This window comes from Oratosquilla oratoria, chromosome 17 (assembly GCF_046742065.1).
Source record: "Oratosquilla oratoria isolate Oo_2021 chromosome 17, ASM4674206v1, whole genome shotgun sequence".
Classification (NCBI taxonomy): Eukaryota; Metazoa; Arthropoda; class Malacostraca; order Stomatopoda; family Squillidae; genus Oratosquilla; species Oratosquilla oratoria.
In genome coordinates, this window is record NC_134793.1 from 5,940,641 (window position 1) to 6,012,729 (window position 72,089).

The 72,089-nt window shown below is 39.7% G+C and overlaps 1 protein-coding gene across 2 annotated transcripts; it reads right to left on the reverse strand.

The window, feature by feature from the left end:
- Positions 1-26,806: 26,806 nt before the first annotated feature.
- Positions 26,807-58,558, reverse strand: VhaSFD (V-type proton ATPase subunit VhaSFD). Of its 2 annotated transcripts, XM_076200332.1 has the most exons (12): positions 58,404-58,516; positions 57,590-57,661; positions 51,168-51,249; positions 48,035-48,221; positions 47,365-47,583; positions 42,524-42,631; positions 41,865-41,965; positions 40,264-40,417; positions 39,750-39,859; positions 32,797-33,024; positions 27,656-27,769; positions 26,807-27,392 (listed from the first exon to the last, which is right to left on the reverse strand). In XM_076200332.1, the coding sequence occupies exons 1-12, from the start codon at positions 58,450-58,452 to the stop codon at positions 27,326-27,328; spliced, it is 1,491 nt and encodes a 496-aa protein (XP_076056447.1). In that variant the 5' UTR covers positions 58,453-58,516; the 3' UTR covers positions 26,807-27,325. The 2 variants fall into 2 exon arrangements, with proteins under 2 accessions (XP_076056447.1, XP_076056448.1); XM_076200333.1 differs by lacking the exon at positions 57,590-57,661 and having other exon boundaries at positions 58,404-58,558.
- Between the last annotated feature and the right edge of the window lie 13,531 nt (positions 58,559-72,089).

Consider the following 72,089-nt stretch of genomic DNA (forward strand, 5'->3'; position numbering starts at 1 on the left):
GCACCGCCACTGAATCAACTCTTCAGGAACTCAAACCCAACCTGAGGAAAAACAGGCAACGCACGCCCCACCTGTGGCTTAACAGGAACGCGCTCCACACACGGGAAGTGAAATCTACTCACTTCCCGTAAGTTACACACACACCTCTCACGAACATAGTCACGCCACACGCACAAACATCTACACTTACTTTTTCTTCGACTAAAATTCGCTTCCTTTCTAACTTTCTCTTCTACTACATCTTCTCATTTCAGTTTACTTCCCACTAAAGATTTTTCCGTTTTTCCACCTTTCTCTACTACTACGCCTCCTACCATTTTCTAAACTTTCGTTGGTGATCCTAATCCTAACCTCGGCGTCGGCACCTCCGTCCAAGCTCCCAGTCCATTTCTCCCGAGCCACGACCACCAATAAACCCCTAATCGCTCGCAAATCGCCCGGTGGCAATAGCCCTCTTTTATACGCTACTATCTTTTCATTTTCTTACAGACATTCTTCCCCTCCCACAAAACCCGATCCCGCGCAAGCGGGTGGTCTTTCCTAGAGATTCAGAGATTCAGTTTTACCCTTTGTCGAGCCACCAATTATAAGCTGATCTAGACAACCATACTAGAAGACGCCAAGCAAACCCAGGGTGTATTATTGCACCCCTTCGTAATTCTTTCCAGTAATTTCAATATGGTGGTGGCATGTACGTGCAAGGTTCACAAACATCCACAGAATGCAAAATGTGACGCAAATGAACACACCAGCGGCAAAGGACACACATTGATCACACGTAGGGCTGGAAGTGTTATTTCGTACCAGCAAATGCGGAGATAGGGTGTTGTGGAAGTATGCAGCCACCAGGTTTTGAACCTTATACACGTCGCCGAAAGTCCAGCGTTCTATCACCTAAGCTAAAGACTAGTATGCTCCTTGACCGATAATGAGCTCTGTGGTTGTAGTAGCGGTGATAACTCCATATTCTCCATTACGGAACAATACTTTTAGCCTCACATGTGACCAACTTCGTCCTTTGCTACAAGAGTATTCAGTCGCATAACAATTTCTAAATGCTTGTGGACGTTACGCGTTCACACGGCCATTATATTTAAACAAGTGGAAGGAATTACTCAGAGGCACCAATTTACCTCCTGTGTGTGTGTGTGTGTGTGTGTGTGTGTATTTACCTAGTTGTATTTACCTAGTTGTATTTTACGGGAAGGGGAGCTATGCTCGTGGGGTTATTTTTAAATTCATGTATTGTTTTTGCACACACCACTTTCTCATCTAACTTGTTCCAACTGTCTATTACTCTGTGAGGAAAGCTGTTCTTTTTCAAATCTCTTCTATAGCTGTCTTTTTTTATTTTCTTTCCGTGTCCTCTTGTATTTCTGTTATCCCATTTTATCAGATTCTCTCTATCAGTAATTTCTATGCCTTTCATGATTCTGTAAATAGCTATCAAATCTCCTCTCTCTCTTCTTTGCTCTAGTGTCTGTAGTTTAAGTTTTTGTAGTCTCTCTTCATATGATAGTTTTGAGAGTGTTGGTGCCAGTTTTGTGATTGCTCTTTGTATTCTTTCAAGTTTTTTTATACATTTTTTTGTACTTGGTGACCATATCGTTGCTGCATATTCCAATCTTGGTCTTATCAGGGTGATTAGGATTTTCCTCACCATTTCTTCATCCATTTTTGTAAATTTTTGTCAATATGATGTTTCTTCTTTGTATATTTCCAGTTTTCTTGTTGGAAGAATTCTCTTATTTTATCAAAGTTTGTTTTTTCATACATCATTCTTCCTTTTCTATATTGTTCATTTCTTTTCATATATTTTTCTTCATTAAGTTCCAGTTCAATCAATATGTGGTCACTTTTACCTATTGGTGTTTTATATTCAATCTTGTCCACTATTCTAGGTTCAGATGTAATTATTAAGTCTAGCCTCGATGGTTCTTCTTCATTTCTATACCTAGTGTTCTCTTGTATCCATTGTGTCATTGAATGGTCAGTAATCATCTCTTTACTGTCATTTCTTCCCAGCAGATTTCTTTGCAATTAAAGTCGCCCATCATAACTATTCTTCCTCCGTCTTCCATTATTTTAGTTAATGCTATCTTTGTGTCCTCTAACATACTTTTATATTCACTCTCCTCCCATGAGGCTGTTTTCGGAGGCACATAATTGATCACAAATTTTCTGCTCTTCTTATCTCTGTCTTCCACTTCTATCATAATCATCTCTACTGTATTCTTTCCATATATGACACCTTTCACGTTTATATCCTTCTTAGTCAGGAACATAACTCCACCCCCTTGCTTTTTCTCTCTGTTTCTAATCCAATAATTGTATGCATCATGTCCTACACTGTTGGGTGGTAGTGGGCCTTTTAATTTTGTTTCTATAATTCCCATTATGTCCGGTTTTCTTTCAAATAATCATTCAGCTCATTCAATCCTGTTATTAATCCATCTATATTTGTGTAAGACACTCTTAGTTTTCTGCCACTTCCATTGTGTTCTCTGTTTCCCTTATGTTTTTCTTTTGTATGTCGAACTTCCTTAGTTTCATGTTCACTACTCTCCAATAGAATCTCTCTTTCTCTGACTCCGTTCTGTTCTCGTTTTTTGCCTTAGCTTCCAGTCTTTTCTGCTTTTCTTCCTCTCTTTCCTCTTTATTCATTTCTCTTTTTATCCATATCTTTTTGTATTGTTCACTTGTTGCTAGTTTCCCTGTTTTGGATAAGATATTCTCTGCCGTTGTTTGTGACTTGAATTTAATCTTAATTGGTCTGGTCTTGTCTGTGCTATACTTTCCGAGTCTAAATTTCTCTTCGATTTGTTTCATAATTTCTGGTTCATCTTCTTGAACTGATTCTTGGATTTTTGTGGTTCTATCTGTGTTGTGTTTCTCTTCCATTCCTAATATAATTATACATTTCTTCTTGTCTGCTAAATCCCTTACTATATTCTCCTTTTGTCTCATCACTTTAATAACTGAGTCTTCAGTATGTTCTTTCTATTGCTGTGTGTGTGTGTGTGTGTGTGTGTGTGTGTGTGTGTGTGTGTGTGTGTGTGTGTGTGTGTGTGTGTGTGTGTGTGTGTGTGTGTGTGTGTGTGGTGATGGGAGGGGAATCATGGCTCTATCATTATATTATCCAGTGTCAACAGTTATATCTTCCTTGAAACCCGTCACATCAGCTATAATCTAATAGTCTTTACAACAGTCCTCGTTTCTTGTTGTCGTGATGCTGGTCTGCTTGGATAACAAATCAGTAGCACTTCAATTCCTGCTACACCAAGTTATATAGAATCTATATAATATATGCAGCATTCTCCTATGGTGTTCCCATCTTACTTGTTTTTACTGAGTGCATTGTCCTTCTATAAGATATGTAACGAACCTGAATAGCTATCCCCTTAATCAAAATGGAAAAAAAAAAAATCTGAACAAAACATCTCTAAAATGCACCATATGACAATTACCTATGCCTACCAGGTAAAATGTACATTTAGTCATTATATATATATATGTATATATATATATATATATATATATACATATATATATATATATTCTTCTTCTTTTTCTTTCACTAGAATCAAACGACTTCGATACATGGGGCTCATCGACCACTGGCTCCGCCAATCCATACAAGAGGTCTCGTGGTGTTCCCACGCCCCAAGCAGCCTCCTTGCCAACGAGCCTGTCAGCTTAGAAATGACCAAGGTGAATATTTCACGCAATTATACATACATACACACGCAAACACACACACAGATATGTAAATGACAAACTAAAAGACAAACATGAGATAGTGAAACTGCACAAAGGAAATAAAGAATATATAGATGATGTAAAAATGGCTAAATCTGTATTCGCAATTGAAAGATCACAAAATGGGGAGGAAGGACAGAAAGATCCCCCGTAATGAAAGAAATAACGGTGACACAGAAATAAACAAGGGAACAAATAAAAAACCTTGACGCCAGAAAGTCACACGGGCTGGATGAAATTGCAAATTGAATATTGAGAGAATGTATAGATAAGCAGACAAAATACACAAGATAATTGATTTCTCACTCATTGAAGGAAAAGTACCACAAGGTTGGAAAAATGTAAATATTGTACCAATACACAAAGAAGGGGACAAAGAAAATCCAACCAACTATAGACCGGTCTCCCTTACAAGTACAATAGCAAAAATATGCGAAAAAGTTATCAAAAGTAAATGGATTAAACAATTGAAGGAGAACAAAATACTAAATCCAAAACAATTTGGATTTAGACGTGGAAGGTCATGTGCCACAAACTTAATATGCTTTCACTCGAGGCTAATGGAAATAATCCAAGAAAGGGACGGATGGGCAGATTGTGCCTTCTTAGATTTACAAAAGGCATTTGACAAAGTACCATACAAGAAGCTACTAAGAAAAAAAAATAGGTGGGATACAAAGAAAGTTATTGGAATGGATGGAAGATTTCATGAACGGGAGAAAATGAGGGTGGTACTTAGAGACAAGAGCTCAAACTGGGAAGAAATGATAAGTGGACTTCCACAAGGCTCTGTATTGGCTCCGATAATGTTTGCCATATATATAAATGACATGGAAGAAAGTGTGAAATGTTATATGAACTTCTTTGCAGATGATGCGAAACTACTAAAGAGAGTAAGTACAGAGGAAGATTGCAAATCGTTACAAGAAGACCTGGACAAAATCTGGAAATGGAGTCAGAAGAGTAAAGTGAATTTCAACACCATGAAATGTAGTATAATGGAATTTGTAAAAAACAAAAACAGAATATCGGGACAATACAAAATTGGTACAAAAGAAATTAAAAAAGTCAACTCGGAAAGGGACCTAGGAGTAACTATCAGCAATGACATGGCACAAAACAAACATATCAACAAATTAGTCGGAGAAACTTTAAATTCATTCAGGTCAATGGAAGTGGCCTTTGACTACATAGATGAAGAAATAGTAAACGAAATATCAGTTACATTGATAAGACCAAAAATGGAGTCCACTGCGACACTATGGACACCTAGTACTAAAAAGAACATAAAGAAATTAGAAAGAATTCAAAGACTAACGGCAAAGATGGCACCAACATTCTACAAATTGACATATGAACAAAGATTAGACAAATTCGAACTACCAACCCTGGAACAAAGAAGAGAAAGAGGAGACCTGCAAACCATCTACAGAATTATGAAAGGGATGGAAGTCCTTGATAGAGATGACTTACTAAAGTGGGAGAGAAGAAAAACAAGAGGGCACGAAAAGAAACTTAAAAGGGATAGTTACAGAAGAGATCTGAGAAATAATAGCCTCCTACGCAGAGTAATAGATATCTGGAACAAACTGAATGAGGAAACAGTGAGTGCAAAAACTATACAAGAATTTAAGATCAAACTGGATGCTGAAAGATACAAAAGCTGGTCACTACGAGCATAGCTCTCTTCCCGTAATATACAACTAGGTAAATACACACACACATGCATACATGTGTGTGCGTGTCTGACATGTGCCGACATAATCACGGAGCCAAGACGCTAACAAATAAGCCATGAAAGTGTTATAAAAGGAAACATCGACTCCCCATACACACACTTCTTAGCGCAGCAGACGTAGTCTCATTTTTATCAAATCTTTTTTCAGGCGAGCCCTCCGACAAGTTGTGTATTTTAGGACAAATGTATTTTAGAAACTCCCAGGGCGAAGCTTCTAAAATCCATTTGTCCTAACGCGCGTGCGCGCACACACACACACACACACACACACACACACACACACACACACACACACACACACACACATATATATATATATATATATATATATATATATATATATATATATATATATATATATATATATACATACATACATACATATGACTCGGAGACTTTTTGAGATGGGATGAGTGGCTGAATGGCCTTTGCATTAGGTGCATGTATGTGTCTTGCCTAGGGCACTCCCAAATACCTTTTGTATATTGCTGCCTTCATTTATCTCGACACTAGCTGTACCTCTTCTTCTTCTCACCATACACCAGGTAGGGCCAGTGCCCTGTCAGTTGTGTTGCCTCACGAAACTTCTCCACCAGGTACGATCCTCGTAAAGTTCCTCTTCTTCCACAGTCTCTATTGTTGTTGTTGTTGTTGTTGTTGTCGTTCCCTATACTGTCTGTCCAAGCAGTCCCGTCTCCCCAAGGAATGCCATAGCCGAAACTGGGTTTTCCCACAAATCCTTTATAGAGTGTATGTTGTGTTGTTTGCGTGCATGATTGTGTATAATGCAGTCTTCCATTATGTGTTGTATGGTATGGGGTGAAGTGTTACATCCTGGGCAGCTGTTCACAACGCGGTCATCCAGCCTCTTCTGGTAGCTTAGAAGTGTTGGGTGGTGACCGCACCACAGTCTGGCCAAGTGGACTCTGTCCTTTCGTGAGAGAGAGGATTCAGAAGGGTGGATATCAGGGGGTCTGGCATGCAGCAGTGTGTTGTCTTTCAGTGTGTTAATGGAGCGGTGAGTGATATGATTATGAATATGTTTCCGGAGGCTGGTATTTGGTGGTTGTGGAGGAAGAGAAGAGAGTATCTGTGCGTGATAAAGGTCTTTGGGTGTTGTTTTAATGTTTCTTGGTGTGTGTGGGTGTTCTGCTATGTAGTGTAGCGGGTGTGATGTGTTTGTGGTGGCTGCGGCAAGTGTTTGTGTGCCTCTCATGTCGAGGTGGTCCTTGACTTTGAGGACTTTTGTTTCATGGTGTAAATGGTCTGTAGGTGTTTTATTTGTGCAGCCTGTAATTGTTTTTAGGGCTTTGTTTTGTATGATTTGAAGGGTGTTGTGGTGTGTCTCACTGAGATTAGGAGCCCATGCATGGTCCTGGAGCTGCAGCGTCTACGTCGTGGGACCACCCCCCAACCCCAAGAGTTGGGGGCCAAACGGCAGCAACCACCCCTGGCCATCAGCTCTGCGCAGGTGGCACCGATCCCCAAGAGGAGCTACGCCTACCTTGGGGAGTACCACAGTCTCTATTGTTGATCCTCTCGCTTCAATTGCTTCCCTCACTCCACCTCTCCATCTCTTTCTGGGTCTTCCTACCGGCCTCTTCCCTCTTGGATTCCATCGATAATATTTAGCAGGGTACCTTTCTTGACTCATCCTCATGATGTGTCCATACCATCTCAGTTTACTTCTTTCTACAAATTCTAATATTGATTCGATGTCCAGTTCACCTCTGATATCCTCATTTCTTAAGCGATCTCTTCTTGTTACTACCTTTATCAATTGCAACATTCATCTCTGCTGCCTGTATCTTGCTCTTTAATCTCATTGTTAGTGTCCAGGTCTCTGAGCCATATGTTAATACTGGTCTTAGTATCGTCTTATATATGATGACTTTAACTATTGATGGTATGAGTCTGTCTTTTAGTAGTGGATACATTAATCTTAGGTTATTTGTATATTTTTTCGATTCTGCTTGTTATTTCTTTCTCCATATAACACCTCTCATTCATTTGAACTCCCAAGTACTGAAAGTCTTCCACTTGTTTCAATTGCATTCCATCTATTTCTATCTCAATATCATCTTTCTCGCCACCATCATTACTTTAGTTTTATTTGCATTTATTATCATTCTTGCTTTTTTCAATTCTTCATTCCATGCATTCAGGGTATCCTGCCATTTTGTACGAGACTTTGTGATTATCGCAATATCATCTGCATATGCCAATGTAGTTACCTCTCCCCAAAGTCTCAACCTCTTCTTGCTCCTGTCCATACACAGCACAAACAGTAAAGGAGATATCACACCACCCTGTCTTACACCCTCAGTTACGTCAAACCAGTTATCCTCTCTTAGCTGGGTCCTTACCGCACTGACATTATTTCTGTAAAGGCTCTTTATAGCTCTAATTAATGAGGGTTCTATCATATATGTTGGGTCTTCTAAAGTATCCCATATTTCATTCCTTGGTAACCTGTCAAATGCTTTTTCTAGATCTACAAAAGCGATGTACACATGTTGGTCCCACTCCCAGTTCTTTTCTATTATCATCTTCAGTGTGAATATTGAGTCCGTTGTTCCTCTCTGGGGTCTAAATCCATATTGTCCTTCTTCCAGCTTGTCCTCAACTATTATTCTTAATCTCTTCTCTAGTACTCTTTCATATATCTTCCCCACTTGTGACAGCAGTGATACTCCTCTATAGTTCCTACATTCGGTGCGATCACCTTAAAATTTTTACAAATAATTGCCTTCCCCCAATCAGCTGGCACTCTACCTTCATTCCAGGCAACGTTAAAAACTCTGGTTAGCCACTTAACTATATCTTCATTTCCCTTTTGTAGTTCGACTGGTGTACTATCACTTCCAGGGCTTTTTCCATTTTTCATAGCTTTAATAGCATCTTTAATTTCATTTGTTGTTATTATACTATTTTGTTCTGTTCTCTGAATAACTTCTTCATCTGTTGGTCTCTCCACTTCTGCTGGATTTAGAAGCTCTGAGAAGTATTCCTTCCATCTCTCGTCCACTTCACCTTCCTCTGTGAGTAGTTTCCCTTCCTTATTTTTAATTGTATTCACCCCACTTTCTTCTTTCCTTTTGTAACTTTTAGCTATACTGTATACAAGTTTCTTTGTGCCCTGTATGTCCTCTTCCAGTTCTTTTCCTAACCTCTCCCATGTCTCTCTCTTAGTTCTTGTTTTTACTCTCTCAGCTTCATTTCTTGCTGCTTCGTATTCTCTTCTGTTTTCAGGATTTCTTCTCTTCATCCACTTTCTGAAAGCAACATTTTTGTTCTTAACAGCTTCTCTGACTTCTTCTGTCCACCAAACTGTTTTCTTTTTCTTTCCTCCACTAACTCGCTTTGTTCCTATCACCTCTCTTGCGATTTGGATAATTTTTTCTTTCATATTCCCCCACTCTTTCTCTATATCTTCTGTTTCTTGATGTCCTTCAGGTCTAGCTTCATAAACCTTCTCTCTGTATTGTTTTTCAATTTCTTGTTCTTTCAGTCTTTCTATTTTATTATTTCTCTTACAAGCTTTTTCAATGGCTTTAACTTTTTTATTCTCATTTTTGCTAAAATCAAGCGGTGGTCAGAATCTAGTTATACAGAAGGAATACTTTTCACATCTCTAAAGATATTTTTGTTGTTAGTTAAGATCAGATCTATCATTGACTTCTCTACATAATCTCCTCTTTCAGAATTCCACCTGTACCAGCTCCATTTATGGGTGTCTCTGTGCTTAAAAAAATTATTCATAATAGCCAAGCTGTTTCTAATGCAGAAGTCTATCAGATTTTCACCTTCACCATTCACCTCACCTATTCCAAATGCACCCATCACACTTTCTATATTGTTTCTCTTATTTCCAACATAGGCATTCAGGTCTCCCAGTACGATCTTGTCTACATCCTCAATTTTGTCCAAGGTATCCTGTAATTTCTGATAAAAGAATTCTTTTTCTTCTTGGGGTCTTCCTTGTTGTGGTGAGTATACTTGTATTAATGAGACTTTACTTGTACTTAATTGAAGTGTCATACCCAATATTCTCTCATTAACATAATCTATCTTACCAACTCTATCTGCAAAGTTTGGTGCAAGGATAAATGCTACTCCATACTTTCTTTCATAGTTCATTCCTTTATAAATTAGATGAAAATCATTGTGTATCTTCTTCATACCCTCTCCAACTAACCTGGTTTCACATATCCCCATGATGTCTAGATTTCTCTCCATCATTAGTTCCACAACCTCCTCCAATTTACCATTCAATGTAGATGCATTGATTGTACCTAATCTTATATTCCTAAGAGACTGTCCATTATCATTTCGAGTTCGTTGCCGTAAGTTCCGTCCGCTCCGAGGCATCACTTGTGTTTCTTGAGCAAGAGTATCAAAACCACCGGCTTGCTAGGCCTGTCGTGGTCCTCGAGACTGCTAACTAGTTCCACCAAGGCGTCTATTGCTCCCCGAAGGTTACAGATCTGCTTTCATCAGATCCGAGCAGACACCAAGTAGGTTAAGCCACTGCACCTCAACAAGGTTACACAGCCTCTTGTTCTAGTAGATGAAAGCTCTAGAACCACAGTACCTCATCTCTTGCAATAGCTTCATCATTCTCCTCACACACCACAGTCATTCTCTTAGTATCTCCTACCCGTCAGAGATAAAGCCTTCATAATCTCTTCCACATCCAGCATTTGAAATGCTGCTCTCTGGCCATCTTTTCACGGCCATTTCAAGCATTAAAAAAATTGTCCATCTATTTCTTTTCACTCCTTTCCGTGAGAATCAACACCGTGTGAGATCGAAACCTTTATTGGTACGACGTTTCGCTTGTTACAGCTTTTTCAAGTACAGACATATGGCAAACACTCTGAGTACATATAGGCCGACGGGGAAGGAACTGGGAGAGGTTATCAGGTTGGCAAGGACAGCGCTCAAAGGAGAGCCCATGGCCATGCCAAACCTTTGGTGAAAGTAATGGTCCTGGAATTTGAAATAATTGAATTGGACACAAAGCTGTATGATCCACAAAGTCATTGGGGGAATAGGGAGGTCAGTGTCGGAACTAGTGATTTTAGCCCTAAGGAGGTCAATCGCTTTAAGGGTCGGGACTCGTGTGAATAAAGAAGTCACATCCAGGCTGGCCAGCTTTTTGTTGCGAGCAGGAACGTCCTTAATTCTATTCAATAGGTACCCTGAGTGTTTCAAATGAGCACCGCTGATGGTACCCAAAAGGCGAGACAAATGTTTGGCCAGCGCTCCTGTCAGTTTGTGTGGCGCACTCCCGATCCCTGATGTAATGGGTCTCATGGGTATATTGGGCTTGTGGGTTTTTGGGAGCCCATACAGGGTGGCTGGACGTGGGAGGTTTGGCAGGAGGTGAAGTAAACACTTACCAGTTTCTGATTTCCTAAGAATCCTCCTGGCTGCCTTAAGGAAGATATTTGTCTCGACGTCCACTTCGCCTGGGTGACTTTGGCGTAAGTATTTTCATCGCTGAGGAGGTCAGTCATCTTATGTAGGTAGGAAGATGCGTCCATCACCACCACTCCTCCACTTTTGTCCGCGGTGGTGATCCTGACCGTGGGGTCCTTGGAGAGTGCCTCCAACGCTCGAAAGTATCTCTTGGGTAAAGTGGGATTGGGAGGGTCGCAAAGTGCCGAGGTTAGCAGTCCTTGTATGTAGCCTTGCTGTAATTCACTGTCTTTGTACCTGTAGTTCTTCGTGACGAGGTCGATGTTCTGGTTGGGTTTCGGGATGCCGGTGGCGACCTCGTCACGAAGAACTACAGGTACAAAGACAGTGAATTCCAGCAAGGCTACATACAAGGACTGCTGGAATTCGCTGTCTTTGTACCTGTAGTTCTTCGTGACGAGGTCGATGTTCTGGTTGGGTTTCGGGATGACGGTGGCGACCTCGTCACGAAGAACTACAGGTACAAAGACAGTGAATTCCAGCAAGGCTACATACAAGGACTGCTAACCTCGGCACTTTGCGACCCTCCCAATCCCACTTTACCCAAGAGATACTTTCGAGCGTTGGAGGCACTCTCCAAGGACCCCACGGTCAGGATCACCACCGCGAACAAAGGTGGAGGAGTGGTTTTCATCGCTGAGGAGGTCAGTCATCTTATGTAGGTAGGAAGATGCGTCCATCACCACCACTCCTCCACCTTTGTTCGCGGTGGTGATCCTGACCGTGGGGTCCTTGGAGAGTGCCTCCAACGCTCGAAAGTATCTCTTGGGTAAAGTGGGATTGGGAGGGTCGCAAAGTGCCGAGGTCAGCAGTCCTTGTATGTAGCCTTGCTGGAATTCACTGTCTTTGTACCTGTAGTTCTTCGTGACGAGGTCGCCACCGTCATCCCGAAACCCAACCAGAACATCGACCTCGTCACGAAGAACTACAGGTACAAAGACAGCGAATTCCAGCAGTCCTTGTATGTAGCCTTGCTGGAATTCACTGTCTTTGTACCTGTAGTTCTTCGTGACGAGGTCGCCACCGGCATCCCGAAACCCAACCAGAACATCGACCTCGTCACAAAGAACTACAGGTACAAAGACAGTGAATTACAGCAAGGCTACATACAAGGACTGCTAACCTCGGCACTTTGCGACCCTCCCAATCCCACTTTACCCAAGAGATACTTTCGAGCGTTGGAGGCACTCTCCAAGGACCCCACGGTCAGGATCACCACCGCGGACAAAAGTGGAGGAGTGGTGGTGATGGACGCATCTTCCTACCTACATAAGATGACTGACCTCCTCAGCGATGAAAATACTTACGCCAAAGTCACCCAGGCGAAGTGGACGTCGAGACAAATATCTTCCTTAAGGCAGCCAGGAGGATTCTTAGGAAATCAGAAACTGGTAAGTGTTTACTTCACCTCCTGCCAAACCTCCCACGTCCAGCCACCCTGTATGGGCTCCCAAAAACCCACAAGCCCAATATACCCATGAGACCCATTACATCAAGGATCGGGAGTGCGCCACACAAACTGACAGGAGCGCTGGCCAAACATTTGTCTCGCCTTTTGGGTACCATCAGCGGTGCTCATTTGAAACACTCAGGGTACCTATTGAATAGAATTAAGGACGTTCCTGCTCGCAACAAAAAGCTGGCCAGCCTGGATGTGACTTCTTTATTCACACGTGTCCCGACCCTTAAAGCGATTGACCTCCTTAGGGCTAAAATCACTAGTTCCGACACTGACCTCCCTATTCCCCCAATGACTTTGTGGATCATACAGCTTTGTGTCCAATTCAATTATTTCAAATTCTAGGACCATTACTTTCACCAAAGGTTTGGCATGGCCATGGGCTCTCCTTTGAGCGCTGTCCTTGCCAACCTGTTCATGGAATTTCTAGAATCAGGGCCTTTCTCAGATATCGTTCCTGGCAACGTAGTATGGCTTCGCTATGTGGATGACATACTACTAATTTCTCCCAGACGGTTTGACATCCCCAAACTCCAAGCGGCACTGAACGAGGTTGAGCCATCCATCCAGTTCACCTTGGAGGAAGAAGTCAACGATTCCCTTCCATTTTTGGATACCCTTATTATCAAACATGATAATCTTTTAAAATTTACAGTCTACAGGAAACCAACCAATAAGGACGATTTGACTCACTTCCTTTCCCATGACCTCAGTATTAAGAAAGGTGTAGTTATAGGTTTCTACCTCAGAGCTCTCAGAATTTGTAGCCCTGAATTCTTAGAGGACGAGTTTGGGCACATAAAGGAGGTCTTTCAGAAATTAAAATTTTCAGAGTGCATCATCCACCAGTGCAAGAAAAAGGCACTCAAAATAATGGAAGGGCGGGAACCAACGAAAGATCCAGCTAGGAGGCTTATCCTTCCAGCCAGCAGCGTCACCACCACCCTCACCCGGACACTTGGGCGTTGCAACATTCAGGTAGTGGGCCAGTCCAGCAGGACTATCAAAAAGCTCTCTAGAAGGAGTGACAGCCAGGACGAGATGTGGGGAAAAAACGCTGGTGTCTACCGCATACCCTGTGCTGGATGTGATAAAGTATACGAGTATATCGGCGAGACCTCCCGTGACCTGAAGACCCGGATCCGGGAGCATCGCTTCGATTCCCGGAACAACATCACCACCAACGCCTGTGTTATCCACCGGAACACCAACGACCACCTGATGGATTGGGATGACGCAGAGCTTCTTTTTAGTGAACCAGACAGGGTGAGGAGGAAATGCCTGGAAGCGGCCGGCATTCAAAGCTTCAAAACCATTGAGCAAAGCAGAGGCATGTTCAACATCGCCCCTCTTATCATCCATCTGTTACCCGCATTATACAAATTTATGAAATGTCCCCCTTAGTCCACTTCAAAAACTGTCCGAAATGTCCTCCTTTGTCTCCACCAAGTCCTACCTGTCCCCTTCTCACACACACACCCTCCGCCCCTCCACCTAACACCCACCCTCCCTGATAACCTCTCCCAGTTCCTTCCCCGTCGGCCTATATGTACTCAGAGTGTTTGCCATATGTCTGTACTTGAAAAAGCTGTAACAAGCGAAACGTCGTACCAATAAAGGTTTCGATCTCACACGGTGTTGATTCTCACAGTCTTGTCGGCTTTTGCCATTGTGTTTCAACTCCTTTCCGACTCACCTCTTCGCACTTTTTCCGATATACGTTTTTCATTCCTTTAAACATTCCTATTGGTCTCCCTCACCTTTCACTTTGTTTTCACCCTCTTGTACCGTTTTTTTACGCGCCAACCTTTCCCAAGTGACTCCTGCAACCCAGTGGCGGCGCCAGGGGCAGGGGGCTTGGGGAGGCTTTAGCCCCCCCAAAAAGTGGCCAGCCCCCCCATTAGCCCCCTCAACTGAAATGAGCAAGTTGAAAATTTAAAACACTCATTGAAATAATTTTATTAAGTGGAATTTTTAATTGACAGGGCTAAAGATTTGTCAGTCATCAGTGCTAGCCCTACCATTAACCCCCTCCCCTTCTGAAATGAAGATAATATATGTGTATTATCATATTACTATTAGCCCCCCAAAAATTTGCTCAGCCCCCCCTTAGCCTCACCCAACTAAAAATTCCTGGCGCCGCCGCTGCTGCAACCTCTATCTCGTCTCTCCAACTTCTGTTTGGACTTCCTCTTCCTCGCTTCTCATCTCGAGCCATCCAATCAATAACACAATTTTTTTTCTTGTCTAACTCCCTTGCCCAATTCCATTTCTTCTTTTAACGCTCCATAAGTGATTCCACTCCATTCTGGTCTCTTACCCAACATGCCCTCTTCTTGTCTTTCAGAGCTATTCCCAACACCAATTCTATTCTTCTCTGTACAGTTTCCACGTATCACATCCATAGGGATTATACACCGATTATATTATATGTATACATGACACTTCAGACATATTGATAGAGAACTTCTCATTATGTTTTTATATCTGCCATTTTCAACCAAGTGTGATACGTTTTTTAATTCAACTTTCATGATTTCTGGTCAATTTTATCATCTGCTTTGTAGATTTAAATAGCACGGGAAGTCTAAATCTACATTCACGCATTACTCTTTTAATTTGAAATATTTTATCATTGTTGATGTTACCTTATAACTGTAAAAAGTCGTAAATAGATAAGTATTTATTCATTGTAAAAATAACCTTCCTGTTTGTATGAACCGTTTTCTATTAATATTGTTTGTCCTATAATCATTATAGTCGTCGTCTTCACCATCATGATCACCAATGTAACACAGTAAAAACAATCCGCCTAAACTGTACCATGTTACAGTTATAGGCAACAAAACAAAATTAACTGTATTCCTAATTGTTCAAGAAAATTTCGTGGGCCTAACATACCTGTTAATTAGAATAGTTCCTTGGTCCCATACCTAATAAAATAAAGGATAATGGGAAGACTCCACCTGATGTGGTTGGGCCTACCACACAAGATGGCGTTTTCCCCTTAATTTTGTTATTTCATTAACCTTGGTGGAGCCCACTCGATAGCAGAGAGCGACTATATCAATTAGACCCTCCGTTTATTCTAGCTGCTCCCAGGATATCTATAGTCTTATTCATTTCATAGGAAGGGAATTGTATGGAGGAACATTGGTTGCTTGAATTCTTTTTTCACTAAACGTAACTTTATTTTCCCCTTTCTAGACTACAGATTCTATTATATTCCATTGTCATTGTCATTTTGATGCATGTTGTGCTGATTCAAATTAATATACTCACAGATAATTTACTAAATGATTCTAACCTTGACGGGAGGTAATCAACTAGTATAACTTTGGTGGATCCAAACATATCTTCTTAATTTGCGAACCAAGAAATTACCTTGCTGATTGATATCTACACCATCAGGGTACCTTTGTTCTTCTGGGAGCTGGCGCCCTTGCAGCAGCAGTCGTCTTGTTCCTTGAAATTACCACTTTCATCCGCCAGAAACTCATCATACTGAAACCACGGTCAACAAGAAAACGCCACAGAAACAGAAAGCATCGAAGAAAACGAGGAAGATTGTAGCTTATACATAGAAGTTCCGTACTCAGATGATCTTGCACTATAATGTAATTTGTGAATATCTGAATAATGATAGTAATGATAACGATACTGATAAATGGGATGAAAGTTGCATAAACGGTAATATATCATAATGTATAGTGTGGCATCATTCCTGTTGTTGATCCTGCTAATGGTAAAACAATGATATTGGTAATGCCAACAATATTTTATATACTGTAACTAAGTGTTTAATAATTATGATAATGATTATAACGAAAATATCGTGTGTTAATATTCCTTACATAGACGGATATATTGTATATTGTCGCCGATATTATAATTCATCATATTCTCACACTATGTGAATTGTAGCGACAGAATGTGTAGCTATTTACCTTATGGAATATACAGGGAATGAGCAAAGTCCTGACTCATGGATTGAGGTACCCACAGTCTAGAATTCTAGATAAGAAAGAACGTCAATCTCTTGGAGAAATGTGGAAAAAGGTTGGGTTATTTATTAATGTTGAATCTCCTAAATAACTTAAATTAATTGTTGTTTGAGTAGAGAGATGTGAAACTAGGTTGTTACGAGCGAGTGAATTCAATTTCACCTTCGTACATCAAAGCATACAACTATCGTAGGTTACTACAAAACTCGCAAATTAGTAAAATCTCATGTTTAGGAACGCTTACTATACTCTCATATCAACCAATTTATTTTTTGCCATAAACATTGAGTATGATACCTTTAGTTTGCAGATATTTTGTGTTGAGGATAGATTTCATTATTCTAAAAAAAAAAAAAAAAAAAAAAAAAAATGCTGCACGCGCCTTCGGAAAACTGTGAAATGCATTAGGATATTACAAGGGCAGTGATGGATCGTCATTAATCATAAGCCGTGAGTAAGGCAATGTCCTGTTCTTAAACACTTCATAGTTGCTCAATTGATCGATCATACGTGCACATGAGGTGTGATGGTTGGGTGCTCCTTCCAGCAGTGATGACAGAATCAACTCAGCGCTCGTAGAGGTCGGACGTCTCTTCAAACCAGCTCTCTCAACAAACTCCAAGGAATCTTCGCCGGCCGGTGGTGGCTAGGAGATATATCTCCTAGCTGCTGCCGGTCTGGCATGGCCGACCTCTACGTTGACGTCGGCAGGCGGGTTTACACCAAGACAAATACACACATTTCCCAAGTCACGTAAATCTCTGTTTTCAGAGTGGTGCTTGGAAGAAAAGAGGCACACGCACACTTGCTCGCTGGCAAAGCAGAGGCCCAAACCGTCTCACTCAGAACTCTCAATCTGATCGCAGGCTGGTCGACGGAGAGACTTGGGACACCTCTCTGTTCAACCGGCCCGCAACCTAACGCTGGCCTCTTCGCTGACGCTGGTGAGCGAGTTTACACTTCTGACATTTACACACAATTCCCAATCGCGTAATTCTCTGTTTTCAGAGTTGTGATTGGAAGGAAAGAGATCATACAACACCCGCCCGTCTGCCCCTCCTCGCACCGCCACTGAATCAACTCTTCAGGAACTCAAACCCAACCTGGGGAAAAACAGACAACGCACGCCCCACTTGTGGCTTATCAGGAACGCGATCGCCAGCGGTGGTGGCGAGGAGTTATATCTCTTTTGCCGCTGCTGGTCTGGTTACGGACCGATCTCTTCGTTGACGTCGGCAGGCGGGTTCACACCGCCCGCCTGCCCCCCCCCTCCCTCGCACCGCCACTGAATAAACTCTTCAGGAACTCAAACCCAACCTGGGGAAAAACAGGCAACGCACGCCCCACCTGTGGCTTAACAGGAACGCGCTCCACACACGGGAAGCGAACTCTACTCACTTCCCGTAAGATACACACACACACCTCTCACGAACATAGTCACGCCACACGCACAAACATCTACACTTGCTTTTTCTTCGACTAAAATTCGCTTCCTTTCTAACTTTCTCTTCTACTACATCTCATTTCAGTTTACCTCCCACTAAAGATTTTTCCGTTTTTCCACCTTTACTACTACGACTCCTACCATTTTCTAAACTTTCGTTGGTGATCCTAATCCTAATCCTAACCTCGGCGTCGGCACCTCCGTCCAAGCTCCCGGTCCATTTCTCCCGAGCCACGACTACCAATAAACCCCTAATCGCCCGGTGGCAATAGCCCTCTTTTATACGCTACTATCTTTTCATTTTCTTACAGACATTCTTCCCCTCCCACAAAACCCGATCCCGCACAAGTGAGTGGTCTTTCCTAGAGATTCAGATTCAGAATTCTGCCAGGGTGATCCCCCAACACACACACACCACAATACACAATTTCTACGTGCGTTTAAGAATAGACTAGGAATCTTGTGTCGAATATATGTTTAATCTATGATGTTATAATTGTTAAGTCGCATGTTTGGAGAAACGAATACGTAATTTTGAGGTGAAAGTCATAATTTTTATTTAGTGTGAAACTGATTACGAATTTACGCATGAAGAAAGGAGGGTGGGGTAGAACCGTAGAATACTGTACCGGGCAGTTGGGTGGAAACATCGACAAGGGTCGAAACTGCATTGCGAGCCGTTTGTAGGCTCGTTCATTACCGGGGATGCCAACATTGAATGACACCTAGTTGATGGATACAGATTTAAAACGGGAGGAAATTTGGATGAGTCACGATTGGATTTCGTGGATCAATGGGTAGCGGGAATGGAGGATGGAAAGAATTTCAGGTTACTGCGTTAGTCAACGATAATTATGAAAGATGGGATGAGGAGGGAATTGTAGACGAGAGCCATCTGTATAGATGATATTCATAGCAGGGAATTTAACGGGTAAGTTCGAGACTCGTCGAATGATATCCAATGACATTAGGTTCTTTGTGTAGCTAATATAAAGTAGGGGCACACATGGGGTGGATGTCAACCAGGGAGCTTTGGCGAGTGTTGTGATTGGAATGTCAACTATTACTAGTGTGGACAAGTCCGCCATACTCATGTCAAATAGATGGTCATAGTATGGGTTTTTGTCAAGTCCTTTAAAGAGTTGAAGGGCTGAAGTGAATTTGAGATATTGGGATGGTGAAACTCTTGATGGAAATGATATATTTTATTGATCTCAAGGCCTGGTGTGTGTGTGAGAGGGGTGTCAGCTTTCTGCATGCAAGCTTTTAACTTGACTCTCCAAAAACCACCAATGCCGAAGAGTAGACTGAGAAAGCACATGAGGTCTAACATTCTGTTCTGTATAATTTCTTAAGTGGATGAGGTTGGAGGGAGGGCAGGAGTCACCATAATATGAAGTGGAGGGGATCAACCAGCTCCAGCTGTGGAGAAGCTGTCTTGTTGCATTAACTCTTACCTGAGCAGTGTAGTGGGGACAGGGATGATCCTTCATCCACAAGGAGCCAAGATGAAAGGGACAAGAAATTGATTATTTGATGGACATGGGGTGTAGGGTGGGTGTATGCTTCAACTTGGCTGCCCACCTTGTAAAGGGGGAAGTAGCTTTTAGTCAATCAATCAGTTTTTGCCTCAAGTTTCACTAAGTAGAAAACCCACAGGCACAAAGTAGCTAGGAACAGTCCTCAAGCCCTCCCAGAGATCTTTCTGGGAAGAAACTTCACTGTTGTCTGTGTTGTAGTATGGGATTGTTTCTATGTTACTGGATGAAAGTGGGAAGGAAAGGGAAGCACTCACTGTTTGTCAGCTCCCCATGAATGAAAAAGAGTAAGAAATAGAGTTGAAGTTGTTAGAGAGAGAGATCCTGGGCCCAATTCAGAGACTAAGTGTCAGGTCCTCAGGGCTGCATTTGAATATAAAGTAGCAATGACTGCAACAGCACTGTAGTAAAGAGGTAAAATGCAGAATATGGGATCCAGTGTATTTAATGTTTCACCCAGCAGGACTTCTTCAGAAATAACACAGTATACAAACATCTGACTCCTTCTATAGCCTGAGCTTGTGGGGAGAAACAAACATGAAATTGGTGTAAACACAACTTACGAAAAATGCTTGTTACTTTGCAAGTTGTGTGTACACCAACTTCATGTTTGTTTCTCCCCACAAGCTTGGGCTATATAATGAGTCATATGTTTGTCTACTATTTTATTTCTGAAGAAGCCCTGCTGGGCAAAACATGAAATACACTGGACCCCATACTCAAAGGATTACAAAGACGGAGCATGCCGAGAGGAGACCTTTTGATCCATATCTAGGTCGGATGCAAAAAAAAAATCATATTAATAATAAAATAATAAATAAAAACTATGGTAATGTAAATAACAAATAAAATACATAAATAAATGCATAGGTATAGTTAAATAATAAACAAACAGGTAAATAGTAAATAATAATAAATTGACATATAACTAATAACACTGGCCTGCTAAGTTTCAAAGGTAAAGCATCTGATAACTGATTCTACGGTAATTTGCTATGCAGAATCTAAAAATCACACTCATTTTGTTCAATCAGGTCACGTTTTTGAGATACGAGGCGGTAAAAATAATTAAAAACGCCATTTAGTGCTATTTATTCCCTTTAATTTTGGAAAAAAATTCTTGACAAAAGAAATAATTTTTTCTTGCATAGTTCAGAAGATAAAGAGGATATATTACAGAAAATCTAATCATGGATGAAGGGCCTTTTCAGTGACTTTCTCCTGTGTTGGGCAGCCACCACGTCTCGTTTCAAACACCAACAGTAGTCCGCAAGAAAGTTCACATCCCGAGTTCTTCCATGACACGAATATCCTGGTGGAAACATTCTCCCTGTTCCTCACTGAAGTCACCACAGTTCTGAGGGAAATAGTCTAAGTGGGACCGTAGAAAGTGCATTTTGACTGACATGCGAGCCCCTAATTTTTTATAGCTGTTCAAGAGCTCAACGACTTCTTTCTCGTATTCTGCACTTCGGTTATTTCCTAGAAAGTTTCTTATCACTGACTTAAGCGACCACCAAACGGACAGCTCAGCTGCATTCAGTGCATCGTCAAACATTGAGTCCTTCATAAGTTCCCTTATCTGAGGCCCATCAAAGATGCCAGCCTTAAGCTTTTCCAGACTGATCCGAGGAAACTTCTGCTGAAGAAAAGTAAATCCCATGCCATCCTTGTCCATTGCCTTCACAAAGTTCTTCATCAGTCCCAGTTTGATATGTAAAGGTGGGAGTAAGACCTTGTTTGGTTCAACAAGAGAACGAGCCTGAACATTGTGTGAACCAGGTTCCAACGTTGTCGTGGTGGCCATTCTTGTCTGACAAAATATTGATCATCAGCCCGACTATCCCACAAACACAAAAAGCATGGATACTTTGTGTACCCACCCTGTAGTCCCAAAACCAATCCAACTACCTTAAGATCTCCACAGATCAACCAACCATGGTCATTGTAGTTCAGAGCAGACAGTAGCTGATCCATGTTGTCGTGAGTTTCTTTCATTTGCACCGAATGACCGATTGGAATTGAAGAGTATTTATTTCCGTTGTGAAGGAGGACTGCCTTGAGACTTCTGCTGGAAGAGTCGATGAACAGTCTCCATTCAGTAGCAACATAGTCCAGCCCCATTGATTGAATCAAACCAGCAATGTTGTTGCAGTAAACTAATGACGAGTCCTTCTGGGTTGTGAAGAACTGTCTAAATTCTCTTTCACGCTCTCAGTACCAAAAGAATGTTGTCTCAGGTGCTAGCAAATTTTTCTCACGAAGACGAGAACCCAGAAGCTGTGCTGATTCCTTTGATAGGTTTAGATCCCGTGTCAAGTCATTGAGATCTGCTTGTGTTAGAGGCACTGGCAGGTCATTCTCTTCTGGCATGTATTCTCCACCCTCTGCCCTGTCTAGTGCGTTATCAGATTCCGATTCAGAGCTAGATTCCATTGCAACATCTGGCTCGGGAACGGGCAGGCCTGGACCATGAGGGACTGGTCGTATGGCAGACGGAACATTAGGATACTGAATACAATGCTTGTTCTTGCGGTTGACTCCTTTAAGATTAGTCATGCAGAAATAGCAGTCTGACACATGATCTTTACCCTCTCTCCAAACCATTGGAACAGCGAATGGCATACTCTTCCTTTTTTTATTTCTCCAATCACACAAGTTCTCGACACATGTTTTGCAGCTAACATGGGGTGCAAATGGCTTGTCCTGGTCCCCAAGCTTAACTCCAAAGTAAGCATGATATGCCTTCTTCACAAAATCAGTTATATTTGCTAGTCGACGAGGAAGAATCACATTACCACATATGTAGCAGAACCTATCAGGATGATTTGTGCATTTGCGTTCCATTTTCTGTCAATCTAAGATACGTGTCCAAAATAGAAACACAAGAAGCACAGATTCTTGTAAAAAGCACAGATTCTTATAAAATCAGTCACATTGATTGGAGATCACACTTTTCTAAACCATTTTCAGTTTCAGTGTTGTCAACGCAGTTTGTCAATGTAGTCAATGCAGTTTCAGTTTCCGTTTCGGTTTCAGTTTCCTGAAAGTAAACAAAAACATCATTAGGTTTCAGTATCAGTTTCGGGGTGCTACAGTATAATTTTTATGCAAAAAAAAAAATAGGAATAGGCTATACCTGCAGCCTCGTTTTCCTTATACTTAGTACTATACAAGGCCCAAAAGTCGCACTTCTCATATCTAAAAAACTAGACCTGATCCAAGGAAACGGATGGCATTTTTGGATTCAGCACACCAAAAAACCTATAAATCACTTGAAAAACCTTCGACCTTTGAAAAAAAAAAAATTAAATGCAGGCCAGTGTAATAAATGAAAATCAGACAGACAAATAATAACAAAACAAAAACAAATAATATAAGATAAATTATAATCATTACAGCATCTTACTTAGGTATTTATCTAAATGATTCTTAAAGCTTCGAACTGAACTACATTGCACTACCTGTGCAGGAAGTTTATTCCATTCATTAACTACACGGTTGGCAAAGTTGTTTCTACCTACTTCCAAATTGAATCTATTTCCGGACAGTTTGAGACCATTGTTTCTTGTCTGATTCTCATTCAATGTAAAAATTTGGTCACTTTTGATGTTGTCAATTCCCTTTAGAATTTTAAAGACCTGTATCAAGTCACCTCTGAGTCTACGCTTTTTTAGGGAAAACAGATTCATATGTTTTAGTCGATTTTCGTATGATTTATTTCTGATATTTGGAATCAGTTTTGTGGCTCGCCGTTGTACTTTTTCCAGTCTGTCAATGTCTTTAATGAGATTCGGTGACCATACGGAAACAGCTTATTCCAAATGTGGACGAACTAACGATTTATATAGCTTGTTAATGCGTGATGGACTTTTGAAATCAAAAGATCGCGCAATCAGTCAAAGGCATAAATTCACTCCCACCCATTTCATCCCCACATACTCCCATTCACCACCCCTCCCTCCTTCTTTTCTTGGCTCCTCCTGGATGACAGGTCATTCCTGTATTTCGCCCACTGATCTGGGTCAGAAGCAATATTGAAAGACACAGCACATCCACAGCAAGTCCACTTCACTTAATCAGTGACCCCCCTCTCCATCCTCTCATGCAGAAAAAAGAAGACGGGGAGAAATCCCTTTGGGCTGCATCAAAATATCATTCACACATGCTCTCCCCCCATCCCCCACCCACTACCTTTCATGCCTCACACCATCATCCATACACAACCATTCTCCACTCACTCCTATCTTCTGTCTTCTCCCTTCCTAAAAGTTACTGTGGTAACATGCAGGAATCCACATTCAAGGAATTTGTTGCATGGAATTTAACCTCTTCAATACAAATAAAATTCTCACAGGCAGTATCAGCTGCCTGATGTACAATGATTCAATGATGCATCAAAATAAAGTTACAGCTGTATTACTCGATCTCTCCCACTCTGAACATTGATACATACATACATATACCAAGGCTTTTTCCCCCTTACAAGGGAGGTAGCCAAAAAGAAAAAGGCATAAAATCATTCCCACCCATTCCATCCCTAAATACACTCCACTCCCCTCCACCCTCCCTCCCATCTTAGCACCTCCTGGATGACGGGTCATCCCTGCACCTTGTCCACTGCCCTGCGTCAGCAGCAGTGTTGCAAATCACAGCAAGGCCGCTTCATTAAATCGACGACCCCCCTCTCCATCCCCCCATGCATAAAAGGAGAAGACGGGGAGAAATCCCTTCGGGCTGCGTCAAATTTTGCTCACACATACTCCCTCATCCCCCACCCATTCCACCTCATGCATCACAACATCATCCATATACAACCATTCTTCATTCACCCCTATCTTCTGTCCTTCCTCAACAGACATTCCCCTCTTCCCTAAAGCCCCTTCACCCCATCCATCCATCTCATCCTAGGATGTCCCCTCATGTTCACTCCCTCCACATCTGCCTTCCATACCTCTTTTACCAGTCTTTCTTCACTCATTCTTTCCATGTGTCCAAACCATCCTAATACTCTTTCATCAACCCTATCTCCCAACTCCCTTTCCACCCGTTCTCCTCACCTCCTCATTTCTCACTCTATCTAGCCTAGTAACCCCCATCATACCTCTCAGACACCTCATCTCAAACACATTCAAACTCTTTCTCTCTTATGTTCCATGTTTCTGCTCCATACAGTGCTGTCGGCACAATCACTCCTTCAGAGTCAAAGGCATCCTCTTAGCATCCACTCCCAAATGTCTATTCCTCATTACACTTTTTAATCCACCAAGGCATTTACACGCTTCTCTCAATCTACATTCTACCTCCACCTCCACTCCACCTTTTCCTGCCACATTTGCACCCAAGTATCTAAAACTATCCACTTCCTCTAGTCTTTCACCCTTAATGCTCACTTCCAGTCTGCTGCCACTTTCACCCCTTGTACATCTCATCACCTTACTTTTACCCACATTTATCTTCAGCTTTCTTCTTTCACACACTCTCCCAAACTCTGTCACCAACTTCCTCAATCCCTCCTCCGATCCTGCCACAAACGCAGTGTCGTCAGCAAACAACAGCTGGCTCACCTCCCACTTTTCTCCATTTTCTTTAAACATCTCCAACCCCTGACCCACCACCCTTGCACCACCCATTCATGTACAAGTTGAACAGCCAGGGCAACATAACGCATCCCTGACGAAGTCTCACCTTTACCTCGAACCACTCACTCTCTCCATTTCTTATTCTAACACATGCTGTACTACTCTCATAAAAACTCTTGACAGCTCCTAGAAGCTTTCCTCCTATCCTGTATATCCACAAAACCTCTCATAGTGTCTTCCTGTCTACCCTGTCATAAGCCTTTTCCAGATCCATAAAAGCCCAAAAAACATCCTTCCCCTTTCCTATAGCTTTCTCACATATCTGTCTTACCACAAAAATCTGATCTACACAACCTCTACCCGTCCTAAATCCACAGTTCCTCACCAATTACTCCCTCTGTTCCTCTCCTAATCCTCTCAATCAAGATCCTCCCATAAGCCTTCCCAACTACACTTAACAAGCTAATCCCTCTGAAACTACTACACTCACACTTGTCCCCTTTTCCCTTGTAAAGTGGAATTATACATGCACTCCTCCAGTCCTCCGGCACTCTACCCTCTCTCCAGCAAACATTGAATAACCTCACCAGCCAGTCCACCATCACTGTACCTCCTTTTTTTAGACATTCTGCATGGCATCCATCCAGACCAGGTGCCTTACCTACTTTCATCTTCTTAACAACTGCCTTCACTTCATCCTTCCTTATTTATCCTCCATTTTCCTCACTCATTGAACATTGATAACCACAGAAAATATGATCAAGCAAGTTCACAGAATATGGGGTCACTTAGCTACAACTACAAAATAAATATAATCATGACACTGATGCAGGCATCCTCATATAACCACTCTTGCCTCATGACACCTACGTAGGCAGTATCATATGGAAAGGGTTAATGAACCATGTCCTTGCTTCAATTTTGCCAGTGGTAAGGTTTGAACTTTCATCCCCTTGACCATCACTGCAAGTAACAACACTAACTCGGTCAGACAGCTTTTGCTGCTGTGTGAAAATTATAACGAATCCTTCTAGTTTCACTAACAGGAAACCACAGTCCCAGCTAGCAACATTCCTTGGGCCCTCACATGGAGTTCTAGACAACTCACAGAAGTATTGTCTATACAGTGTTGTATTTGTGTCATTGTCAGCTCTCCCTGCATGGAGGAAAGTATTGGAAAATAATCAGAACTCATTAAAGTGATATTTTGAGCTTGGTCTATGGATAGAGTGCCAGCCCTGTATCTGCAGATGAAGGTACAGGGTTTTAACAAGGTGATGCAAACAAGGTCATCATATTAAAACACCAGGGCAGGATTTGCAGTAATGGATTTAAACTGGACAAATTTAGATTTAAGAAGGAAATACGCAAGAATTGGCTTACTAATAGAGTGGTCAACAAATGGAATAGACTTAGTAACCAGGTAGTGAGCGCTGAAAGTATCAGTTGTTTAAAGAAATGGTTAGATGACTTTATGGATGGGGATGACAGGTGGTGATGGATATGGAGCTGCCTAGTGTAGGCCTTATGGTCTCTTGCAGTCTCCTTCATTCTTATGTTTTTATGTGAAGGTTCTGTAGATTTTGTAGATGCAAGGTAGATGGCTCTCTCCTATATTCATCTCACAGGATAACCACAAACAGGTACCTATCATTGATCCACAGTGGAATGTATGTAGGCTGTGCTTCATTTATAGCTGGCTGCCCTTTCATTGTAATCCTCCACAATTCTACAGAAAGTGACTGACAAAGTAAATACTGTCATAGGATTTTTTTTTATCCAGAATGAAACAAGCAGATCTAAAACAAAGTTTTCTTTCAGTATATTTACATGACCACAACCCTTTCAGTCCTAATATGGAAGATTGTGCTGACTGAAGAGACCTGGGCCTTCATATTCCCATATGCCTCTTATACCTTCCCAGCTAAAGCTGACTTTGTCAGACTAACATAAAGAGTACAAGGACAGAAAATGCACATCTATGTCACCAGTAATCTTCACAGACATCTGCCAGAAGAAAATGTACTTTTCATTCTTCTAAATGTGACAGTTGGAATGTTACATTAATCTCTATTTTATTTTACACTGACACCACACATATAATTCTGAAACAACCAATTATATATTCTATAGAATTTCTAGACAACATGACCTGTACAAAGAATATTCAAAATCAACAGAACATGATACACAATATATATCAATGTACAACCCCAAGTGTTCCACTGGACACAAGTTCCTGCCTCCAATCTGCTGCAAATGACTTGTGTGCAGAGTGTGAGTCAGCACTCCTAATACACTATGCTGAACTCATAGCTCAGCTGCGAGCAGCAACACCTGAGCTCTGCTGTGTGTCTTTCTCAAGTTGTTTGCCCAAGTACTCCCTATGAGGAGGAACAGGAAAAAAAATGTGGTCAAAAGTTTACACTAACATAATATTTCAAAGATCCCTATGAAATCATGGAATTTATATACAAAGGTTTTGTAATTCAAAAGAAAGTAAAATGTTTTTTTTTTTCTTAAATACACATGATCAAAATATGTATCGCAAGCCTAATCATGCTTCCTTACAAGACACAATTTCTAAGCAATCTCAGATAAGATGATCTGTCAAAATGCAGACAAAATAAGAAATTCTTTTTCTTACCAATTGTGTACCATGAGCTTCTGTACAGCAAGAAGAGCCTCATATCGAACATTAGGGTCATCATGGGTCAAGTGTTGCATAACCCACTGTTTGCCTCCCAACTGTTCCAATACTCTGAAACACATTTGAGAGAATCTTCAAATATGCCTGAGAAATTTTGTCCTCTATGATATAATAGAAAATTAGAACAGTTACATGAGCTAAGATATAATGAAAATGGGTAGGATCAGTACATTACAAAATAAGTAAATAAAAAATACAAACATCCATTCCTGGTATATCCCTACAAATATCTATTTGAACTATTTTAAGAATTATTTTAATTTTCATACATTTTTTCAGCTATTACCGACTGCAAATATGTGAATGCCTTCAATGGAACGAAGGGATTTTATACTGTATGACATTATTGCCTCATTGAGGGCAACAGGTCTTCTGCAAGAGACCAGGGACTATGAATTGATTTATTGATTGACCTTATTGCCATCATGCACTGACTTTAGCAGGATTGACAGTGCCATCTATTTACCCTCTCACCTTCAGGCACCAGTACCCTAGTCCAATCAGCCACTATGATCCCCAGTATTCTAAATGCTACTCAAAATATCTGTTAAGCACCTAACATTTCTTTTCTGTTTCCTATGTATGCACATAATTTATCTAATTTTTGTATTTCAACTGACACAATGTACACAGAGGAATTAGAGTGAACATGAATGGGAAGGTTATAGAGTTAATGATGGGATGATGGCTAAGTTTGAATTAGTTTGAATCAATTACAAGTGTTATTAGCTCTTCATGAATTATTACAACCAACTTCTTAGTGAACTTGAACAATTATTGCAAAACTCCCCCTTATCAGGAGGCTAGGACGGTGCCCCTTACAGAGGGCTTTGTAGCATGAAATTTAATGAACCATGCCCTTATTTCAACTCACTAGTAGCAGGGTTCAAACTGCCAGCACCTCAACCCACTTGGCCAGCAAGCTTCCCAAAAATAAATAGAATAGCTCAATATAAAACCTAAGATGATACATTAAGGGCCATTTGAAACAAGGAGCAAGTGGTTAATTTCAACCTTTTAACCTGCAGTATATATTTCATGTCACAAGGGCAGTTCATTAAAGTCCATGCTACAAAGTCCTCTGTAAGGGGCACCATTCTAGCCTCCTGATGGTGCGGGGTGTCTCACAACATTAAACCAAATGAAGCAATCTTGCTGTGGATGTGCTGTGTCTTGCTACATTGCTTCTGACCCAGGCCAGTGGGTGCGATGCAGGGATGACCCATCATCCAGGAGGAGCCAAGAAAAGAGGGAGGAAAGGGAGGTGAATGGGAGTGGAGTATGTGGGGATGAAATGAGTGGAAGTGGATTTATGCCTTTGACTTTGGTTACCTCCCTTGTAAGGAGGAAAAGGCCATTGGTATATGTATGTATATGTATCATCAATCATCATTTTTCTTTTCCTTGCTGACGGACATACTGGACCTTGACTGATCAAAGCTTCATTCTGAAACCACCCATACCTCATCTGATTAATAAAACCATCTGGCATTTCTCAAATATAAAAGGCTCCCATTTTATTGAGGTATTTGCCCCACTTCTTACCAAGGGTATGCTACAAAGATGAATCAAATTCTCTGGCAGTAATCAGAATAAAAAGATATGTACTTCTGCCTCCCCATCCCTGCAAATATTTAAAGGATGACCATATTCTTAACAAAATAGTTTGGCAGAAGCCAGAACATATCTTTTAGTATAAAAGGATTGAATCACACAAGATAATTCTCTTACTGCCAATGGGGTACCCCAGAGATAAGCAAAATATCCTGGTATGGAACTACATACATATACCAAAGGCTTTTTTCCCCTTTATAAGGGAGGTAGCAAGAAAAAAAAAACATATTTAACCACTCCCACCCATTACAAAGGATTACAAAGGCAAAGCATGCCGACAGGAGACCTTTTGATCCATATCTAGGTCGGATGAAAAAAAAAAAAAAAAAAAAAAAAAAAAAAAAAAAATCATATTAATAATAAATTAAAACTATAACAATGTAAATAACAATTAAAATACATAAATAAATGCATTGGTATAGTTGAATAACAAACAAACAGGTAAATAGTAAATGATAATAAATTGACATATAACTAATAATAAATGAAAATCAGACAGACAAATTATAACAAAACAAAAACAAATAATATAACATAAATTATAATCATTACAGCATCTTACTTAGGTATTTATCTAAATGATTCTTAAAGCTTCGAACTGAACTACATTGCACTACCTGTGCAGGAAGTTTATTCCATTCATTAACTACACGGTTGGCAAAGTTGTTTCTACCTACTTCCAAATTGAATCTATTTCCGGACAGTTTGAGACCATTGTTTCTTGTCTGATTCTCATTCAATGTGAAAATTTGGTCACTTTTGATGTTGTCAATTCCCTTTAAAATCTTAAAGACCTGTATCAAGTCACCTCTGAGTCTACGCTTTTTTAGGGAAAACAGATTCATGTGCTTAAGTCGATTTTCGTATGATTTATTTTTGATATTTGGAATCAGTTTTGTGGCTCGCCGTTGTACTTTTTCCAGTCTGTCAATGTCTTTAATGAGATTCGGTGACCATACGGAAACAGCATATTCCAAATGTGGACGAACTAACGATTTATATAGCTTGTTAATGAGTGATGGACTTTTGAAATCAAAAGATCGCGCAATCAATCCCAGAATCTTATTTGCTTTCTCAGAGGCTGAAATACACTGCTTGGATGATTTGAGGTCGTTACTGATAATTACACCGAGATCTTTTTCACTATCCACTTTTGTTAACGAATTTCCAAATAACTTGTAATCGTACTTGCTGTTATTTTTACCTATGTGCATTACCTTGCATTTACTTGTGTTAAATTTCATTAGCCACTTTTCAGACCATTGCTGTAATTTATCTAAATCTTCTTGAATATCTAATTGGTTTGAGTGATCATTTGCCACTCCGCACAGTTTTGTATCATCAGCAAATTTGGAAACAGTAGATTTTAGTCCATGGTCTATATCATTTATATATACTATGAATAGAAGTGGCCCAAGAACGGAACCCTGAGGAACTCCACTTGCAACACTTTTCCATCCAGAAGTTTTTCCATTTAAAACAACTCTCTGTTTTCGACCTTTCAACCAATTACTAGTCCAACCTAATAGGCTACCACTTATTCCATGCAAAGCTAGTTTAGTAAGTAGTCTTTCGTGTGGGACGGTATCAAAAGCTTTTGCAAAGTCTAGATATATTAAATCTATATTGTTTCTTTTGTCATAATTCGAGACAACTGTGTTGTAGAATTCGAGTAAGTTAGTCACGCAAGAACGTTTCCGTCTGAAACCATGTTGGCTATCATTTATCAAACGGTTACTTTCTAAATGATATTCGATAGCATCTCTGATGATAGTTTCCATTATTTTTCCTACGATCGAAGTCAAACTAATAGGCCTATAGTTATTTGGTTTCTTTTTGTCACCTTTTCTGAATATGGGAGTAAATTTAGCTAGATTCCATTCTCTTGGGACATTTCCAGATATGATGGATTTCTTGAAAATAATTTCTAATGGAAAAACAATCTCATTTTTCAGTTCCTTTAAGATTCTTGGATGCCAACCGTCAGGCCCTGGTGTTTTATTAACTTTGAGTTTGTCTATACACCTTTTAATTTTTTCTTTTGTTATATTTACCGTAGTGAGTAAGTTTACCCTAGACTTTTCACAGGTTTCAGTTTGGAATTCACTTTGAGGTGTTTCGTTTACGAATACCGAGCTAAAATAATTGTTTAAGATATTGCACATTCCTTCATTTGAATATTCAAGTTGACCGTCAGCAGATAATAGTGGACCAATGTGATTCCTAACAACCTTTTTATCTCTAATGTAACTATAGAATTCTTTGGGATTCTCTTTGGATTTATCAGCGATGTTCATTTCGTATTGTCGTTTTCTTTTTCTTATTGTCTTTTTTAAATCTCTCTGTATTGATACATAACTTTCATAGTCATTAGATGCACCCGAGCACTTATATTTCTTATAAGCCTGTCTCTTTTTAGCAATACTTTTTTCAGTTTCTTTGTCGAGCCACTTTGGGCGAGCCTGATTTGGGGGACGTCTGTCCTTAAAAGGAATGTAAGTTTGAATCATCTTAGTGAGCGTATTTTGAAATATTTCCCACATCTGATCTACAGGCCTTTCGTTTAATTTTTCCTCCCAATCTGTAAGCTGAAGCTCCTGACGTAGTTCTATGAACTGAGCTTTACTGAAATCGGGTATTTTAGAAGCACAAGTATCTATTCTAAAATTGTTTAGGAGTTTGAATCTGACTAAGTTGTGATCGCTATTTGCAACAGATTCACCGACTTCTACATCAGTTGCCATGCTTTCGCGGCTAGTGATCAATAAATCGAGTAAGTTTCCATATATTGTGGGCTCTTTTACATGCTGAATTAAGTAATTGTCACCAAGAAAATCAATCAAGCGACTACCTATATGGCCATGTTCAAGGGTCATCCAATCAATGTCAGTAAAATTGAAATCACCCATTATCAATAAATCCCGGTTGCAGAAACTAGACAGTTCTTGAAATAACAGTTTGTCGTCTGCTAATGATAATGTCTTTGGCCTATATATTACACCTATATTCATTTTTTGTCCATTTGTTTGGGTTAACTCAACCCACAAACTGTCATATGCATCCATCACACTCCACTCCCCTCCACCCTCTTATCTTAGCACCTCCTGGATGACAGGTCATTCCTGCATCTCACCCACTGCCCTGGGTCAGAAGCAGTGTCACATAAAAATAACCTTACTAGATAAACGGGTGTCACAGAAATTTAATAGCATGGCAATATTCACAATGAAAGATAAGTAACCTCTGGTAAAGATGGGGTAAATTGAAATAAATTAAACCCTTTCCTTACAGAAGAGGGAAGGGCATTACAGAAATTTATGAAATAGCCTCATAGCAATTAGAATGAAAGATACAGTCAGCCCCTGTACCCATGAGGTTACAGATACACAGTAAATAGTTTGACTACAGACATATGGACAAGTTAATGGAGCTATTCTAGGTACTTTATTAATGAAGTCACTTACCTCTTTCCTCTTGAATAATGCCTTGTGTATTCCCCTATGTCATGGCATGCTACAGACAGCACAAGAGCATCTTTGGATGTTTCTAGAAGATTTATCAAAATTTTAAGTAGTTCGTAGTTCTTCTCATTCAGACGGCCAGCATTCTCCCTCCAGAACTTCTCACTTTTGTGCACTGGTGACCATTCCATACGGCCAGATTTTACTTCAGAACAGTATTCCTCAAATGAGCTGGTTTAATTACAAGAAATTAAGTGTATTAGGCATTGGTGCATGTAGTAAGAGATGACTAAACAGAGTAAAGTGAGACTACTGGGGAATCCCATTTCTGTATTTCTTTCTTATGAAGAGTTAAGGCACATTTTGACCTGCCCCCAACCATACAAGGTGTGGGGACAATAAAATAGTGCCTACACAGAGTAAGACTGGACACAGAATCAAACCCCCCCCAGATACAATCACCACACAGAAGACAAAGAGGACACATAATACCTCATCTTACATTGTCCTACTCTAGTCTTAAACAGATACAAATAAAACATATCTCTTCCCATGAGTCACTTGTGGAACAATCTGGATGCTGTTGCTATTTACCTAGGAGCTATGCATCTCCTGCAAGAGAGACCTGGCACAACAGATTTATTGTGACAGTAGCAAAATGAGAGATGGCTAATGGGAAAGATAAATGATAAAGCTACAGGAAAAGAGGAGACAGAAATAGTGTTAAAGGAGATGAAAGCTGGTAAGGCACCTGGGTTAGATGGTTGTTATATGGAATGTCTGACAAAGGCTGTAGGTCATGTCGAGTGGCTGTAATAAATGTAAACTAACTTGAGTCCTTTGCCATGACCCGGGGAAACCCCCATTGTTGACACATCTAGAGATGACCTATGCATGGCGATATGTCACACTGTTGTTCTGTATGTAATCTATTTATGGGATTTATATAGACATATATTCATAACATGACTGTATGGTGTTATGAATGTAGCTTGAGATTTGAGGAAAAGATGAGAACAGTAAACTTCCCATTTCATTTGGCAATGTGGCTAATACATTGCCACCTGAGGTGTCCTTGACCTGGACATAATTGACAGGTTGGGTTATTCACACATCTGCCACCATGGTAGGTAGTGAGCCCCTCATATATGATGGGGGGATGTGGCAACAATGCGGAGCCCTGCGGTTCCACCCGGCTGCACCCAAAGGCTCATTTTAAAATACCTCTACTATAGTGAGACTTTAATGCATGGCTTAGGTTAGAAAATGTACCAGTGGATTAGAAGAATGCATGTATAGTTCTACTATACATGGGAAAATGGGAAAATATGAAAAAGTTTTTAAAGGGATCAGTCTGTTATGTGCAGTAAGAAAAGTGTATTGAAGGGTGTTAATTGAGGGAGACAGAGGAAATAACTGGAGAACAGTAGGTTTATGAAAGGAAGAGAATGCAGATCAAATTTTTGCAGGAAGACAGACATGCAAGAATTTTTGGCATGGGGTAAGGATTTCTTTTGGGGATTTTTTATGAACCAATCACCACCTCAAGTCTCACTAAGTGGAAAACCTGCAGCCCCACATTGGCTGATGATGGTCCTCAGAACCTGTCACAGATCTCTCTGGGAAAAAACTCTGGACTAATGTCTGTTTCATATCTGTGTTGGACCATTTTTATGTCACTGACTGAAAATTGTAAGAAGAGGAGAGCAGTTGCGAAATAAGCAAGAACTGGTTTACCAATAGTGGTTAACAAATGGAATACACTTAGTAACCATGTGGTGAGTGCTGAAACTATCGATTGTTTTAAGGGAAGGTTAGATAACTTTATGGATGGGGATGATAGGAGGTATTGGACTTGGAACTCACTAGTGTAAGTCTTATGCTATCTTGCAGTTTCCTTCAATTCCTATGTTCTTAAATCAGTATGAGGGAGTGGTTGTGCCCATAGAACTGTAAGGTATAGACTTAGAATTTGAAGGAGGCAGAAAAGAGGAGCCTAAACATATTTGAGATGAAGTATGTAAGAAGTATGATGGGGGTTATAAGGATGGACAGAGTGAATTATGTGGAGGTGAGGTGGAGAAGTGAAGAAGAGAGATGGCAGGTAGAGTTAATCAAAGAATGCCGAGATGGTTTGGGCACATGGGAAGAAAGAGTGAAGAAAACCAAGCAAGTGTGGGAAACTTAAGGGGAAGAACAAGACTGAGGTAGATGGACAGGATAGATGGGGTACTGGATGCAAGAGGAATGTCTATTGAGCAAAGAATAGAGTTTGAATAAGATAGATGCAAATGGAGTGTGTAAATGGATAAGGAAATGATATCGTCCAAACGAATTTCTTCTTGGTTGCTTTCAAGTAAATAAGGAGGGTGGGTAGGTGGTGTCACCATGTAACGAAGCAGCAGAAGTAAACTAGCTTCAGTTGTTGGGCCTAGCTGTGGAAGTGCTGGGTCTTGCTGAATTGCCTCTGACCCAAGCAGTGTCATGAAGGAGAGGATGTGTGCATGCTCTAACTCAACTAACCCCCTTACAAGGGGAAAAGGGCCTTTTGGCGCATGCATATAAGTACATATGATTTTATTTAATATCACAAACTCCCCTTCACAGAACTGGGACAGTGGCTCCTTATGAAACACTTTTTGAAGCATGGGATTTTGTGTCATATGCCCTTACTACTAGCTTGCTCTACCAGGCACCTTCAAATTGCCTCCATTCCTGATCTCGGTCCAAATACTGACACTCTAACTCTTGGTTTACATGTGTATCCCTAGCGTCCCCTGCCCCCTGCCCCCTCATTCACATGTGCAAACACACATCTTCTATTTTTTGCTCTAATTTTGAACTAAGTAGCAAAGCTATTTATTTGTTTATAATCCTTATGCCAGATGTGGTTTTAGGACAGGTAGGGGATGTGTAAATCAGATTTTTGTGGTAAGACAGATATGTGAGAAAGCTATAGGAAAAGGTAAGGATGTTTTTTGGGCTTTTATACATACATACATACATCAAGGCTTTTTCCCCCTTACAAGGGAGGTAGCCAAAAAGGACAAGGCATAAAATCATTCCCACCCATTCCATCCCCGAAAACACTCCACACCCCTCCACCCTCCCTCCCATCTTAGCACCTCCTAGATGACGGGTCATCCCTGCACCCTGTCCACTGCCCTGGGTCAGAAGCAGTGTCGCAGGACACAGCACATCCACAGCAAGGCCGCTTCATTAAATCGGCGACCCCCACTCTCCGTCCCCCATATAAAGGAGAGGACGGGGAGAAATCCCTTCGGGCTGCGTCAAAATTTTTGCTCACACACACTACCTCACCCCCCATTCCCCCGTCCATTCCACCTCATGCATCACAACATTTTCCATATACAACCATTCTCCATTCACCCCTGTCTTCTGTCCTCTCCCGTCCTTCCTCAACAGACATTCCCCTCTTCCCCAAAGCCCCCATCACCCCATCCATCCATGTCATCCTAGGACGTCCCCTCATGTTCACTCTCTCCACATATGCCTTCCATACTTCCTTTACTAGTCTTTCTTCACTCATTCTTTTATGGATCTGGAAAAGGCTTACGACAGGGTAGACAGGAAGGCACTGTGGGGGGTACTGCAGATATATGGGATAGGAGGAAAGCTGTTAAGAGCAGTCAAGAGTTTTTATGAGAGTAGTAGAGCTTGCATTAGGATTAGAAATGGAGAGAGCGAATGGTTTGAGGTAAAGGTGGGACTTCGTCAGGGGTGTGTCATGTCGCCCTGGCTGTTCAATTTTTACATGGATGGGGTGGTGCAAGAGGTGAATGCAAGGGTAGTGGGTCAGGGGTTGGAGATGATTAAAGAAAATGGAGAAAAGTGGGAGGTGAGCCAGCTGTTGTTTGCGGACGACACTGCGCTTGTGGTAGAATCAGAGGAGGGATTGAGGAAGTTAGTGACAGAGTTTAAGAAGTTGTGTGAAAGAAGGAAGCTGAAGATAAATGTGGGCCAAAGTAAGGTGATGAGATGTACAATGGGAGAGAGTGACAGTAGGCTGGAAGTGAGCATTAAGGGTGAGAAACTGGAGGAAGTGGATAGTTTCAGATACTTGGGTGCGAATGTGACAGGAAAGGGAGGAGTGGGGGTGGAGGTAGAATGTAGATTGAGAGAAGCGAGTAAATGCCTTGGTGGATTAAAAAGTGTAATGAGAAATCGACATCTGGGAATGGATGCTAAGAGGAGGTTATATGAAGGAGTGATTGTGCCAACAGCAATGTATGGGGCAGAAACATGGAACATGAGAGAGGAAGAGAGAAGGAGTTTGAATGTGTTTGAGATGAAATGTCTGAGAAGTATGATAGGGGTTACTAGGCTAGATAGAGTGAGAAATGAGGAGGTGAGGAGGAGAACAGGGGTGGAAAGGGAGCTGGGAGATAGGGTTGATGAAAGAGTATTAGGATGGTTTGGACACATGGAAAGAATGAGTGAAGAAATATTAGTAAAAGAAGTGTGGAAGGCAGAGGTGGAAGGAGTGAATATGATGGGGCGTCCTAGGATGAGATGGATGGATGGGGTGAAAGGGGCTTTACAAAAGAGAGGAATGTCTGTAGAGGAAGGATGGGAGAGGACAGAAGATAGGGGTGAATGGAGAAGGGTTGCATATAAATGAGGCTGTGATGCACGAGGGGGAGTGGGTAGGGGATGGGGGGTGAGGAGGTATGTATGAGAAAAAATTTGATGCAGCCCGAAGGGATTTCTCCCCGTCTTCTTCCCTGCATGGGGGAATGGAGAGGGGGGGGTGGCCGAATTTATGAAGCAGCCTTGCTGTGGATGTGCTGTGTCTTGTGACACTGCTTCTGACCCAGGGCAGTGGACAGGATGCAGGGATGACCCGTCATCCAGGAGGTGCCAAGATAGGAGGGAGGGAGGAGGGTGGAGGGGAGTGGAATATATGGCAAATGAAATGGGTGGGAGTGATTTCTATGCCTTTTTTTTTTTGGCTACCCCCCGTGTAAGGGGGAAAAAGCCTTTGGTATATGTTTGTATGTGTGCCAGGTTTATCCTCTATAAACTGTATACATGGTCCTTTACCTTAATCTTATAACATATATTTTTGTCATTCAGATTTTGTAAAAAAATACATATATAGATATTCATACAGTACTTGTCAAAAGTATGCAGCCACCTTTCAACCACATAGTTATGGCAAAAGTAGTATAGCATTTTCTAAGGTGAAATTATGTAAACAGAAAGTACCTGGTAACCTCCTCCTGTCACACTGGGCCAGTACAGCAGAGTGTGAGGGAGAACCTAGCCAGTTGCTCCCACATTGCTGTGGGAAGAGGATGCACAGTTAACCCCTTTTTACGGAACCTTGGCTTTTTTCACAACAGTTTTCTTCATTTCCTTAGAGGCTGTATCATAACCATAGCATCTACAAAAGAATTAACTAAAGAAGTAATTGCCCAAGTCATTGGACTAAAGAAGGCAAGCCATGGACTAAAGAAATCAGTAATATGTTGAAAATGGCCAAGTCCACAGTCAAGAAATACATGTCACAATAATGGGAGGGAGGAGGGCTGGAGACACCATCCCAGAAACCTACAACAGGGCATCCTTAGAAGACTTCTAAAGATATTTTGCTGTTGTCTGTGGATATGAATTTAAAGTATGCTTTATGATGTTCAAAGCCCTTGAAGAAGTCTTCTTAGAACGCCCTTTCATAGGTTTCTGGGATGGTATCTCCAGCCCCCCTTCCTCCCAAAATTGCATCATGAATTTCTTGAACGTGAACTTGGCTACCTTCAACATTTCACTGATTTCTTTAGTTCAATGACTAAGGGTTTTATTTCTTTACATATCTCCTTTATAGATGACATGGCAATGATACAGCCCTGGGGAAATGAGAAAACCAGCGTGAAATAAGGCAAGGTCCCAAAGAGAAGGGTCATCTATGCATCCTCTTCCCACGACAGTATTGGAGCGACTGGTTGGGTTCTACCTCACACTCTGCTCTGCCAGCCTGGAGTGACAGCAGAGGGTTACCACATACTTTCTATTCAGGTCATTTCACATCAGAAAATGCCATCCTATTTTCGTCACAAGTATGCAGCTTCATACATACATATACCAAGGCTTATTCCCCCTTACAAGGGAGGTAGCCAAAAAGAGAAAGGCATAAAATCATTTCCACCCATTCCATGCAGCTTCATACATTTGATATACATACATACATACATATACCAAGGCTTTTTCCCCCTTTCAAGGGAGGTAGCCAAAAAGAAAAAGGCATAAAATCATTCCCACCCATTCCATCCCTAAATACACTCCACTCCCCTCCACCCTCCCTCTCATCTTAGCACCTCCTGGATGACGGGTCATCCCTGCACCTTGTCCACTGCCCTGGGTCAGAAGCAGTGCCACAAGTCACAGCACATCCACAGCAAGGCTGCTTCACTAAATCGGCAACCCCCCCTCTCCATTCCTCCATGCATAAAAGAAGACAGGGAGAAATCCCTTCAGGCTGCATCAAAATTTTGCTCACACATACTACCTTACCCCCCATCCCCTCACCCATTCCACATCATGCATTACAACATCATCCATATACAACCATTCTCAATTCACCCCTGTCTTCTCCTGTCCTTCCTCAACAGACATTCCCCTCTTCCCCAAAGCCCCCTTCACCCCATCCATCCATCTCATCCTCGGACGTCCCCTCATGTTCACTCCCTCCACATCTGCCTTCCATACCTCTTTTACTAGTCTTTCTTCACTTATTCTTTCCATGTGTCCAAACCATACTAATACTCTTTCATCACCCCTATCTCCCAACTCCCTTTCCACCCCTGTTCTCCTCCTCACCTCCTCATTTCTCACTCACATTTGACAAGTACTGTATATAATTATTAACTGTTCCCCTATCATCCCCCTTTGCCTCACTGCCCACTTTGAAAACCACTATTCTAATCCATTAAATCTACCTGAGATCCTGAATAGAATTTTGAAGTTTTTCATTTAGGTACTCAATATCTGCTGTGATGTCTTCATCTTCAAACTTCCTCTGTGCCAATATTTCAAGTTGCTTCAGAACCTATGGGACAAACAAGAAAACAAAGCCCATTAGAAATCCAATTTGTATATATTATCAAACCATGTCACATGCCACCAGTATCACAATGTAAAGCAAATTGTCCATGAAAATCCCGTGGACTGAGATTGGATACTGACTGCAACTAATATGTCCTCTATATATTACTGAAGGATATAAGGATGTAGAGAAGATATATATATATATATATATATATATATATATATAGAGAGAGAGAGAGAGAGAGAGAGAGAGAGAGAGAGAGAGAATCCCTATCTTGCACAAAGCTCCATATGTAACTTTTACTATCACATGAAAAAATAATCTGATATCTTTTTGAAAAATCACAGCTGTTTGCCAGGTTTACCAAGCACACAGCTTGAAAGAAGCTTCAAATTCTTCCCTACCTTGCACTGAACCATCTGAATGCAGTTTTCTCGAGCAATCACTGGATCCTCAGGCTTTTCGATAAGGTTACGGAAAACAGCCAATGTAATTCGAGTAACCTTCTCTTTTGCACTTTCACTAAGAATATCTGCCAATATTGGGATGACGCTGTACCTGTGCAGTTCAAAAATAACAGAATATAGCAAGATACACATGCTAAAACTTCAAGATTAAAAAAATCAGTATAATAGGTATCTATTTACCTATATGCCAAAGGCTTTTCCCTCCTTATAAGGGAGGTAGTCAAGTCAAAAGCTTAAAACAGGATACAGTGAGACTTCTCATTGACAGACGTTAATTAGCTGTGTTTGTAGTGTTTTCGGTGTTTTTGGTGCTGTTGTCTAGTGCGTGCAATCACTATGCCACCCAAAAACCACTCCAAAACATTGAAAACACTGCAAAAAACAGCTAATTAACATCCATTAATGAGAGGTCTCACTGTATATGTACCATAGAGAATCAATCAGCTGCACCCTGTCACACCATATGTTTATCAAAGAAAATCATCTCCCCTGACCATTTTCGAAACCCATCAATACCTTCATTACCATATGAAGGTGCTCTGGACCATGCATAAGACTTTTATTAATTTTTTCTTTTTCCTCCTCGCCAATTAAATGAAGTGGCCTTGCTGTAGTTGTGCTGTCTTGCTGCATTGCTTCTGACCCAAGGCAGTGGGCAAGATGCAGGAATGACCCCTTCATCCAGTAGGAGCCAAAAAAAGAGTGAGGAAGGGGTGGTAAATGGGAGTGGAGCATGTGGGGATGAAATGGGTGGAAGTAGATTTATGCCTTTGACTTTGGCTCCCTTCCTTGTATGAGGGAAAAAGAAAGAGATTAAAACTGGCAACTAGTCCCCTCCTCATGTAACTACAGTCCAGTAACATGGAAAAAACCCATATTAATACATACATATACCAAGGGCTTTTTATTCCTCACAAGAGAAGTAGCCAAAGTCAAAGACATTAAACCAATCCCACCCATTTCATTTTCACATACTCCACTCCCATTCACCACCCCTCCCTCCATCTTTTCTTGGCTCCTCCTGAATGGCAGGTCATCTCTGCATCTAGCCCAATGCCCTGGGTCAGAAGCAATGCAGCAAGACATGGCACATTCACAGCAAGGTTGCTATTAAGTATATTAATACAACATGAAAAACAGTATGTTTTTTCCCAGAGATCTAGAAGAAGTATGTGAGAGATTAAAGAACTGATTTTGTTATACAGTTCCTTGTCTGTACAAGTTTCATTATCTAAAACACATGATCAGTACATGAGATGGACCAAGTGCTACTTCAGCATGCATTATAACTGGACAGAAGTTTTGTGAGGTTCCTTGTTTGATCAAAATAATCTATCAATATACCAAAGGCTTTTTCCCCCTTATAAGGGAGGTAGCCAAGTCAAAAGGTACATACCCTCTCCCATCCATTACATTCCCATCCACTACCCATTCCTCCCTCTCATCTTAGCTCCTAATGGATGACAGGTCATCCCTGTATCCCACCCACTGTACTGTGGGCATGATACACTGATCAAAATAATCACCACTTGACTTACTTGTTCATCTTCTCTGATATGGCATTGTTAAAAGTCATTACCCACAGACAGAAAGTCAACTGATACTGAATCTGGAAGTTGTGTTTGCCTGATCCCAGAACCTGGCATGGAAGAAAGCATTATAAAACAATAAACTTAAGTATCTAGTAGTGTATCCATCTCTCATATAGAAACAAAGAAATCACAACATATATCAAATATATGGGAGATATTAGCAAGTTCGTTTTTTCCCTCATAGGTAACATAGCTACTTCCCATCACACTGATCATGAGAATAATTATAATCACATTCTCTGAAAAAAATAATCAGTAGAATGTAATTATGATCATTCTTATGATCAATGTGAGGAGATAGTTGTGCAGCATATGAAAAGAAATACATTACATAGGTAAAAACTAAAATGAGAAGAATATATTTACTGATATTTTCTGCATATTTGGGATAGGTGTAGGGTGGGTGTATGTTTTAACTTGACCACCCACCTTATACGGGTTAAAAAGGCTTTCTGGTATATTTGGTACATTCTATCTCTATATACCAAAGGTTTTTCCCCTTTATACAGTAGGTAGCCATCTACTACATAAAGTACATTTTACTATGCACAAAAAGTAAATACTTCTGTTATTGTTCTATTCTAAGCTTGTTATTGGGTACATACCTGAACTATTGTGACCACACCATCCAGCTGATAGAAGATGGTTCTGTATTCCTCCACACGAAGCATCATCTGCAGGCAGCGTCCAACTGACTGCAGATACTCATTGTTCTGCAACACAACACAATCTTGAAATCCTTTACCTGATGATCATTTCAGAACAAATTCACATACAGTCATTCAGATGCACTGACACTCAGATATGGTCAATCAATCAATAAATCTGTTATCCTGGTTCTCTCTTTCAGTACTTGAATGGCTTGATGGAAATACACTTACTTTATGCACAAGACTGGAGGAGTGCCTGCATAGTTCCACTTTACAAGTGAAAAGGGGACAAGTGTGAGTGTAGTAGTTTAAGAAGGATCAGTTTGTTGAGTGTGGTTGGGAAGGCTTAAGGGAGAACTTTGATTGACAGGATTAGGAAAGGGACAGAGGGGAACAGTATGAGTTTAGGACAGGTAGGTGTTGCATGGATCAGATTTTTGTGGTAAGGCAGATATGTGAGAAAGCTTTAGGAAAAGGTAAGGATGTTTTTTGGGCTTTTATGGATTTGGAAAAGGCTTATGACAGGGTAGACAGGAAGGCACTGTGGGAGGTATTGCAAATATATGGAATAGGAGGAAAGCTGTTGAAAGCAGTCAAGAGTTTTTATGAGAGTAGTAGAGCCTGTGTTAGAATTCAAAATGGAGAGAGTGAGTGGTTTGATGTAAAGGTGGAACTTTGCCAGGGATGTGTTATGTCACCCTGGCTGTTCAATTTATACATGGATGGGGTGGTACGAGAGGTGAATGCAAGGGTAGTGGGTCAGGGATTGGAGATGGTTAAAGAAAATGGAGAAAAGTGGGAGATAAGCCAGTTGTTGTTTGCTGATGACACTGCACTTGTGGCAGGATCAAAGGAGGGATTAAGGAAGTTAGTGATGGAGTTTGGGAAGGTATGTGAAAGAAGGAAGTTGAAGATAAATGTGGGTAAAAGTAAGGTACTGTGATGTACAAGGGGAGAATATGGCAGCAAAGTGGAAGCAAGTATTAACCCCTAAAGTGTCAGTGGCATACGTTGAATGCCACAATTGTTTTAATGGAATGAGCATCAGCGGCATACGCCATATGCTACAAATTAAAAAATTCGCCAAAATTAGGCATTGCTTCGAGGGTCAAATCTGTGGTAATGACCAGGTAGCCCTATCCATTGGCTATAAAAGTCACCCAGAATTTTTTATCTATTGACAAAACTGGCAACCCTGGCAGCAAATTTTCGGGGATAACTTGGGGTATAAAATCGGCCTTTAGGACGTCATTTAAGCAACTCCGGTGTACAAAACAAAGTATGAGGAGGTGAAGTTGTACTTAGACAGTTAGGCAGGTGCTATTTAGTACATGTTCAGATGTATAGAACTGGCAATTTTCAAAAAAAATGCGCAATACAAAATAAGGCCAGGCAATAATGGCGTGACGGATGCTTACTAAAACATTTACCAAAACAATAAGAAACACCACAATCACCTATCCTCCATGAAATTATAAAAAAATAAGATACTGACAAATCAATTTACCGCATAATAAAGTGATAGATATCTGCCAAAAAATCCACAAAAAACTATCTATAAACAAGTTTTCCGTAAGTGTCAGACTATTATGGGCGACTGCACATTGACTTGAAACTTCAAAAATGTCAAATTCCTTCACTCTCTGAAATTCTAATGAAGCTTCCCCGAAAAAATATGACAGATGTTCTTGTTCACCCCACATGAGGAGCAAAAGAAAGTCTATGGGTTTTCTATCAAACTTTCGCAAAATCAATCCGGTTTCTCCAATTCTAGGCTAAGGTGAATCAAAATAAGCAAGATCTGTTGGTTTTACATCATTCTGAGTTCATTTAAGTGTATATATACATATACCAAAGGCTTTTTCCCCCTTACACATGGAGTAGCCAAAAAGAAAAAGGCATAGAAATCACTCTCACCCATTTCATTTCCCATATATTCCACTCCCCTCCACCCTCCCATCTTGGCACCTCCTGGACGACAGGTCATCCCTGCATCCTGTCCACTGTCCTGGGTCAGAAGCAGAGTCGCAAGACACAGCACATCCACAGCAATGCCACTTCATAAATTTGGCGACCCCCCCTCTCCGTCCCCTCATGCAGGAAAGGAGAAGATGGGGAGAAATCCCTTCGGGCTGCATCAAAATTTTTCTCATACATACTTCTTCACCCCCCATCCACTCCCCCTCATGCATCACAGCCTCATCTATACACAACCCTTCTCCATTCACCCCTAGCTTCTGTCCTCTCCCGTCCTTCCTCTACAGACATTCCTCTCTTTTGTAAAGCCCCTTTCACCCCATCCATCCATCTCATCCTAGGACGCCCCCTCATATTCACTCCTTCCACCTCTGCCTTCCACACTTCTTTTACTAATCTTTCTTCACTAATTCTTTCCATGTGTCCAAACCATCCTAATACTCTTTCATCAACCCTATCTCCCAGCTCCCTTTCCACCCCTGTTCTTCTCCTCACCTCCTCATTTCTCACTCTATCTAGCCTAGTAACCCCTATCATACTTCTCAGACATTTCATCTCAAACACATTCAAACTCCTTCTCTCTTCCTCTCTCATGTTCCATGTTTCTGCCCCGTACATTGCTGTTGGCACAATCACTCCTTCATATAACCTCCTCTTAGCATCCATTCCCAGAAAGTAAAGAAAGAATGTAAAGGCATTTCAGTGTAATGAGAAATAAACATTTGGGAACTGATGCTAAGAGGAAATTGTATGATGAAGTGATTGTGCCGACAGTGCTGTATAGGGCAAAAACATGGAACATAAGAGAGGAAGAGTTTAAGTGTGTTTCAGATTAAATGTCTGGGAAATATGGTAGGGGTTACTATGCTGGATAGAATGAGAAACGAGGAGGCAAGAAGGAGATTGGGGCTGGAAATGGAGTTGGGAGATAGGGTTGATGAAAGTGTACTGGGATGGTTTGGACACATGGATAGAATGCGTGAAGAAAGATTAGTAAAAGAGGTATGGAAGGCAGAGGTGGAAGGAGTGAACATGAGGGGGTGACCAAGGATGAGATGGATGGATGGCGTAAAAGGGGCATTGGGAAATGTGTGAATGATATTTTGACACAGCCTGAAGGGATTTCTCCTTGTCTTCTCTATTACTGCATGAGGGGATGGAGAGGGGGGATCACCAATTAAATGAAACAGCCTTGCTGTGGATGTGCTGTGTCTTCATCCAGGAGCCAAGATAAGAGGGAGGGAGGGTAGTGAATGGAAGTGGAGTAAGTGGGGGTGAAATGGGCGGGGGTGGATTTTATGCCTTTGTGTTTTGCTGCCTCCCTTGTGAGGAGGAAAAAGCTGTTGGTAAGTGTATGTAACCCTGGGTGATACACAAAAATTGGCACTGATAGTAATGCTTCATATGTACTCATGTTTGTACCCTGCTGGGCTTGCTTGCTGCCTTATTCAGCCACACACACACACACATAAACAAAGCCCATTCAGCACCCTACTATTACAAGCACACCCAACACTTGTTCTATTTTCTGTATATAAACCCTGATGAGGTCAGGCCGTGCTTGTGTGGCAGAAGAGAGCACATTCTGGGCCCTAAGGTTCCCAACTAAGGTGGGGGCTGGACACTGGACACTGTGACAGGCCACCATAAACCAACTCTTTCAGGAGACCCATAGCCACAATTCTTGGACTAGCCCACAGGTCACTCAGAGATGCAGTTTTGTAGTGCTGTCTATACTGTGCAAATGTTAGACAGTGAAAGATTATGTATCCTGAGTCTTCTATGTAATACATGCATCTAGGTATATGGTATCTGTTTAACCATTTTTTCTGCACCAATACCGCTATGGTGCTGGATGTTGACTCAACAGGTCTGATTCCTTTGTTTTGGATGATTTTTTCTTTTCTTTTTTTTTCTTTAACCTCTTCACTCCAGGGCACATCGCACGTCTGGCAGCATTAGCTGCCCGACATGTGATGTTGCGTCATAATAATCGCATTATAAAAAATAAAGTCAGTGCTCCATCGTTCGTTCTCTTTCACCTGTGTATTTTGATAACCATAGAAAACTGATGAAGCCACTTTAGAGAGAATGAAAATTACGTAGGTACGACTACAATAAATATAATCAAGATGGCGACGTCGGCAACATCGAGTACCCACTTGCTCCTCATGCTGCCTACGTAGGCGTCACTGTATGGAAGTGGTTAACGTACTTGTTTGAATGGAATTGTCTAGTCTGTTGTATAATATTTGTTTTAATTTTTTTTTTTGTAGAGTGATCTCTCCCACATCCAAACTACTAGCTATTATCTAAATCTCATTGTTTTTCTATATGATTTATGTGTATTCAAAAGGGAAACAAATGGATGAGTGTGGGATGGAGGGCAAGTGCTACCTCTCTTGTGTAGGACAAGAAGCCTTTTGGTATGAGGATAAGAGTGTATTGTATACCACTTTTATTCCCTCAGAAATTAAAATTTAGCACTGGGGTGGTAGTTGGGTGAGTGGTAGGGTGGAGGGAGTGGTAGAGTGGAGACAGTGGGAATGGAGCCATCTTATATATACATATATATATATATATATATGATTTTTTTTTTTTTTTTTTTGTTTGTTTTTTGTGGAAGGCACTATGGACATGCTTTTGCATGTATAACAGGACCTCCCAACACAACGCAAAGAAAAGAGGTACAAAGAACATAAAGAGCTAGTATTTCTACCAAACCAAACACCAAGACATGATATAACATGAAAGTTAGGCCTAATGCCATAAACCACAAGAAATATACTCTTCTAAAAATTTGTCTAAAAATTACTTACAGGTGTGCGGAGCTGATCCTTAAGCCAAGTAAGGTAAAAAGTCAAGTCAGACCCATCCATTGGATCCCGTGACCAACAAGCTAATTTGGCAATGATACGTGCTGTCATGTTGATGATGAATGTGTCAGGGCGAGTCAAGAGATTAAGGAATGGGCTCCACACACTTTCCTTATGCTTTTTGGCATATTCCTTGAAAATCTCTACCCGACTCTTGTCCTCCTGTAATGTAAACCATACTGAATTAATGGAGAAACCAAAGCAGTTGATGACTGAGTTTAGAAGGAAAAATTGAGAGTAAAAGTAGGCACAGGTATTATGATGAGATGTACAAAGAATGATGATAGCAAATGGATGATTGTGAGCATTATGAGTAGTTCCTAGTAAACAGAATGGACGTGGAGGTGAATTAACACACTTCCCATGTCACAGGTCTCATAAAGGGGATCTCTTTTTCTATGTAAAAATCATATAATGAAGAAATTAATTACTATATGAAACCTTTCCTATGTTGTGACCACATCTGATCAATCTATAAATTGATATATAAAATTAAAACGAGACTAAAAAAAAAGGGGAGGAATCATGCAATGAGATCAGAATTATAATCTCACAGCTCTGAAAGAAACAAAAATATCCATTATTAGTATGAGAGTATAAATGAACCACCTACTGAGAGCATGTCATCCACAAGAATAAGAATGTACTGAATTGTCTGGTCTTTGCTGATGTGTCCAAGAAGATTCATAAGTGTGCGTGCAACTTGGTAACGGTGAGTGTTAAGTAGACCATCACGCTGTGGGCCTGGGTTATCCAATCCTGTGATTACTTCAAAATCCTCATTGCTGATCATCTGTGACCTGACAACAAACAGGAATTCAGGTTCAGATCCATATCAAATGGTCTCCAGATCCAATTTTCACACACCCTATCAACACTCCGACTTTTTTCTAACCTACAGTATATTGATATATTCACTTTTTCTAATCCAAAGGTTCCCTCTAATTTGCATTCACATTTTTTTTTTTTTTTTTTATCTAAGGACAGTGCATTGAAACCTGTCCTTCCACACTTCCTCCTACTACCCAGAGACATAAGAAAACCAGGCCCCCTATACATGACCAAAATGCACACACATCAATGACATGCATACATACATATACCAAAGGCTTTTTCCCCCTACACAGGGGGTAGCCAAAAAGAAAAAGGCATATAAACCAATGACATGCAACAACCACAAAGCCTGGGTCTACTACCTGAGGTACTAAACTCATGAACACTACGCAAACTAGACCTGCTGCCAACACACCAAAACCCACCCACAAAAACATATAAATACATATATCAAAAGGCTTTTTTTCCCCTTATAAGGTGGGTGGCTGAGTCAAAGTACATATCTATCCTACAACCATCCAAAACCCTATCCCCAACCCAATGCTTTGGTCAGAGGCAATGCAGCAAGACACAGCACAATCTCATCCACACCTGAATCTTACAGAGCAGACAAAAATAAACCCTTTCAGGATACATCATTTCCTCATCCATTTACAACCATTCTCCACTCACACCTACCTCTTAACCTCTCCCCTCCCTACTCAACAGACATTCCTCTTGCATCTAATGCCCCTTTCATCCCATCAATCCACCTCATTCTTGGCCTTCCACTATTTTTTCATGCTCTTTTTGGTTGTCATTCTTTCATATGCCCAAACCATCTTTGATCAATCCTATCTACAGTTAGCAAGGACTGTTTTGCAAACTTTTTGAGTATGCATAATGGTCTGCATTTTTGGGACCCATGTGATATCTTGTTCACAAAAACCGTGCAGCCATCCACCCACGCAATAGTCACGTGAGACAAAGCCAGTTAGTTTGTGATTGTCCTTCAGTGGAAGTGGTTTTTTTTTTTTCACTTTGTCACAAAGTTTTTTGTTTTTCCTCATAGTGTTCACTGACTTTTGGGGTGTGCCCTGCCTTTTGCATGATGCCTGGAAATCACACAGTGCATGATAACATTGTGAAAGTCATTGAACTACATGATGTGTGAAAGAATTATCGAGAAACAGCTAAGGCAACAGGTGTGACCGAGTGTACTGTGTCCCAACTCCTAACAAACATGCCAGGGGCAAGGCCCCAAAGATTTCCCCGAAGGCATTAAGGCTTGTAAAATGTCAGTTGGACCTTAACCCTTCTACAACTGCAAAGGAATTGAAGGAAAAGAACCCTAAGCTTCTCGGTGACATCTCCATCAGGACAATTCAGGAAAATATTCAGAAGTGGTTAAATTACTCAAACGTGCAAACACATGTGAAGCCCCTTATCACTGTAAAACAAAGGCACTGCCATGTCCAATTTGCCAAAAATCATAAAGACTGGGATCTTGTTCAGTGGCATAAGGTCCTTTGGACTGATGAAGTGACCTTTTGTATAAGTTAGAGCAAGGGAACAAAGGTGTGGAACTCTCCTACTGCATTAGCGTGTGATCCACGCTTGACAGTGACAAGTGTTAAGCACCCATCCTATCTTATGGTGTGGGGTGCCTGTTGTTATGGTGATTTGAGGAACCTTGTAATACTCCGTAAGGGCCACACTGTCAACTTTAAGTGCTATATTAACCTTCTGCAGGAGAATTTAGGGGAGTGTTTCACAAAAACCAGGTGCGAGATTCTTCAGTAGGACTACGTCCCTTGCCACACCTCAAGGGCGGCCAAAAAGTGGCTGTTACAGAGGTCAACTACATAGAGGATTGGCCTGGTCAGTCACCCGATATTTCTCCTATAGAAAACTAATGGGACATCATGAAGGCACACCTTCATCAGGAGGACATGTCTACAATTCCCGAGTATAAGATAGCCATCTGGAAGGTGTGGGAGGAAATTCCTGTTTCCCACTGTCAGAATTTGGCCAATTCTGTCCCCAAGAGACTACAGAAGGTCGTCAAGGCCAAAGGTTTCCCCATCAGGAAGTAGGATTGATGGCGTATTTAATTATTTTTTCAAATAATATGATTGAAAATTTTCACATATATTTCCTGAGTATCCAGTACGATCCACTCTGACTGTACTAACTCTCTTTCTACCCCTGCTATGGGCCTCTCCTAATTACTCACCCTATTCATCCTTATAAATCCCACCATACTTCTTAAAACACTTCATCTCAAGCACATTTAAATGTCTTCTTTCTGGCTCCTTTAAATACCATGCCTGCTCCATCCAGTGTTATGGGCACAATCACTCTTTCATACAGTCTTCTTTTTTTTTAGTTCATCCTGAAATACCTAGTTCCCATAACACTTTTCCTTTACCACAGAAATTTTTGGGAAGGCCTGAGGACCACTGTCAGCAGGTGGGACTGTGGGAGTTCCAGTCAGTGATATTCAAGGCAACATTTTCATTTCCAGATGGCGCCACTATCTTTATCACTGTCTGACATACGAGCTGAACTGGAGGTCATGGCCAGATTCCTGTGGGCCTCAAGTCTTTTGCATGAGGGAACCAGAGCAACAAATTGATAACATATGAAATGATGGAACTCCCAACTCTTATACACTTGACAAACGCCACTTGTGAGGATATTTGAGCCTAGGACATAAACCCATTTTGGGAATTCCCCTAGGGCATAAAACACCACTTCCTGAAGTGGTTTTATGTTCTGGACCCAAACATTCAAACAAGTGGCAGCTGGCGAGTGTTGAACTAAGAGACCTAGGTGTATACAAAAAGGTTTGTTAATCCAGTCTAAAACAATAAACAATTTGCATAAAATTTCATGACTGTAGTATACTATGAAAAAGCACATATACATACTGCAAATAGGATGGCCAGTTCACTTTCTGCAGACGAATATCATTTGCTCGTTGCACTAACACACTTGTTGCACCAGCAACACCTGAAATGCAAATACCACAAGATGAGGTTGGAACTTAGTTACTTTATGCTTTTCACATGTCAAATACTATCACAATAAAACTACTCATCAACAGTAGACCCTTTATCTATAAGGTGCTGAGATGTGAGGGATGATGAATGGGTGGTATGGTGTATGCCACCACTAGCATTTTTTCTACTGATGACTACAATACTGTGTCCAAACTTGAAGATCTCTTCATTTTGTAAATCAACCACTCTTTATTTACTCCTATTACATATACATAGCATCCTTGCTTATGAAGATTTAACCAAAATACTTCAGTAACTTTTCTACTAAATAGGAAACAAAATTCTGAGGTATCCACTGGGTGAATGAAAATGAAGGATATAGCCAATTCTGATTTCCAGACAATGTAAAATTCTTAATTTTGAACTTTATATTCAAAAGAACAATCAATTGGAAGTTACTTTTACTCAACAGTAGATTTTGCTCATATATAATACATATACCAAAAGGTGCTTTTTCTTTTATAACGGGTCAGCAAGCCAAGGCATACATCCACCCTTCACCTATCCCCAACCCATCAAAACCCATTTGTCCCATTTATCTTAGCTCCTCTTAGATGACAGGTCATCCCTGTTCCCTGCCCACTGCTCAGGTCAAAAAAAATGCAGCAAGACAGAGCACCTCCAAAGTAAAATTTATGTATATAAAAAATAATGTCAAACAAGTTGGGTATAGGGTGGGAAGAGGCAAAAGCCCTAGATAGGATACAATAGTAGATTGGTAGGGGCATACAGAGGTGTAGCCCTCACCTAAATCATGAACTTGATTACATAGGTAAACCACAAGCAAGGGAATGCTGGCTGCTTGGAGGGAGGGTCAGTCATGTACATTTGTAAAAAAAAAAAAAAAAAATAAAGAAATAAAGAAAAAAAACAATAATAATAAAATAAAATAATAAGAAGGCAAAGGCCCAACATGTTCTACACTCCTTCATGTCTGACACTAGTTACAAGCCATTCAGACATTGTTTATGTGGGTCACATATTTGGAATTTTCTTCAAAGCTCAATATGCAGGTCTGAGATCACTCATACTGAAATGGCCCTAGACTTCCTCAATGCTTCCCTTAACATACCTCTCCTTATCCTCTCTCTGAACATACATGACCACAGAAGCAAACTGACCCAGATGCAACCATCAAAGAAAACAATGAACACCATCTTACACCTCTTACATTGCCCCCACCCTAGCCAAATCCCAACAACAATATTTCTTCCTTGAGTGACTTAAAAGGCTAATTTGGTGGCTGGTGACTGTTACCTGGGAGCTGTGAGTCTCCTGCAAGAGATATCTTGGGCAATGGATCGATTTATCCCCTCTCAAGAGGGTTCTAGGCCATTGTTTCAAAGTCCAAATCCCCACCCATTTTTGCAGTACAAATTATTAGTAAGAAGAATATCAGTTTGCCTCATACAACTGCAGTGGTGCTTCCCCAAAGTATGCCTTGCACTAAAGTCTGGTGAAAGTCTGACAGGGGTTGGAAAAGTTTGGCTGGAGTGGCCTGAAAAAGGGTGTGGAGCATAAATGGCAGTAATGAGATGACTGGTCAGATTAAGATTGCTGTGCCTCCTTGTCTGGCTTAGCTAGGGAGAGAGGAATTGGTAAGCGGTATAGCCTTTTAGGTGAAGGTTCAGGGAGAGGGGGGTGCATGTGTCTGGTTGTGTCTCTTTTTATAGAGATGCAGTCAGGTTTATATAGCTTAAGGAGGACATATTCTCCAAGTTTGAGATATGTCCTTGGCAATTCCATTGTATGATGAACTTCTTTATTTTTGGGTCGGTAGAATATGATGGCTGGTGTGAACAGTTTACCAATGGGTGGTGGTGTAAGATTTCTAGGTCAATATGCTTGATTGCTGTTTCAGGGAGGAGATGGGGTTGAGTTTGAGGGTAAATTTGAGCTTTACTCATTCATTCTAATTGGGGTTGGTGAAGACATTGAAAGGTCTACGAGAGTTGAATAAGGTTTAGTATTGGGGTGTGTGGTTGACATTTGGAACAAGTGATTTTCTGCTCACACTTCCAATTGTAAGGCTGTGCATGCTCTGATAAGGTGGATGGGGGTGATCCATTTCAAGTGTTTGGGGGATGGATGGTTTGATGGTGCTTTTGTAGGGGGCTAGAGGAGTTTACTGATATGGTGTTAATGAATTTCATCACTTCTAAAAATTCTGTTGGAAAATCTCTTGTTGAAATAGAATTGTGGGTGATGGGTAGAGTGAGGGGAAGGAATGAGTAGGTTTATGGGTGTGGTGGAATGGGTGGAAGTGGGTGCATGCCTTTGATTTGACTACCCCCCTTATAAGGGGATAGAAGCTGGATTGTTAGGATGTTTGCCAGTGTTGTAATGCCCCTAACTTTTATTTTATTGAATTCTTGATTGTCCTTCTATTGTTAGGATTTCTCTTTAGTGACATAATTTTCACAAGGAGTGGGGTGGGGAGTTTTTGTATTTTTAAAGTCACCATATATTTCCATGATTATCATTATTATTACTATTATTATTGAGTAGTTAAAGTAAAAATCCACTTTGCCTTGATATGGGTCAAATTGGTGGCTGGTATGGTGAGGTAAATTTAGGAATGCCATTTTGCAGGCATAGTAATCATTGATTCTGGTATGTGTGCATCTCAATAATTTTGAAAACATTGACTATTTCCCTCTACGAAGAGGATGGGCATTTGCTTCAGTAATACTATTATTAACTGTTCTCAAGTTGGGGGGGTAGGGGAGACCTCTTCACCTATAGATGCAACTTATATATATAAAAAAAAAAGTGCCTTTACAAAAAAACATGTTTAAAAAAAAAAAAAAATTGACAAAAAAAATCATGGATTTTCTTTGTTTTTCCAGGCGCATAGACCATGATTAATTTGTGCATACCTTATTGTATATCCTATTTTATGTGTATGTTTAACTATTCATGACAAGGAAATTTGGAGTGTTCTTTGAAGATTATACTAAGAGTAAATTTTGTAAGGTAGCCATATTGGCCCATATACAGTATCTACACTTGTTGCAGCATCTGAGTCCTGACTAAAAAGGTCAATTACTTTTTTTATTTTTATACTGTGTCTGATGTCTCTTTGGATAAGGTAGATATGCATATGTGGAGGGATGAATCAAGTACTTACACCTGTTTTCATATACTTGATATTTAATATCCGAACAAATTTGGACATGTAAAAAAAAAAAATAAATAAATAAATAAATAAATAAATAAATAAATAAATTGCAATTAGAAGAAAAAAAAAAAAAAATTGCATCACTATTTTCACCCCAAGTGTCACTAGTAAAGTAAGGATATAAAGGAGAGACTTGAATTTTAGTAAGGGTGTTGCTCCCTCCCTATTGTTATTTTTTTGTCATTATTAGTTTTATTCCATTCTGGGTGATCTTGCTAGAGGTGTCTCCCCAACAAAGTTCGAGTAGGATCACCATTTCTAATGCACCTTTTCTAGCCTCCTCACCATGTGGGGTGAGGAGGGTGACAATTATATAGAACTGTTCAATCATACAGGTTATTGCTGATCTGTAGTGTCCCCTATCCTATTACAAAATGACCACCAGACATGTACCACCACCTGCATGGATACACTTAGGGGTTACGGAGATCATTTCCTCCTAACAGCCACCATCACCAAGAGATTTTTTTATTAAGTAAAGATTGAAGTTATTGTTAGTGGGAGGGAAGTTTGATAATGATTGAATATACTATCAATCTCAGTCACTGTCTCACTCTTAGCAACTCCCAGGTTCAATTGGAGTAATATCTACATACTCAGGTATATTCATACTAGCTTAAATCTACCATTTGAAAGTGTCAGGACAACAGTTGGTCTTCCTCTACATGTTCTCCTGGGTCTTACTTCAAGATCTTGCTAACTACTTCTTTCTTGGGAGATGAAATGAAGAAACTTATAGGACCCCAAAACAAGGTTCATGAAAAGTATAGGACACCTGAGGAAGATGCTTGCCAGCCAGCTCGGCCCATCGCCAAATCAGCCCATCATCAGCTTGAGACGCCATCTTTGTTTTGATAGATGCAGAAATTAAAGAATAATCAATTCAACTAGTCTAGCCTAACCTAAATATGCCTAAATAACCTAAAAATAAAATTATACACACACACACACATATATATATATATATATATATATATACACACATATATACATATATATATGTATCTTTTTTCAACCACATTAACTTTTTACTTTTAATTCCATGTCATCACAAACGAGACTGACAATGCGTTCGTCGGAGACATATACGGAAACTGATACAAAGTGAAGCCAAGGGCTCGAACCTCAGCTCAGACATATCAAAGTAACAGTGACTAACCACTGTGCCATCAAGAGAGATATAAGTTGAGTGCAATTTCTTATATTTGTATGCTCGAGTCACATACATATAAATGAATTTTGTGCCCAACCCATCCCCGCTATTATGGTTCAATGGTAGTATGTGCACATGGGCAAGTGTTATTCACACACACTGAATGGTCCCCACTGCAGATCTTAATCTTTTTTCAACCACATTAACTTTTTACTTTTAATTCCATGTCATCACAAACGAGACTGACAATGCGCTCGTTGGAGACATATATGGAAACTGATACGAAGTGAAGCCAAGGGCTTGAACCTCAGCTCAGACGTATCAAAGTAACAGTGACTAACCACTGCACCACCAAGAGAGATATAAGTTGAGTACAATTTCTTATATTTGTATGCTCGAGTGACATACATGTACAGACGCTCCTCTACTTACATTCATTCGTTTGGCGTTTTTTCGATTTTACGTTTGAACTGACAGTAATTTTTTTGTGTGGGATTTTTTAGTTTAGCGCGCTCTCCGTAGTACGAGACTTTCAAACGATACTTACGCATGACGCTGCGGCCATTGTTTACATGGCACAAACGACAGACTGAACATGCCTTGCCTCCTCTTCTTCCTCCTCTTCCCCCTCCCCCTCCTCCTTCTCCTCCACCATCTCACTTTATGTTGCTTGAATTTAATTTATTTGAAATTAATGTTATTATTTTACAATGTTATGTTTATAATTAATGATTTAGGGGTGTTTTATAAGATATGGTAATAGAATTTATGGATTTATAGTACAGTATGAACAGTCATACATTACTGGAACGTACAGTAACAACTTACGTTCATTTTCACGTTACGTTCGGCCGTTCGGAATGTATCTAAAACATAAGTTGAGGAGCGTCTGTACACGACTTTTGTGCTCAACCCATCCCTGCTATGATGGTTCAATGGTAGTATGTGCACGTGGGCAAGTGTTATTCTTTTTTCAACCACATTAACTTTTTACTTTTAATTCCATGTCATCACGAATGAGACTGACAATGCATATATATATGTATGTGTGTATATATATATATATATATATATATATATATAATATAAATATATATCTATAAATATATATATATATATATATATATATATATATATATATATATACATATGTATATATATATATTAAAGGATTACAGAGGCAGAGCATGCCGGCAGGAGACCTTTTGGTCCATATCTAGGTCGGATGCAAAAAAAAAAAAAAAAAAAATCATAATAATAATAATTTTATAAATAAAAACTATAATAATGTAAATAACAAATAAAATACATAAATAAATGCATAGGTGTATGTATACATATATACATATATATATATATATATACAGTGAGTCCTCCCTATACAGTAATTCTTTATCAAGTAAATTCACAGTTACGGTATTTGGTAATTACTACCCTCGATTCTATTTACGGTAAGAAAAATTCACAGATATGGTATCCGCTAGATATTTTGAAGAGGAAACAGCAGGAAGAAGGTACATCTGCCATATCCTGTTATTACATGTTATAATGGGTTCGGTATATGCTAATTTCAATTTGCGGTACAGTTTTCAGGAACGCATATGTACCTTATGACGAGGACTTACTGTATATAAATATATATATATGTATATATATATATATATATATATATATATATATATATATATATACACATATATATATACATATACATATATATATATACATATATATACATATACACATATATATATACATATATATATATATATACATATATATATATACATATATATATACATATATATATATACATATATATATACTTTACATAAGTGAACACACATATATATATATATACATATATATATATATATATATATATATATATATATATATATATATATATATTATATATATAAACACGCAAAAAGGAAGACAAACAAGTGGAGTTACTCATGGCAGGCTGAGGTGGTAAGCTGATTTGATTCAGTAGATGGGCCAAGCTGACGGTGGGCCAAGATGACCCTATTCCAGGAAGATAAACTTTGAGCCTCACAAAACTCTCGGTAAATAAAAACTATGTTACTGTCAATATCACTTTCTTTAGTTTTGGTTGCGTACTTCCAAATACTGCTGGGATTTACAGAATACCACGACAAGTAGCAATTTTTATCAACCGTGTATTGTTCGCATAACAACAGTGTTAGTGTCATCCAAAGCAGCAGATTTATTTTCTAATTCTTACCTATGTGACTGAGCACTAAACAACTATAAATACATTTGTCATCATTATCTATTATAGGAAGTACAGTAGGCATGATGTCTGCAACCCTAGCTTGGACTCTGCAACTCAACTTTGTGGGGTGTGTGTGGAAATTGGGGGAGGGGGAGTTCACCTCATGTCCTGTAGCACAGTATGGTAGGGGGGGCCTAGGGTCTACTAATATACATTGATAAGTTAGGTCAGATTATGTCAGGTCAGGTCAAGTATCATGTTTGGGTGAAATTTATAGTAGCTTATTTTGGATTTGGTAGACATACTTGGTAGGGTATATGATATTACCTACATGTATTGCTCTCTTTTCAAAATTGGTGGTGGTATTTAACTACATTGTTCATAAATATTTTCCACTTTTGTGTAATGTAAATGTTATTGAATGTTCATGATCAATCCCTCTCTCCCAGTGCCCATCTTAGCTGATCTATCACTCATGACGCAGCTCATTCCCTCTATTATCCACCCTGTCTTGAGTAACATAATTAATACCTCGGTCAATATCTTCTGGTAATGATGCCATCATTTGGTTCAGCGACATCTTCGTATTTCTTCTCAGCTACCACCACAGTCTTTCCCTTCTTCGGCAGTCAGGATCGAACTGAAATCACGGGATATGTCAGAAGAGTAATACCAACAACTATTGTGATCCATAATTAATAATTTATATAAAAGAAAATCAACAATTTACCGATAATTTATACCAAATAAATCATATATTCACAATTTTTATTTTTCATTATATTTCACTACTTCTTATTATTTGAAAATATGTATCAAATTCATAGGTCATCTTATTTATGTTGGCAATTCTGTTTGTCAATCCCTAGCAAAGACTTTGGAGAAACGATAGGAAAGTCGGGAAAATCGGATGTATAAAACAATAGTTGGCAACAAATCTAAATAGTTCTTAAGTTTGCCGCACGAGAGCGTTAGTTTCTAGAAACGTACGTCGTATGCAGAAATTTTGTTTGAATGTTTAAAGTTTATTCCGTTATTATTGCCATGTTCAAGGTAATTGTTTTAGACTGGGATCACAGGTAATTTCTAATGTTCATTTTAAGGTAATCAGTGTAGCGAATATACATTGTTAGGTCAATGTTTCAATAGCGCTCCGAGTTTAAAATATGACATCTATGGTTACAGTTAGATCATAGAATATTTCTGAACACTTGTGGATGATAATTAACAAGAAGACAGTAGAACATAGTAATTTAAATGTTATGCGGGCTGTGAGAAATGCTTTATATTTAATCCGTAGGACTGTGGTCTAGAGATCTAGAGTTTTTTTTTTTTTTAATCTTAGGTCTACCAAGACGACTTAATACAAATATAAAGAATGCAAATAACAACAGACATATTTGTCCTATTAAGGTACGGTTACACTAGTCAACGGATGGATTGGATTCCGAACCTGGAGGATTTGGGTTGAAATCCGAACCTAGAAACGCCCAACGCAATATCGTTGTGTAGTCCACACCTCGGAGGAGCTCCGAGAAAGGACGCATCCAGTGGTTGGAGTAGGGGGTCAAGGGGGCCATGCCCCCCACCCCCGAATTTTTTTTCCTTGTAAGAAATGAAATACACTAACCGTTTGTTTGGTGAGCGCTTGTTGAATTGGTTTTTCGTCTCCTCGTATTTTTACATAGCGATAAGTAAATTAATGTATATCACTGTCACTTTGATATATATATATATATATATATATATATATATATATATATATATATATATATATATATATATATACATATCCATTTATATATAGTTGGTCCTTGTAGTGGCTCTCTGTGTATGTGAGCGTTTTGCTAAGCTACTACTGATAATATCAGTAGCTCCAAAATCCCAAACTGTACATAATCCAATGTGCCGAAGAAATGAATGACCTCCTGGAGACACATCCATCCGAGCTAGTGCTGAGGAGGATTTCCATATAATTTTCGTGGAAGTTGAAAATCTGCTGGGCGAACAAATACAAGGAAAAAAAAAACGAGCAAGTGGGTCTGCCCCACATCTATCATAACTCTTACTTCCTTCCATTTCATTCTTTCCTTCCACTAAACCCCCAAATCCCCCCTCCCTCCCTCTCCCCCATCTTATCTATCCTGCCCTCTAACTAAAGGCAAGCCTAGACGTCAAATCTAGAAACACACAAACCTGAATCCTACACTAGGATTTCAGTTTTCTTCCCATACTTGGATAACCTCCTACAACAAGTAGGAGAATGATTCGGCACTCAAACCCAGACAGATCTACACCTGCAATATCTTATTCCAAAGTATGTTAGCAAAACCACATTTGATCAGGTGAAGGAAGCTGCTCAGTTAAGATCTGCCTTGAACGCGGGCAGACCTGCATGGGGAAGTTGAGAGATGGTGCCATAAATGGAACACAGAAATTGTGAGTTGCATGAGTAATGAGAGGATCCCAGCAACATGCTCAGAAGTCCTGGCATTTGAAAGCCTTGGTGTTTTTTATCCCAACATCTTCCAGCTTATTAAGATTCTTTGTGGGTGCAAGTGTAGCAGGAAAAGGTGGAGTGAAGGTGGAGGTAGAATGTAGATTGAGAGAAGCGAGTAAATGCCTTGGTGGATTAAAGAGTGTAATGAGGAATAGACATTTGGGAATGGATGCGAAGAGGAGACTGTATGAAGGAGTGATTGTGCCAACAGCACTGTATGGGGCAGAAACGTGGAACATAAGAGAAGAAGAGAGAAGGAGTTTGAATGTGTTTGAGATGAGGTGTCTGAGAAGTATGGTGGGGGTTACTAGGCTGGATAGAGTGAGAAATGAGGAGGTGAGGAGGAGAACAGGGGTGAAAAAGGATTTGGGAGATAGGGTTGATGAAAGAATATTAGGATGGTTTGGACACATGGAAAGAATGAGTGAAGAAAGACTAGTAAAAGAGGTATGGAAGGCAGATGTGGAGGGAGTGAACATGAGGGGACGTCCTAGGATGAGGTGGATGGATGGGGTGAAGGGGGCTTTGGGGAAGAGGGGAATGTCTGTTGAGGAAGGAAGGGAGAGGACGGAAGACAGAGGTGAGTGGAGAATGGTTGTATATGGATGATGTTGTGATTGCATGAGGAGGAATGGGCAGGGGGGTGGGGGGTGGGGTAGTATGTGTGAGTAAATTTTGACGCAGCCCGAAGGGATTTCTCCCCGTCCTCTCCTTATATGCAAGGAGGGACGGAGAGGGGGGGTCGCCGATTAAATGAAGCGGCCTTGCTGTGGATGTGCTGTGTCTTGCAACACTGCTTCTGACCCAGGGCGGTGGGCGGGGTGCAGGGATGACCCGTCATCCAGGAGGTGCTCAGATGAGAGGGAGGGTGGGAGGGGTGTGGAGTGTATGCAGGGATGAAATGGGTGGGAGTGTTTTTATGCCTTTCCCTTTTTGGCTACCTCCCTTGTAAGGGGGAAAAAGCCTTGGTATATGTATGTATGTTGTATTCTTCCAGTCACATCAGCATCAGCTGAACGTAGTTTCAGATGTCTGAGAAAATTAAAAACCCTCAGGTCAACAATGCAAGAAGAAAGATTGTCGAGTATGGTATTCATGATTATTCACAGTAATAAGGTGCCCAATGAAAACTCTTCTCGCAATTTGATTGATATCTAGATTTTTTGCTGAGATGGAGTGGAATACAGAAATTATCCATGCTCAAATAGAGAAGATATAGAGAAGAAGAGGCACTTTGGGATGTAAGGTATTCCGATTATATTAAGAAATAATGATAATATATATAATCTCTCACTAAGTCAGCCCTTCAAGTACCATTTTCTATGGATGACAAAATATCTTCTGCCTAGTACTCGATAATTAATCTGTGTGATTCACCACCATGGTTCACCATGATTTTGGATCACGTGTTAGAATCGTGATCGACAGCTACTTCCCTCCCGAAAGAAAGCTCATGACTCGTATATGACCAATCTATGGGTAATATTGTGACCTTACACACACACACACACACACACCATCTATTGATATTGGACAAGGGCTATACAACTACTGGATAAGAAACGGACAAAAAGCAGGGAGGGGGAATCATGTTCTTGGCCAAGAAAGACCTAAACGTGACAAAAATTGCAGAGGGCAAAGGTAATGTTGAACTGATCATGATAAAAGTCGAAGGCAAGAATATGAAAAGTAGAAAGTTTGTGGTGACCTATGTGCCTCCAAGAACGAATGCTTGGAGAGAAAACGAACACACAAAAATGCTAGAAGATACAAGAAAATCACTAAATCAGATACTAATGAGTAAGGGTAATCTAGTAATTATGGGAGACTTCAATTGCAAAGAAATTTGTTGGGACAACATGATAGTACGAGGAGATGACGTGTGGGGCAATGTACTGCTAGACATGACCATGGAATACACAATGACCCAGTGGGTCAGTGAAAACACAAGATACAGAAACAATGAAGAGCCATCAAAACTAGATTTAATATTTACAACGGAACCTGAAATAGTGGACAAAGTCCACTACAAGACACCACTTGGAAAGAGTGACCATGTACTCATCGAAACTGTACTAAAGGAAGAAATAGAGATGAAGAGGAGCGAAAAGCATAGGAAAGGAAGATTGATGTACAACAAAACAGACTTTGCAAAACTAAAGACGTTCTTCCAGAATGCAAACTGGGAAAAACTCTATATGGAAGAGACAACAGTGGAAGAGAAATGGAACATACTGTTGGATAATTACAATGAAGGGGTAAACAGGCATGTACCAAGACAAAAGCGAGAGAGAGAGTACATTAAATGTTGGTTCAACAAAAGATGCAGTGAGGCAAAAGACAGAAGGGACAAAGCTTGGAAAAGGTGGAGAAAAGACAAAAAACAAAGCAAATGGCAAATTTATATAAACTATAGAAATGAGTATGTTAATGTGAGAAGAGAGGAGAAAAGGAACCATGAGAAGAATATTATAGATAAATGCAAAGATCAGCCCAAGCTATTCTACCGGTATGTAAATGGTAAACTTAAAACAAAACAGGAACTAGTGAAACTACGCCAAGGAAATATAGAATACACAGAAGAATTAGAGATGGCCGAAATCATGAACAACCACTTTAAATCTGTCTTCACCAGAGAGAAAATACAAAATTGGGACGTAGATAATAACAAACATTCTCCCCACATGAGTGAATTTACAACATCACAAAAAGAAATATCAGAACATCTATCAAAATTGGACGTCAAAAAATCACATGGCCCGGATGGAATTGCAAATTGGATTCTAAAAGAATGCAAAGAAGAGCTAACGGACAAAATACACATCATAATAAATAGCTCACTCAAGGAAGGAAAGATACCTAATGACTGGAAAAATGCTAACATTGTACCAATATATAAAGGAGGAAACAAGGAAGAACCCACCAACTATAGACCAGTATCACTAACAAGCACTATAGCCAAAATTTGTGAGAAAATCATCAAGAATAGATGGGTAAAACACCTGGAAGATAACATATTAAACCCAAGACAATTCGGGTTCAGACAAGGTAGATCATGCACCACAAACTTGATATGCTTCTACTCAAGACTAATAGACATAGTGCAAGAAAGGAACGGATGGGCTGATTGTGCATTCCTAGACTTGCAAAAAGCATTTGACAAAGTACCACACAGAAAACTACTAAAAAAAACTGGAACACATAGGAGGAATACGAGGGAACCAACTAAAATGGATGGAGGACTTCCTGACTAGAAGAAAGATGAGAGTAGTACTCAGAGAAAAATATTCAGATTGGAAAGAGGTGATCAGTGGAGTACCGCAAGGATCTGTACTGGCTCCAATAATGTTTGCTATCTATATGAATGATATGGACGAGGGCGTGAACTGTTACATGAGCTTCTTTGCTGATGACGCCAAACTGTTAAGGAAAGTAGAAACTGATAAGGACTGTGAAGCACTGCAAGAAGATCTGAATAGGGTATGGAACTGGAGTCAGAAATGGGAAGTGGATTTTAATACTAAGAAGTGTAGCATAATGGAGTTTGGAAAAAGCAAAAACAGAATATCAAGAAAATATACAATTGGAACCAAGGAAGTAAAGAAAGTAGGATCCGAAAAAGACTTGGGAGTTATTATCACAAACGACTTGTCCTATGATACACAGATTAACAAAATTGTCGGGGAGACTTACAACTTGCTAAGATCAATAAAAGTGGCTTTTGCTTACCTGGACGAAGACATGATAAAAAAAATATTGGTTACATTGATAAGGCCTAGAGTATGCGGCGACATTGTGGTCCCCCCAGTACCAAAAAGAACATAATGAAATAGAAAGAATCCAAAGAGCAGCTACAAAAATGGCACCTGCACTTGCAAACCTATCATACGAGGAGAGATTGGCTAAACTGGAGCTACCGACACTGGAGCAAAGAAGAGAGAGAGGAGACCTACTGACCATCTACAGAATCATGAAAGGCACAGAGATACTTGATAGAGAAGAATTACTAAACTGGGACAAGAGAAACACAAGAGGACATGGAAGGAAATTAAGAAAACATAGCTATAGAAGAGAACTGAAAAAAAAACAGTTTTCCACATAGAGTTTTAGACACTTGGAACAAACTGGATAATGAAATAGTAAGCGCAAAAACCATTGACGAGTTTAAAAGCAAACTAGACACTGAGAGATACAATGGCGGGACAACACGAGCATAGCTCCCCTTCCCGCAAAATACAACTAGGTAAATACACACACACGGAAAGAAAATCAAGAAAGACAGCTATAGAAGAGATGTGAAAAAGAACAGCTTTCCTCACAGAGCAATAGACAGTTGGAACAAGTTAGATGAGAAAGTGGTGTGTGCAAAAACAATACATGAATTTAAAAATAGTTTAGATAAAATGAGATATGAAGACGGGACATCACGAGCATAGCTCCCCTTCCCGTAAAATACAACTAGGTAAATACACACACAACTCCCCGCCCACTAGAGTTGGAATGACGACTCGCATCACAGCGATACTGAAATTATTTCAGCCCAGGGCGGGATTCGAACTCGGACCGCTGTACCAGCAGTTGTAACGCTACCACTACGCAATTGAGTCGTGTGTGTGTGTATTTACCTAGTTGTATTTACCTAGTTGTATTTTACGGGAAGGGGAGCTATGCTCGTGGGGTCCCGTCTTCATATCTCATTTTATCTAAACTATTTTTAAATTCATGTATTGTTTTTGCACACACCACTTTCTCATCTAACTTGTTCCAACTGTCTATTGCTCTGTGAGGAAAGCTGTTCTTTTTAAAATCTCTTCTATAGCTGTCTTTTTTTATTTTCTTTCCGTGTCCTCTTGTATTTCTGTCATCCCATTTTATCAGATTCTCTCTATCAGTAATTTCTATGCCTTTCATGATTCTGTAAATAGCTATCAAATCTCCTCTCTCTCTTCTTTGCTCTAGTGTCTGTAGTTTAAGTTTTTGTAGTCTCTCTTCATATGATAGTTTTGAGAGTGTTGGTGCCAGTTTTGTAATTGCTCTTTGTATCCTTTCAAGTTTTTTTATACATTTTTTTGTACTTGGTGACCATATCGTTGCTGCATATTCCAATCTTGGTCTTATCAGGGTGATTAGGATTTTCCTCACCATTTCTTCATCCAGGTATGTAAATGCCACTTTGATTGTTCTTATTAAATTATAAGTTTCTCCAAAAATCTTATTTATATGTTTCTCAGGTGACATATTATTCATAACAATGACTCCCAGGTCCTTCTCATTTTCTACTTTTTTTATTCCTTCTTCTCCCAAATTATATGATCCTGCTATTCTGTTTTTGCTTTTTCCAAATTCCATTATACTACACTTTTTTGTATTGAACTCCATCTCCCACTTCCTACTCCATTCTTGTACTTTATTTAGATCCCTCTGTAGTGATTCACAATCTTCTTCAGTTTTCACTCTTTTCAGTAGTTTTGCATCATCTGCAAAGAAGCTCATATAGCTTTCAATTCCTTCATCCATATCATTAATATATATAGCAAACATTATTGGGGCCAGAACTGTTCCCTGCGGGACACCGCTTATTACTTCATTCCATTTTGAGTGCTGATCTCTTATCACTACTCTCATTTTTCTTTCTTGCAAAAAGTCTTCCATCCAATTTAGCAATTTACCTTGTATTCCTCCTTCATATTCTAATTTCTTAAGCAACTTCTTATGTGGTACTTTGTCAAAAGCTTTTTTTAGGTCTAGAAATGCACAATCAGCCCATCCATCTCTTTCTTGTATTATATCTATTAGCCTTGAATAGAAACATATTAAATTGGTGACGCATGACCGTCCTTGTCTGAATCCAAATTGCCTTGGATTTAGTACGTTGTTTTTTTCCAAGTATTTTACCCATCTACTTTTGATAATTCTTTCACAAATTTTTGCTATTGTACTTGTTAGAGAGACTGGTCTATAATTGGTAGGTTCTTCTTTATTTCCTCCTTTATATATAGGTACTATATTTGCTTTTTTCCAATCTTCTGGAACTTTTCCTTCTTTTAAGGAACTGCTTATTATGCTATGTATTTTGTCTGCCAGTTCATTCCTGCATTCTTTCAGAATCCAGTTTGCTATTTCATCTGGCCCATGCGATTTTCTGACATCAAAATTACCCAAGTGTGTCAATATTTCATTCTTTGTTACTTCTATTTCTTCCATAGGGGGGACTTTTTCTTTCCACTCAATCTCTTCAGGTTGTATATTTTCCCTTGTAAACACTGATTTAAAATGTTTGTTCATAATTTCTGCCATTTCCATTTCCTCAGTGTATTCAACTCCTCCTTGTCTCAATTTCTCCAAGTCTTGTTTGTTTTTCAGTTTATTGTTTACAAATCTGTAGAATAGTTTTGGTTGATCTTTACACTTTTCTATAACATCTTTTTCATATTTTCTTTTTTTCTCTCTGCACTTTTGTACAATACTCATTTCTATAACCAGTATATATTTTCCATTTTTCAGGTCTTCTGTCTTTTTTCCATCTGGTCCAGGCTTTGTCTCTTTTGTCTTTTAACTCCCTACAACTTTTGTTGTACCAGCATTTTACATATTCTTTTTCTTGTTTTTGTCTTGGGACATACTTTTCCACTCCTTTTTTGTAAATTTTTGTCAAAATATTCCATTTCTCTTCCACTGATGTTTCTTCTTTGTATATTTCTTCCCAGTTTTCTTGTTGGAAGAATTCTCTTATTTTATCAAAGTTTGTTTTTTCATACATCATTCTTCCTTTTCTATATTGTTCATTTCTTTTCATATATTTTTCTTCATTAAGTTCCAGTTCAATCAATATGTGGTCACTTTTACCTATTGGTGTTTTATATTCAATCTTGTCCACTATTCTAGGTTCAGATGTAATTATTAAGTCTAGCCTCGATGGTTCTTCTTCATTTCTATACCTAGTGTTCTCTTGTATCCATTGTGTCATTGAATGGTCAGTAATCATCTCAAGTAGAGCATTTCCCCATGAGTCATCACCACTCTTTGCTGTCATTTCTTCCCAGCAGATTTCTTTGCAATTAAAGTCGCCCATCATAACTATTCTTCCTCCGTCTTCCATTATTTTAGTTAATGCTATCTTTGTGTCCTCTAACATACTTTTATATTCACTCTCCTCCCATGAGGCTGTTTTCGGAGGCACATAATTGATCACAAATTTTCTGCTCTTCTTATCTCTGTCTTCCACTTCTATCATAATCATCTCTACTGTATTCTTTCCATATATGACACCTTTCACGTTTATATCCTTCTTAGTCAGGAACATAACTCCACCCCCTTGTTTTTTCTCTCTGTTTCTAATCCAATAATTGTATGCATCATGTCCTACACTGTTGGGTGGTAGTGGGCCTTTTAATTTTGTTTCTACAATTCCCATTATGTCCGGTTCTTTTTCTTTCAAATAATCATTCAGCTCATTCAATCCTGTTATTAATCCATCTATATTTGTGTAAGACACTCTTAGTTTTCTGCCACTTCCATTGTGTTCTCTGTTTCCCTTATGTTTTTCTTTTGTATGTCGAACTTCCTTAGTTTCATGTTCACTACTCTCCAATAGAATCTCTCTTTCTCTGACTCCGTTCTGTTCTCGTTTTTTGTCTTAGCTTCCAGTCTTTTCTGCTTTTCTTCCTCTCTTTCCTCTTTATTCATTTCTCTTTTTATCCATATCTTTTTGTGTTGTTCACTTGTTGCTAGTTTCCCTGTTTTGGATAAGATATTCTCTGCCGTTGTTTGTGACTTGAATTTAATCTTAATTGGTCTGGTCTTGTCTGTGCTATACTTTCCGAGTCTAAATTTCTCTTCGATTTGTTTCATAATTCCTGGTTCATCTTCCTGAACTGATTCTAGTAATTGGCTTACTTTTTCATTTTCCTCTTTGATTCTTGTGGTTCTATCTGTGTTGTGTTTCTCTTCCATTCCTAATATAATTATACATTTCTTCTTGTCTGCTAAATCCCTTACTATATTCTCCTTTTGTCTCATCACTTTAATAACTGAGTCTTCAGTATGTTCTTTCAATTGCTGTTTGACTATGTCAGTGAATGAAATCTTATTTCCTTCTTGGGTTTGCTTCCAATTTTTACTTTCTTTAGCTATTGTTTCTCTGTTTTCTTTACTATTCTTCTTCAATTCCTCATTCTCCCCCTTTACCTCTCTTAACTGTCTTTTTAGTTCTTCTATTTCATCAGTTAAGTTTTTATTCGCCTTTTCCAGTTCTTCCAATCTTTCAACCCTTTTTAAAATGGTGTTCATATGACCTAACCTACTCTCCAAGTCCTCGATCACCTTATCAACCTTCATCTCTAGTCTTGTCAGTCGGGGGGGGGGGTTTGAGTCCCCCCCACTCTCTTTAAATCCCTTGAAAATATTCTCATCACTTTCTGCTATATTGCTCCTATCTATACCTCTAATCTTCACATTCCTATTAGACATGTTATCATCCAACTCGTCTTGGGGTCTTTTGTCTACCCGGCGGCCCGTCAGGGCCATTTCCTCCACCTCCTCATTACCTTCCATTTCCCCAGTAATCCCTCCCCCTCTCCTCTTTCCTTACTTTCCCACTACCTCACGAGCAATTCCCCCCCCCTGCAAATACAAAAAGGCACTTCTCTTTGCGTTGGTATCCACAATCTGCACTTTTCTTCAGAGCGTTCGTCAAGCCGTCCGTTCGTTGAAAGTGTGTGTGTGTGTGTGTGTGTGTGTGTGTGTGTGTGTGTGTATTTACCTAGTTGTATTTACCTAGTTGTATTTTACGGGAAGGGGAGCTATGCTCGTGGGGTCCCGTCTTCATGTTTCATTCTATCTAAACTATTTTTAAATTCATATATTGTTTTTGCACACACCACTTTCTCTTCTAACTTGTTCCAACTGTCTATTACTCTGTGAGGAAAGCTGTTCTTTTTCAGATCTGTTCTACAGCTGTCTTTTTTTATTTTCTTTCCATGTCCTCTTGTATTTCTATCATCCCATTTTATCAGATTCTCTCTATCAGTAATTTCTATGCCTTTCATGATTCTGTAAATAGCTATCAAATCTCCTCTCTCTCTTCTTTGCTCTAGTGTCTGTAGTTCAAGTTTTGCTAGTCTCTCTTCATATGATAGTTTTGAGAGTGTTGGTGTCAATTTTGTAATTGCTCTTTGTATTCTTTCAAGTTTTTTTTATACTTTTTTTTTGTACTTGGTGACCATATCGTTGCTGCATATTCCAATCTTGGTCTTATCAGGGTGATTAGAATTTTCTTCACCATTTCTTCACCCAGGTATGTAAATGCAACTTTGATTGTTCTTATTGAATTATAAGTTTCTCAAAAAATCTTATCTATATGCTTCTCAGGTGACATATTATTCATAACAATGACTCCCAGGTCCTTCTCATTTTCTACTTTTTTTTTATTCCTTCTTCTCCCAATTTATATGATCCTGTTATTCTGTTTTTGCTTTTTCCAAATTCCATTATACTACACTTTTTAGTATTGAACTCCATCTCCCACTTCCTACTCCATTCCTGTACTTTATTTAGATCACTCTGTAGTGATTCACAATCTTCTTCCTTGTTCACTTTTTTCAGTAGTTTTGCACCATCTGCAAAGAAGCTCATATAGCTTTCAATTCCTTCATCCATATCATTAATAGATACAACAAACATTATTGGGGCCAGAACTGTTCCTTGTGGAACACCGCTTTTTACTTCATCCCATTTTAAGTGTTTGTCTCTTATCACTACTATCATTTTTCTTTCTTGCAAAAAGTCTTCCATCCAATTAAGCAGTTTCCCTGTACTCCTCCTTCAGTTTCTAATTTCTTAAGCAACTTCTTATGTGGTACTTTGTCAAAAGCTTTTTTTAGGTCTAGAAATGCACAATCAGCCCATCCATCTCTTTCTTGTATTATATCTATTAGCCTTGAATAGAAGCATATTAAATTGGTGACGCATGATCGTCCTTGTCTGAATCCAAATTGCCTTGGATTTAGCACGTTTTTTTTTCTAAATAGTTTACCCATCTACTTTTGACAATTCTTTCACAATTTTTTTTATTGTACTTGTTAGAGAGACTGGTCTATAGTTGGTAGGGTCTTCTTTATTTCCCCCTTTATATATAGGTACTATATATATATATATATTTTCCAATCTTCTGGAACTTTTCCTTCTTTCAAGGAACTGTTTATTATGCTATGTATTTTGTCGGCCAGTTCATTCCTGCATTCTTTCAAAATCCAGTTTGCTATTTCATCTGGTCCATGCGATTTTCTGACATTAAGATTACTCAAGTGTTTCAATATTTCATTCTTTGTTACTTCTATTTCTTTCATAGGGGGGACTTTCTCTTTCCATTCGATCTCTTCGGGTTGTATGTTCTCCCTTGTAAACACTGATTTAAAATGTTTGTTCATAATTTCCGCCATTTCAATTTCCTCTGTGTATTCAACTCCTCCTTGTCTTAATTTCTCCAAATCTTTTGTTTTTCAGTTTGTTGTTTACAAATCTGTAAAATAGTTTTGGGTGATCTTTACACTTTTCTATGACATCTTTTTCATATTTTCCCTTTTCCTCTCTGCACGTTTGTACATATTCATTTCTATAACAGGTATATATTTTCCATTTTTCAGGCATTTTTTTTTTCCATCTGGTCCAAGCTTTGTCTCTTTTGTCTTTTAACTCCCTACAACTTTTGTTGTACCAGCATTTTACATATTCTTTTTCTTGTTTTTGTCTTGGGACATACTTTTCCACTCCTTTTTTTTTCTATAAATTTTTGTCAAAATATTCCATTTCTCTTCCACTGTTGTTTCTTCTTTGTATATTCCTTCCCAGTTTTCTTTTTGAAAGAATTCTCTTATTTGATCAAAATTTGTTTTTTTCATACATCATTCTTCCTTTTCTATATTGTTCGTTTCTTTTCATGTAATTTTCCTCATTTAGTTCCAGTTCAATCAATATGTGGTCACTTTTACTTATTGGTGTTTTATATTCAATCTTGTCCACTATTCTAGGTTCAGATGTGATTATTAGGTCTAGTCTCGATGGTTCTTCTTCATTTCTATACCTTGTGTTCTCCTGTATCCACTGTGTCATTGTATGGTCAATAATCATCTCGAGTAGAACATTTCCCCATGAGCCGTCTCTACCCTTTACTGTCGTCTCTTCCCAGCAGACTTCTTTGCAATTAAAGTCGCCCATCATAACTATTCTTCCTCCATCTTCCATTATCTTATTTAATGTTATCTTTGTGTCTTCTAACATACTTTTATGTTCACTCTCCTCCCACGAGGCTGTTTTTGGAGGCACATAATTTATCACAAACTTTCTGCTCTTCTTATCTGTCTTCCACTTCGATCATAATGATCTCTTACTCTATTCTTTCCGTATGTGCCACACCTCAAATTGATATCCTTCTTAGTCAGGAACATAACTCCACCCCCTTGCTTTGTCTCTCTGTTTCTAATCCAATATAATTATAATTATAATTATATGCATCATGTCCTACACTGTTGGGTGGTAGTGGACCTTTTAATTTCGTTTCTACAATTCCCATTATGTCCGGTTCTTTTTCCTTCAGATAATCATTCAGCTCATTCAATCCTGTTATTAATCCATCTATATTTGTGTAAGACACTCTTTGTTTTCTGCCACTTCCGTTGTATTCTCTGTTTCCCTTTTGTTTTTCTCTAGTATGTCGTATT

Excerpts from the sequence above, each read along its gene's own strand:
- VhaSFD (XM_076200332.1), bottom strand. The coding sequence starts at position 58,452 with ATGTCGCTGAACCAAATGATGGCATCATTACCAGAAGATATTGACCGA. Across the intron at positions 57,662-58,403 it reads ACCAGAAGATATTGACCGAG|GGTCATCTTGGCCCACCGTC; the intron begins GTATTAATTATG and ends TTCCTGGAATAG. Across the intron at positions 40,418-41,864 it reads ATATCAGAGAAGATGAACAA|GTACAGCGTCATCCCAATAT; the intron begins GTAAGTCAAGTG and ends TGAACTGCACAG.